Source organism: Dendronephthya gigantea, unplaced genomic scaffold, assembly GCF_004324835.1.
Source record: "Dendronephthya gigantea isolate DGI-Jeju-01 unplaced genomic scaffold, DenGig_1.0 000294F, whole genome shotgun sequence".
In the NCBI taxonomy this organism is placed as follows: Eukaryota; Metazoa; Cnidaria; class Anthozoa; order Malacalcyonacea; family Nephtheidae; genus Dendronephthya; species Dendronephthya gigantea.
In genome coordinates this window covers 1-72089 of record NW_021163304.1, presented here as the reverse complement: position 1 = coordinate 72089, position 72089 = coordinate 1, and the positions used below count along the sequence as shown (strand labels likewise).

Below are 72089 nucleotides of genomic sequence, written 5' to 3'. Positions count from 1 at the left end.
CTTAATAATTATAAATGCATAGCTTCAGATTTAAACATGAAAGTTAGGCCTAGGTAATACGTCGCATTTTGGTCGCGTCGAATGCAATTCAAACAATAGATAATGAGATGATAAACCTCATTAAGTTTCATTATCATCTCATTATCTATTGTTTGAATTGCATTCGATGCGACCAAAATGCGACGTATAACCTTGGCCTAAAGAGCAAGAAGATCAAAATAGCAGCTTAACCATGGTTATGAAATTAATAAGTAATGAGCAAGCAAATATTTGTGAACAAGATCCATAAAAATTAGCATATAATAATAAAAGGATTTCTCAACAACAAGCACCCCACAGCAACAAAAGCGACAGGAAAAGCGACAACAACAGCCTAGTCATTATCAGCAACGAAGTGGAACTATTAATCATCTAATCCCTGAAGCAGGAAATACTCAGACTGAAGCGAGTGAGAAAGAAGTAATCCCTGAAGCTGGAAATTCTTTCAAAAATACTCAAAACGAAGCGAGTGAGAGAGAAGTACAAGTTGTCAAAGTAGACGAACCTGTTGAAACGGCTCAAGAAACGTAAGTTATTGAAGTAGAAAGGCCTAATGGTGCCCCTCGGAAAGAAACAAATGGGCAACGTCTCGACAAGAATCTCGACAAGCCAGGCGATAAACCGAAGTGAGTATTAATCACTGGTGACTCAATGATTAAAAAAAATGTAGACACCCGAAAGTTCTGCAAAAAAACAGTACATGAACGATCCTTCCCTAGCTGGTAAAGGAATCGAAGAATTCGACGACCAAATAGACAAATACATATGAATACCGAATTATCGCATATAATTATTCATGCCGGCACAAATAATCTGCCGTCGGAAAGCATTGGTTCGTGTACTCGGAAAATTCAAAAGCTGGTTTTGAAAACCCAGAGGAAATTTCAAAATTCTAAGATTGGCATCTCTAGCCTTATACACATGCAGAGAGGATATAAATATGTCGGCTAAGCTATTGGAGCTCAACAAAAAGTTGAAGGAGATGGTTGATAACGATGGCTTTGTTTATATTGATAATTCATATATTGATGGAACGTGCCTTAAAGGTTGTAAATTACACTTGAATGCAAAGGGATCAGCTTATTTAGCTAGTAACTTTATTAAATTCATTAGATCATCGGGAAAACGAATGTCGCAGCAAACGGGTATTCTAAACCCTATACACCAGCTGGGTGAACTTTTACCCCGACTAGCAACTCAATCAATGACTGTCCCACAACAAAAGAAACCTTATCGATAGACACTAAAACAGATGATAATCCAGGTAGGACGTGTCAATCTCCAACGACAGGTGAGTTTGATTCTACCTTGCATTGCGTCGCTAAATTAAAAGGCCTAAAAATTGCTAGCCTAAATGTTAATAGCCTTTTGAAACATATTGATGAAATCAGATATTTCTTATTCAATTTCTCGTTTGACATTTTGTCTATAAATGAATCCAAAACGGAGGATTCAGCAATGGATGGTAAAATAAGTGTCTCCGGTTTTAACGTGTTAAGGAAGGACCGTAATAGGGCTGGAGGCGGTGTGGTGTTGTATATTAGAGATAACCTATCCTATACGGATAGGAATGATTTGGTGCCAGATCGTCTTGAAATGTTGTGTGCAGAAATTACTCGCCCCTTGCCTGCACATGGTATAGCCCCCAATTTCAAGCCTAAGCTTATTTGATGACTGTGATGCATTTTTTCAAAAATATGAGTCCGAGAATAAAGAATTAATCATAATTGGTGATATTGTGATGTTATGAAAGCCTCACCAGCAGATTCCTATACACAACGGCTTAACTTTTTGTGTTCTCTTTATCAACTTGACCAATTAATTAACAAACCTACAAGGGAGAATAACATTTCGGCGACATTGATTGATCTAGTTCTGACGAATGCTAAAGAAAACATTTCGACACCTGGTGTTATTAATGTGGGGATGTCCGATCATTATCTGATTTACGCGGTGAGGAAATTCACAGTCCCAAAACGTAAACCCGCTGTAAAAGAGGTTAGGGACTTCATATTTTATTTTGGACTTAGTAAGAATCCCCTGGCAAGTAATTGAACAATATAATAATGATCCCAACGAATGCTTGAGGGTATGGAAATCTCTGTTTCATGAGATATTAGATATGCATGCGCCGATCCGACATAAGCGCGTAAAAGGAAATTCTGTCCCATGGATCACTCCGGAAATAAAACACATGATGAGAAACAGAGATTATTGCAAAAAATGCAATAAAACATGCTTCACAGTCACACGTACTGGGAAAACTATCAATTTCTGAGAAATAAAGTGAATGTTGAAATGCAAAAATTGAATCTAAATATTTTCATGATACAATCACTGAATGTACTAATAGGAATGATCCTAAAAAGAACTAGAAACGAATTGATTATTTATTGGGTAAGAATGATAAATCCCACAACGTGAGTGAGCTGTTGGTTGATGATACACCAGTTTCGGATCCCAAATGTATTGCGGATGCATTTAGTAACTATTTTACCAGTATCGGGTCAAAGCTGGTTGCGGAATGTTTTGATGAGTCCTGTGGCAATGAAGATAATCAGCTCATAAACTATAATAGAAGAGTTTTTTAAACCAGCCAGTAGACACTGGTGTTCGCACTTCGCACGTTCTTTTCAACCCAACGACGATTGAGACGTTTTTCCAAAGGATGTTTAATTCGACGTTATATATCTCTGAAAGTGTTGATCAAGGCAACGGACGTTTTATAATATCTTCAAGGGTTTTATATTTAATCACGACTGAATGGACTGATCTTCATTTTTGAATGATCTGACCCCTCGCAGCGATTATCTTTCTATTAGAAGTTCTATTACTAGTTTATCTTATAAATAATGAATTCTAACGAAAAAGATGTCGTTAAAAGTTTGGAAGAGAGATTGAATAGTTGGACATTGACGACGGTAGGAAATAAATATAAACTTTTTGTGATTTACTAATTTAAGTAATTTTTAATTATGGCTAAACCTTCGTTTCAGTAATTCTTTATGAAGCTAGTTAGTAAAAATTAAAAACCTATTTATTATTTAGATGCAAATAAGGCCAAATCAAAACTAATTGTTGAAGATTTAAAAGAACAACTTCATAAAGATTATAAACCATCCTGCAATGCACTCTTTCCTCTATTTATTAAAAAGTATATGAAATACACAAAAGTACGTGAAAAGCTGTTAAAACGAATTGAGAAGTTGGAGGTAGGAATAATGTTTTATATATGTTATTGATGGACAATTAAGTTGTTTATTTATATTAATCATTGGAATGTCACAAAATCTCAAATGATGATGGTGATTCTGATGAAGATTTTAAACTGCCCAAGGCAATTTACAACAAGCTTTATTCATATCAAATTGAAGGTGTGATGTGGTTTTGGAAACTCCATGAAGAGAAAAAAGAAGGAAAATTAGGGGATGTCATGGAATTAGGGAAGACAATCCAAGTGATTTAATTTCTGGCTGGATTGTCCAGAAGTAGCCATGTAAACACTGCGTTGATAGTTATGCCAGTGTCACTTCTCTCAACGACGAAGTCTGTCTCAAAGGAAAACAATTTATTTAAAGAATTCCAATCAGGAGAGTATCGATAAGAATAACAGATAACGAATTTGATTTTTATTTCTCACAGAGAAGGAAGATCTTGATGATCAAGTGACGGAGTGTCATTCCAAGAATCGTGGAGGTGACAAAGAAACACTGCGGCTAAATTAAGATGACCTGGAGAATGATGCAAGTTTGTTGAATGATGATGGAAATTCAAAAAATTTTCAACAAATTCATGTGTCAGAATCATTCATCATAAAGGAAATGCCCATGTGTAATAATATCACTAACTGAGGTAAATTACCCCTGCATGGTCATTTATAATCAAATGTACTATGAATATTTTTATTATTGACTATACGTTTCTATAAAATATGCATTTGTCTGATCACCTCGATGTCACGTGAGCTACCAGAGTTAAAATGTTGCACCTTGGATAATCATCTTAATATTTTTCAAGCTCCCCCATTATTGATGTTACTGTGTGCTGCATTCCCGAAACTGATTCGGACGTTGAGGTAACTGTTTTTCCCATATCGGCAAGTGGAAGTATATCCTCGGATTCAGACTACGACATCAATGATACAATTATTTCCAAACAAAGCATTTGTGATTCTCAGAAGTAACAGAGGAAGTGCAACAGCTCCAACAAATGTAAGTTTAGATAAACCTGAAGAAGTAGAAGGTTAACAATTGTCTGATCATATAAAAAAAATTCTGTACACATTTTATCTAAAACAACTTCTGAATTCATCCTGAACATAAGTTGCACGCTCTCGTTCCAGATAAACGCATGAACGTATTCTCTTCGTAATGATCACCATGTCAACCTAATTCACTGTAAAACTAGTCGTTATAATGACTCATTAAGGTGGCTCCCTAGAGTTTTGTAAAAATTCTCGATAGTAGGTTTGTTGTGGCTAATTAAGCACTAATATTGCAGACTAAAGATCAATAATACTTTTGATTATATTGTGGAGTACGTTAGAGATGAGAAGCTGTTGACGGATTAACTATGAAGGCCGTTGCTATGGAAACAATGAGGTTTCAACATGGCCGCTAATTATAATTTAATTGCAATTATTTCGTGAATCCTTCGGTGAATTTTTTTTATTTTTCGCCGAACGCTTTGCAGGTCATTTAGTAAACGACCGGACAATTTTAAAAGAAAGTTATCGATAGGATTTTTTTTAATTGCGTAAAACCATATTTTCCCCCTTTAATTTTTTTTGTATCGATAACTTTTTCTTAAAATTGTCCTTTCAATTACTAACCATCTGGAAAAAGGTTCAGTGGAAAAAGAAGACATTTCACCGAAGGGTTTGTGAAATAATCGTAATTTAATGATAATTGGTGGCCATATTGAAACGTCATTGTTCCCATGGCAACAGCTTCTATAATTGGCCAATCAATATTTTCTTATTTCGAACATGGTACTCAATACGTTAAAGCTAATTTTAATCTATAGTTTACAATGTTGGTGCTTAATTCTGCATCATCAAACCTGCACTTAAAAAATTCTCAAAACCCTAGGGAGCCACCTTAAAGCAGTTTTTAGAATTTTATGAATTAGCTATGGATTGTCTGTTTTGAACCTTTCTAAATAGTTTTCCTATTATTGTCGTAAATTTCCATTTTTACAATGTATTTGTATATTGGGTATTTTTACTGTAAATAATTCTGTACACTACAGCCCTTGTAAGCTGCTATTCAGATTATTAATAAATTCAATTCAAGATTTCATGCTTTTATTTTCTAGTTATTTTGAAAACCAAAACACCACATGCTGTCCAGAAGGTATAAAGAAATGCCCATGTGTTAAGTAACCAAATAAAGTAAGGGCCTACAAAATGCATGTAAAGACAGGAAGGTATGGATTGACTTTTTGACAGACCAACTTTGTTACAACTTAGCATCAAATGTGGTATAACAACTGCCTAAAATAGACAAAACACTTCTCGACGTTTCGAACTGAGGACCTTCGTCAGGAGAGTTAGTATGGAGCTGCTCCCTGGTTATATTTCAACTTTTTTACAGATACATAAATGAAATAACCCTAAAAATTTGTTCTGCAGGCATTTTGCGAAGGAGAGGGTATTTCAAGCGGCCCTAAACCATTTTTCTGTAGCATAACGCCTCTGTGACAGCGATGAAAGACCACGGAAAAGGATACTCTGTAATTGATCATCAAGATCTTCCTTTCTGTGAGAAATAAAAATCAATTCATTCTCTGCGAATCCTATCAATAGTCTCCTGATTGAGATCAACAACGATGATAAGTTTGATATTTTATCTGATGATCAGTTACAAATGTGATCATTTTCCCAGACTACAAATGGTCAGTCAATATTTACTAAATTCATTTTGTATGTCGCTGTGACTTTCTTTCACACCTTCATCGTTCTCGGAACTGCATTGCGACACTGGCTAATCACGTTCATCAAAGATCTGTAACAAATAAGAATCAATTTGTTATCCTCTTGGTTCTTTCCTTCTTATTTGACAGTTTTCAAAATCCAACCTAGTGGTGGTGAGCAATGGTTGTGAGTTCAAGAATCGTTCTCCAAGACTGCAAATGTTCTGTCTGGAAGAATTTCATTATTCTCGTTATCTGAAATAACCTCGGCGTCTTTACCTGAGGACATACTTCCATTAGGTGTGGTGAATATGTCATCTTCTAAATGGTTTTCCAGAACGTTTATAACCTTTCTTTTGCTTTTAGAACCGATGTTTATCTCCTCATCAAGTGAAAAGTTTTTTTTTATTGTGAACTGTTTCCTTGAATGTATTTGCGGAAAACGTCTGCTTCAGACTATCCTCGTCCATTTTTGCATCCATCATGGAGAGATCAAAGACATCAGAGGATTCGGGAGACTGGAAATTAATAAGACAATAATTAAATACAGTCTGCATCATGGAGAATGTTGTTAGATAAATAGTGCGGTTCAGATGGGTCAACCTGGAAGAACTCTTCTCATATTGAGGTGAGATTTTAATTAGAAAAATTCCTGAAAGGATTTATTGAAGACACAGTCGTTTGCTTTGTAATAGCTTGTTTAAATACTTGTTTACGATAAATTTTTTCTTCTAAACTTCCGCACGTTATAAGACAGATGGTATATGACAACCGTTCTTTTCTGACCAATACGATCAGCCCTAAAAGAAAAAAATAAGATCGTGAATCAGGATCATATTACATACAAGGTCCAGAGGAGGAAGAAGCTACTGTTGTTTAGCCTGAAAAGTGTCTTGCCTATCAACTGCCTGTGCGTCTGCGCCGGTATTCCATCTTGGATCAACTAATATTAAACACAAATTAAACATTTCAATATAACGAAGGAGCAGCACGCCAGCGTCTTCAAACAACTTAGCAATTGTGGTATAAGAACTGCCTAAAATAGACAAAACACTTCTCGACGTTTCGACCTGAGGGCCTTCGTCAGGAGAGGTAGTATAGGTAGTAGTCCTACTGTAGAAAGTCACAGCGACATACAAAAATGACCCTAAGAATGACGACTTAGTCGAAGACGAACGAATATTCAGAATATTCAAAACGAAGTCTATATCAAAGGGAAATAACTGATTTAACGAATTCGACAGATGAAACTTCTGATTATTGTGAAAAATCAGAAGGTTGACTGACCATTTGTAGTCTTGGAAAATGATCACATTTGCAATAGATCGTCAGATAAAATATCAAACTTATCATTGCTGCTGATCCAGCGCTGGTTTATCAAGTATCAATGTGTACCCTCAGTTTTATCGGCAAAGGTCCGTGGAACCTATCTTTCTTGTGATCTTAAATGGTCCCTGCACATTGAACACATCATATTTAAAGCATCAAAGAGACTTTTCTTCCTACGAGTTTTTAAACGTTGTGGAGTTGGGATGAGTTCTCTCCCCTCGTGTTTATACTACATGTATTCGGCCTGTGCTCGAACACGCATGTCAGATCTTGAATTTTAATGCCCCTGACTACTTAAAGGAAGAAATTGAAAGAATACAGAAACGTGCCTTACGTATAATCTGTCCAGATGTATCTTATCGTTTGGCCTTACAAGCCTGTGAGTTATCACAACGAAGAAACGAATTATGTCAGTCGTATTTTAATAAACTGCTTAATCCAGAACACAAGCTGTTCAGTCTTATTCCTAATAGACGGGAAGACATACGTAATTATAATTTACGTAATGATTAACATTGATCTTATTAATTTTAGAACTAGTAGACTTCGTAATTCGTTTATCCCGTCCAGTATCGTAGTTCATAATAACTTTTTATTATGATAATTTTTAATATATATAGTTTTAATATCTACTAAACTTGTAACAAGTCCTGTACAATTCAGCTTGTTAGCTGCCTCTCAGACTTGGTTTTTTAATTTTACTCTAAAACTGTAATTTTTTTTATCTTAATCAGGAGAACATTGATAAGAATGGCAGATAACGAATTGATTTTTATTTTTCATGAGAAGGAAAATCTTGATGATCAATCAGGTGACACAGTGTCATTCCAAGAATCGTGGAGGTGACAAAGAAAGTCACACTGGGGCTCAAAATGACCTGGAGAATGATGCAAGTTTGTTGAATGATGATGGAAATTGATAAAAAATTCAACAAATTCATGTGTCAGAATCATTCATCATAAGAAAATGCCCATGTGTAATGTCAGCAACTGAAACAAAGGCTCATAAAAATGTGTTCGAGGTAAATTACCCCTGCTGCTCCCTCGCTATATTGAAATGTTTAATTTTTGTTTAATATTAGTTGATCCAAGATGGAATCCCGGCGCAGACGCACAGGCTGTTGATAGGTAAGACACTCTTGCTTCACCCAGAAAGTGAATTGTTTTCTTCTCACTTTTCAGGTGAAACAACGGTAGCTTTTTCGTCCTCTGTACCTTGTGGTGTGATCCTGATTCATGATCTTAATTTTTCTTTTAGGAATTATCGTACTGGTCGGTTGTCATATACCGTTTTATAACGTGTGGAGGTTAAGAAGAAAAGATTTACCGTAAACAAGTATTTAATTAAACAAGCTATTACAAAGCAAACGACTGGGTCTTGAATAAATCCTTTCAGGTTAGACAAAGCACAAAGTACTACGTTCTCTTGCTCTACTGACTCTGTTTTTACGTTGTTAAGGTTCGTCGAGCAGCAGACATCATGACAGCTGAGTCAAGTCAAGCTATCACCGCACGAGATGATTATTTACTTTCTTCTTTGTCGAAGGAAAAGAAAAAGAAAAATCAAACCAAAACTCACGATCATATGGAAGTTTTTATTCCTTCAAGTGAAGAGTCTACACGATTCAAACCGAACAGGAAGAAAAGTTATGATGTACGACTTAACGTGAATTTGTCGTTTCTTTCACGAACTAATTAAAATTTCACCTTAATATGAGAACAGTTCTTCCAGGTTGACCCATCTGAACCGCACTATTTATTTAACGACATTTCTTAATGCAGACTGTATTTATTATCCACTTAATTTTTTCTTGTTTCCTGCATCCTCTGAATTCATTGATCTCACCGTGTTTGACGCAAAAATACATTGAAGGAAACAGTTGACAATAAAAATGAAAACTCTTCACTTAATGAAGAGATAAACATCGGTTCTAACATCTTTGAGCATGAGACCTCGAAAAAGTCGCAGTTTTTTAAAGGATTCCGTCGGATGTGCCATGACATCTTCGCTGTGTAAAGTGAAGGCGTCACGCCCGATTTTGTTATTCCTTACGGCAATGAGGTGAAGACGTAAGTTCATATTCAACGCATCTGTGTTAAGTATCTATAAAAAATGGATCAACATTTTAAAGACATGACTAGATAAGTTGCTGTATTTAATGTCTTGAAAATAGTGGTTGCCCCAAACAAGTCATCGATCTTGGTCGATGTATAGAAAAATAATCATTGATGACTTTCTTTTGTAGGAAGAAAAATTGAATAATATTTTTGTATGAATTATGCGCAATATCAAAATAAACTTTATATAGGTTTCCTGTGTATGTTTGTTCGGCTTTATTGGAGTTTAATATACAATCTTCGTGCATTGGCCTAAATCTACTCACGCGATTGGTCAAAATCAATCACGTGGTTTCTTGTTGCCTGGCGACAGATCATGAAAATCGTGGTTTATTCGCAATAACCCACGAAAATCGTGGTTTATTCGCAATAACCCATGAAAATCGTGGTTTATTCAAAAATGACAGCCTGCAGCGAAGCTTAAATCTTCAATGCAGCAATCAATGAACTCAGATTGTATATTAAAAGTGTTAGAGACTTTATGTTCGTGTTTTGTTTACAAATAAACGCACTTGCTGACCATACAATGAACTCGAAATGTCAATATTGCACTCGGCCTACGGCCTCGTGCAATATTGAAATTTCTCGTTCATTGTATGGTCAGCGCGTGCGTTTATTTGTCAACAAAACACTCACAACAGTCTCTAACCCTTAAATAACTTTATAAATTCTTTCTAGAATCCCATAAGATTCAGAGCATCGAGAACCTTACCATTTCCTTTAAAGCAATTGATTGAATAGGTCCCAATTTGAGAGATCTAAATACCATATGGTATTAATAATAATAATAAATATGGTGGTGACATTGTCATGCGGGTTTTGCACCATGTGTACGTGCTTAACTGGGAGGTTTATCGTGTCCGGAACCTGATTGGCAATCTTTTGTTTATGCTTAAATTTTGTTGCTTTTCCACATTTTTTGTCGCCAATCACCTTGAAAACAGGAGAGAGAAATTAGAATGTAGAAAAACAACCAGCCTATATCTTTGTCAACTGCTAAATAGCGATAAAATTCAATTTAATTTTATATAATCTTTGTATTTTCCCTACCATTGGTTTGGTACGGCGTAACTTCGTCCTCTATTCTTCGCTGTCGACCTATCACTCTTGTGCGAGACAGACTGTTTGTAACTGTTGCCGTACATCTTGTTTAATAAATTTTCTCGCGTCTTCTCTTTGTTCTTCCATTCTGTCCACCGTTCAAAAATATTCAATTCGTTCGCAATAAGCACGTGTGGATGAGCATCCAGCAGGGAGCCAATTAAGGTGTGTCCCTTACGTGGGTAGCCAATAAACAGGACCAACGTTTCGATTTTCGATTGAGTATCTGCGCTGGGTTTCATAAAGGTGTTTTCGTTGTGGCTATGCTCTGAAAGGCTGAGATATATCGGCGGGAGAATAAATTTAAATCAAGCTCTGTGGCTGAAACGGCGACAAACTTTTTTTCATAGAGAAAGCACTTGCAGCTGTTTGCGAATGACTGACAATTCCTCCAAATTTGTTAACGGTTGTGTTTCTGGAAATGACTTGTCATCAGTTTCAGAGACTGAAAGGGTCACCCATTTTCTAGAATTTGAAGGTTTGATCGTGGTCTTTACCTTCGTCTGTACCACGCAGAATTCGCTTGAGGATAGTGGTAGATTTTCTATCTATGATTAATACCACTTCTTAACAAATCGAGACGGTTTTTAATAAATATCCGTGAATTGAAACTACGTTTATTCTTGCCGATTGTGTGATTATTTCGCTGGCTTTGCTATTTCCAAAATAGACAGCAAATAATTAATATCACTATTTAAATGTCGAGAAAACTACAACAAGTAATCTAGGAACCGATTTCGTATTGGCGGCCATATTGGATTTCATATTGCATTGGAAGCCATCACAAACAGCAGTTTAAGTTCCAGCCCTTGATAGAAATCGCTAATTTTCACTTTGTATTTCCACAATATAACTATATTACATGACAAAATTGACATAGATTCAAATAGTTTAAACGACCCCCTACAGATATCAGAGTAACTCACAATATTCCCTGTCTCAACAAATACATACAAATTTTAATACCGATGTTCATGTGTACACTAAGAAGTTGGAATATTAGTTAAATATCACGGTTTGAAAACTCAAACAGATTTCAACATATATCAATCAAATATATGAAGCAAAATCATCAGTGAAATTGATGCGGACAGTGAAATTGCATAGCATCCTTGGAATCACAACACAATAATCCCTATGGCTATGAATGATCACTTATATTTGAAATAAATGCATCAGCAACTTGTTTGATACAGAAAATATACGACTATGGGCAAGCAAATAATTTGAAAGGACTAATAGATGTTTAGGTTAATTGAGAAATCACAATAAAATGTATATAGGTATGTATGTATTTCGACTTGTAGAGCATTAATATTTTCAATAAAGCACCTCGCAGCTTTCATGGATGTTTTAGCAGAACTCAGTTCATACTAATGTAGGAATATAAATAAAAAAATTTCGTGTCAGCAACAAATATAGGCGGTTGCTAGTTATGGTCTATACCTTGAACTTTTTGATTGCGTGGCTGGGTTATTAACACTCGCAATTCAACCTCACGAAATATATAAAGAGAACGTAACTAAATTTAAATAACCAAACATCCAACTTATCAGGTATTATTAAATTGTTCTTTTATTTGAACAGAAACTTGTCTTTCTTAATGTCAAGTGCCGCTCTTTATATTTTTACTAAATCTAACACTTGGATATTGACCTTCTAACATGTAACATTGTTATTTCCCAAATTTTACGCCGCTTTCAAACAAACCTTTCGATAATATTTATACTTACGGCACTTTTCTTCTCATTTTGTTAACTTGTGAAGTTCTCTACGCGAAGAAATGAAAGCTGTAAAGTGGAATGAAGAAGAAGAAGAAATGAAATGTAGCTACTATAACTTATAGTGTAAGATTAAAGAATTGAACTAGAATAGAAATCCCAAGTAATGTTTTACATGATAATATTTTAAATTCGTTACAAATGATCATATGCTCAATGAATAAATCGAATATACCAGAATCGAGATAACTTTAATCGTGGGAGTTTATTTCGACCGCAAAATGAAATACATATGACTCGCTCTTTATCGCCGATGTCGTCGAGTTCTACGCTGAGACTATATTATTTATTCTCTTAAGCTGAAGACAAGCTACCATGCATTTAATGTTCACACGCAGCATCTCAAAATAATCGCTGCAAAAAAATTCACTCACGGGAGAGTTCTTTCGTGACACTATTAATATTGCCTCCCACACACAACTTTTTGAAAAAAAAGTAAGATCGGCACTAAAGAAATAGTTGCCTTTAGAATGACCCGGAATATAAAAAAAACAGAGATTGTGCAACAACGATGGTCAGCATTCAATTTTCTACCTAATTTACCCTATGACTATGTTAGCATAATTTTGTTCATTCCCTGTCGCATCGTGTTATCAGTTCGGTTTAAATAGGTTTACATTGTCGAAAGTCTGTGGTTCCCTGTTTCACAATAACTTAGTGTTTTTACGCCAAAAGTTACAAACCTATTAAAACAATCTGAAAGGAGCATATGAACATAGCTAATATGTTAATAAAGAGAGGAAATTGACAACGAAGCTCACAGAACGTATTGAAGAGAAATGCTAGTTTTTTTTTGTCCAAACTTCTTTTGGGTGCAAGAGGCCTGGAGTCTTTAATTTGATTGCTGTGTTTGCTATTTTTGTTGAAGTCAAGCAATGTGAGGATAAGGGGGCTTGGATCGAAGACAACTAATCTAATTTCATCTCAGCTGCCTTTCACCTCTTTAAAACTGGATATAGGCAAAATTTAATAATTACCTCAAAGACCAAAAAGAAAAGCGCTGCCAAACCAATGCTAAGTACATGATTCCTGATGAATTCTTTGAGTTCACGGAAGCAACCCTGTCATAAAAGAATTGGCATCAGATGCATTTTCAGACGGCTGAAAAATGCAATACATATCACATACAGTACATATAAATATAAGTCTATGTCAAAATACTGAGTGTGGTTCAATCTGCCCAGAAAATCTTTAAGTACGTTCAATTTATCGGTATTAAGTGGCTGTAGACACAATACATTATACCGTATATAGATACTTCACTATTTTACGCACCTTAGTGTAAATTCCAGTTTTATTGAAAATGTTTCTACAATGCTGTGTGTTTCCTCCACAGCAACTGTCTGGAACAAGAGTATGCAGTCCTTCTGGATTGAATGAGGGTGCGAAAATCCAGTCTGTGTAATTGTCTACACCACAACATTTGAACTAAACAAATACACGAATACTTAATTTTTAGATATTATTTTGATCATTGATCTATCATCAGCTGATATCCAAGACGCGGTTACGAAAATCCCTTATAATGATTATCTTTCCTGTGCCCATTTCCACGCTTTAGTAATCTCTTTATCATCATCTCTGTTATATTCCTCGATAGATTTCATCATATCCCCATGGAATTCATCTTCAATCTACGAATGATAAAATTTCTCCTTCAATTCAATTTTTGTTTCAACTTATTTCTCACACACAAAGATTATTTTTTGGCTGTCATATATCATTAAATCCTTCAAAAAACACATTCAGTCACTCTATTGGCTACCTTTTCTGAATACAACATTCCCAAGGCAATGGCAACGATTTGCACGAACGTAATTAAGATGAGGACAAAGAGGTACTAGAGCAGAAACATAACAATATTTACTTCATTACTCTTGCCATAATTTTTAGAATTAAATAAATTTGCTAAGAGTCATTATATGTTTAGAAAGATTACTGGAATTTTCCCACATTCCATTACTAATGGATGAATAAACAGCAAATTAGCCCAGCCATTCCTAGGAATCGATACAAAAAATGACCGAACCTCGTCAAGAATTAAAATTTGTGCATGAGATTATCATCATGACCAATAGTAATAAAATTATGTCATGATGGCTACCTTTATTGGGGGTGCTTTCAATATCTTTAACTCGATTTGAACAATTATAACAATATGGAGAGCAATTTATTAAAACGAAATGAACACAGTTCCCGTTAAGGAATTGAAATAACCCGCGAAAATGGCAAGGTATTCGTCATCGAAATAATTTAGTCTCCTTAGAGTGAAATATACTAAAAATCAACTAAGATAGCGCCAAATTACAGTTTATGAGGTCACCAAGCTGAAAATACACATGATGTACATTCATTTTCGAACGTTTTAAATTACATTACATTTGCGGAAGTGCAAATGATCAGGTACAAAACATTCTTTCCCCAAAACTGTATTTACGCTTATTTTGGATGTATACTGGAGCCTAGCCCACAATAATTTCTCGAGTTTTGCTGTTTCTACCAAATTGTGAGAAACTTTGATTGTTAAATTTGTGTTCCGAATATGAGCTGTTTCCAGTGTCCACAGGTTTAAAAAAATATGGTTATCAAAGATTTGGATGATCCCAGCCTCGTGATGTTAATTTTATTTGTTAATGCAACTCATAGAAACGAAAAAATCATACCAGAAATAAAACATTGACAGCAATAAGAAGATTCCGAATGCAGTTGCCTCCGCTCGTTCTAAGATAGTAAAAAGAACGAAGTTAACAGAAGCACATTATCTTAGACAAAATATGAATTGAAGTAAATTGTGACCTCGTTGGAAATGGAATTGTAAAGCGTTTTCAAAAAGTTAGCGAGTCAAAAACTTATTGAAAAGAGACAGCTATAATACCGAGTATAAAGGAAATAAAATCTCTCGTCCTTTAAACGTTTAGAAGCGAGAAAAACTGACAAATGCCTCCTATCACATGACAACTCACTCTTATCGTGACGTCATATGACGTCATCATCTCAGATCAGCTGGAATGACCTGGGAATAAGGTACTTGATCATTTCAATAACTTGACAGACTTACGAGAAGGTTTTGTCGCCGAAAGCCATGATCGTCTTGACTGATGAACTACCAGTCTTGGAATAGAAATAAAATGGGTTATGAGTAACTCTTGTTTGCACAAATCTAAATTAGAGACGAAGAAGCTTCCACTGGTCCACACTGCTGTGTGATTGCGGGTATATTGGAAAGTATACAAAAATTCGGATGAATTTCCCGCTATTTTGAGACTCTATTTGATTATGCGATTTTAATTATGCGAGTTTAAAGTTAAAGATTAAATTTATTCCGCACAATGTTTTGTTGATTCTTAAAGATGATCAGTTTTCATTATTTTCGTTTAGGAAAATTGAAAGTACATGAACTCCCCTTTCAAAAAAATGGCGGGTGATTCTCATCGCGAGAAGCGTGTTGGTAATGAAAGTGAAATTAGATTTTCGACGGAGAAGGGGTAAAATTTAGTTAATTGACAAACTAAAAGTTTGATTCCAAAGAAATGAATAATTTACAATACAATTGTAATGCATGAATAATTATATTAGTCTTAATTAATTAATTATAATTATATAGTCCGGCGATGATGACTAAACTAAAACGTTTTGATACTTTATATCTGTTATTTCTTAATATAGTCAAAATATATGACGACAAATTATCATTTTAACAAAATCCCGATACTTCTCCGTATACAATAAGCACTAAATACATTCTACATCTGCGATAATATGCGAGTGCATTTTGATTTAAGAATGAAAGTTGAATAGGCGGTCACAAAGTTTCAAGCCATATCATTCCACGGGTGGATTTTGTGATGGATTACGAAATACATTTTCATACTAATGATTTGTAGAATCTTACCGTGAGGAATAAAAACTTTTTAACTCTTTCCTGATATCAAATTCTTTCTCAATGTTTTGAGGAAGTGGTTCAACATTGCTTCTGATTGGACGAGCATAGTAATTTAAATAATATGATTAATTCTTTTCTTCTAATTCTTTTCTAGTAATTTAAATAATATGATTAATTCTAATAATATGATTAATTTCACACGAGAGGCGGGTGAAATGAATAATATGTGTTTATGATTCCAGTTTGAGACATCACTTCAACGCTGGTCTTCGAAGAATAAAGATGAGTCCATGCCAAGAAAATTTCAACAGAAATTGCTATCAGATTGCTATCGTCTTCAGCAAAAGAGAAGTTTAATAGAAGTTTACTATCTCTGACACACTGTCGTTGGTGTAATACCAGGTAATATGCCTTTCCCTTTGCGTGTTTTATCAGCTTGTTTCGTCTTGAGCTTTTGGGCTGAGGTTTCATATGTCTTTAGTTCACGTCTTGTAATGCCTTTCTCGTGTTGTGTTCAGCTTCAAATACAAACTTGTATAGCACTAACGTAGCTTTTATTCTTTTCATGCAGAATTTTGACGTATTAAAGCAAAGTTAAACGATGAGATTTGTGAACAAGAGATTGACGACCGATGAATTAATTGTGGCTGAACTGGCTCAAGATAACTCGCCTTTGAAGAGAAAGCAAGTCTAGGCTTTTTCTGCGGAATATTGATGATATGAGAAAGGTAATATATATAGGTCAAATCTTACCGTTGAGCCGCTAACCTTCCCTCTAACCACACGCTTGAATGTTTGAATTGAGTTCTTAAGACCTACGTTTGAATTGAGTTCTAAAGACCTAAGCAGTGAACTAATGGTGCCTTTTATTCTTCCAGGTGGAGTTTGAGAGCTTAAAACCAAACTGAATGAAGTGAAATGGGCAAAAAGTCCGTTACCGTAGCTGAAATTGCCCGAAACGACTCGCATTTGACTTAAGTCAAGATAACTCGCCTTTGAAGAGAAAGCACACGTCTACGGATTTTCTTTGGACTTGTTGATGATATGAAAAAGGTAATATACGCTAAATCGTATGTGAGCTGCTAACCTTTGCTCCAATCGCAAGCAATAAACTTTGAATTGATTTATAAAGACCAAACCAGTGAACTAACATTGCCTTTTGTTCTTCCGGGTGGAGTTTAAAAGCTAAAGCCAAACCGAATAATTAAATATAGAAATAAGCTGGGAAAGAAAACCCATAGCTGAAACTCCTCGAGATGACTCACATTTAAAGAGACGGCAAGTCCAAAGCTGCTCTTCAACACTTGTTGCTGAAATGAACAGGTAATTTTGGGTCTATTTTATTCAAAATAGGATGATGAACTTGAAACGCTTGATAAATCCTTGGTAAATCCTTGAAATCACTGTCTATAACAAGCATTCTATTGGTTTTATTGCAGGTAGCGATTTAGCGGGTCAAGCCATTTGAAACAACGACAAAACCTGTTCATAATAAATAAAACGTGAGTACTAAGCAATTAAACATTTTTTAGATAAACCGAACAATGGGGAGTTTATGCATGATTCAGGTCAAGAACTACAACGGCCGCATGGTAATTTAATATGAATAATGGCAAGGAAATACTTGAAATCCCAGAGAGGTTTTATAGATGCTGTTTTGGGTCTGTTTACAATCCCGATTTTACGCGTGTTTCTTCTCAATAAAAAATGTAGTTTGCTTATTTCTTTAATCTTATTTCAGGTTGATGGACTCTTTTGAGCTATTACCGACAAGCCAAATCGACGGCAAATCTACGCCTAATGTAGGCCAACTCGACGGCAAATCTACGCCTAATGTAGGCAACCTCGATGGCAAATCTACGCCTAATGTAGGCAATCTCGACGGCAAATCTACGCCTAATGTAGGCAACCTCGACGGCAAATCTACGCCTAATGTAGGCCAACTTGACGGCAAATCTACGCCTAATGTAGGCCAACTTGACGCCTAATATACGCCAAAACTACGCCAAATCGACGCCAAAAAGCAACGTTCTGCGATGCCCGGGCATCGTTACAGGTTAGAGTAGCCTGGTGGTCAAAAAATGTGCATGCAGGGGTTAGTCTGTGCATGATTAACTTTAAGTTAACGAAGTTAACTAATTTAGTTAACGAACTTAAGTTAAATAAATTTTTAAGTTCAGTTAACTACGTTCTGGCCACCAGGAACTGCATGATGCATGTGAGGAAACGTTTCTTAAATTCAGTTAAATATTTGAATCGGTTTTGGGCTTAGGACTGCTTGCTTGTGCTTAGGGTCGCGATAAGGTTTAGGTTGATAATTTGTCTGTTAAAATTGAAAACATATATCACAACTGTTATATATATTACCCATATTTCACCAAAGAAATGGCTAAAAAGCCATGCACACTAACAACACAAACCATAGCCACAAATAGCAGACATAATCCCATAGGTTCTTTCCTCTTTCTCTATCTTGTCCTGATTGAAATCATCTTCGGCTCTTGAAATCCGGTCTATTGACGCTTTCGGAATTAACATTGTAAAATGATAACTATAGGGTCACTATTCGGTCTGGTTTTAAATTATTTGTATGTAAATATGTTTTTGATTTCTCAGCAAAAATTGTAAATATACGATGGTATCTTGCCTTACTATATTTTGTAATTGAGCATATGATATTGCGTATGTATTCATGAAAAAACATGATTTATATCAAAATATGAACAGATACAAAACATCATGCACTATACCTCATGATCTTGTAGCTGCACATAAAATAGACACGCACACGAGTAAATACATTGATGCAAACCATGGCCTATATAATGGCTTCTAGTTTATATCTCTCTTACCTCTTGGATTCACTTAAGGCTGAAGTTAATATTATTCAAGCCAGAAACATTGATTTTACGGCATGTCTTATACTGTCTTGCTATTCTGAGATACATGAATTTATGCAATCACACATGACCTCAATTAATGAATTTGAAGTTACTTGGAGAAAATAAGGAATGGGGGGGGGGTGCATGCTGTTATCTTGAAACGATATAATATGCCTTATTTCTACTATAATTAGAAACCAATTACGAGACAGTGGCATTGTAACTCTATTATTTTTCCAAGGTCTCTGTTAGATTTCCAATCATTGAGCTTCGTTGAGCAGTGTTTATGAAAAGTAAGGCGCCACTTTTTGTCTGTACTGTTTGACTTTGCTATGTGGTTCGAAGTGTTAGCAGGTATCTTGGAATATCTAATAACGTTGCAGTGTTATTTTCTTTGCTGTTTCTATAAGAGAAGCTTGCTTTGGCTATATGCCTTAGCTCTAAAAGTTTTTTAACCAGATTTTCAAAGAAAAAAATGTACTCCTGTGGCTGTTTCTATAAGAGCAGCTTGCTTTGGCTTTATGCCTTAGCTTTAAAAGTTTTTAAACCAGGTTTTCAAAGAAAAAAATGTACTCCTGTAACTGTTTCTATAAGAGCAGCTTGCTTTGGCTATATGCCTTGGCTTTGAAAGTATTAGTCCAAATTCTCTGAAAAAAATTGTACTCTTGGTGCTGTTTCTATAAGGCCAGCTTGCTTTGGGAATATCCCTTGCATGGTTCAAAAAATGTTGACTGAATTTTTGAAACTGAAAAAAATGTTTACACTTGATGCTGCACTTGGTTTCGACAGTTTGTTGCTTTGGCTATATGCCTCAGCCTCAAAAATATAAAGTCAATTTCTTGTGGTATTTTTTTCCAAACCTTGTTTCTACAAGAGCATTTTTTTCCAAACCTTGTTTCTACATGCTCTGGTTATATGCCTCAGCTCTGAAATATGCAATGAAGTTTTCAAGGATAATTGTGTATGCCTTCATGCTGTTTCTATAAGGGCTCATGAAATATCTTCAAGTTAACTCGATCCTTGAAATATGTGTGCACAGTTCCACAGCTTAAAACGAAACTATTAGGAACACCGCCTATGATTTGTCAGCAGAATAATTCTAGTTTTTGGACGAACGTAACTTGAATCTAAGCGCTCTGAACTCAGGCATTTTTATGTATTGCTATATTAGTTCGTCGATCTCATAAGCTTTATTCAGCTCTCTACCAGATTTAGTGGGTTAAGTCTATAATAGAACAAAAAAAATACACGATAACTTAGAAAACACTCACATTAATGCATGTTTTACTGATCAGTCTTAAACATTACTCAAACACGGTAGCACACTGTAAAAAGACATGAACAATTTATACTAAAGTATGCCAAATCAACATTTAATCTGCACTGTTCTATAAATTTAAATGTCAAGATCTTAAACGCACCTATTTTGTAACCGGTTTTAGATATAATTGTTTAATGTTTTCGTACATTAATGATGTACTAGGTAAAGAAAACACACACGCTTTGTAATACATGTTTAGTGAAGTATTAATGAAAATAGGACCAAAATTGTCCGTCTCCTCTCTTTTGATTTCAATATCTTTAACACACACACACACACGCACTTTGTTGTAATACATGACTTGGTTTTAATAAAATCTCAAGCTGGTGTCCTTTGTGTTTAATTCCGGCTTTCGGTGAGGGTTTTTCTCCAGGCACTCTGGTTTCCCTCGTAAAAAAAACAGTGTCTGTGTGTTCGGAACCGGTTTACGGTTGAACTTTTCACGAGTAAAATTGCATGAAAGCTAAACATTTCCGTTGACAATTTATATCCGCATAATTGGTATGTCTCGTTATACTCGATAAAAAGTTTAGAATATGTTTGCAACCCAGTAGACTTTAATGTCTGACGTAAAACGCCCTCAGAATAGAAAACATAATGGTCTAATGGAAGCAGACTTGTACACACGGTTACTGGGTTCAATTCCCGGAACACTGTTCTGTGTCGCGATGAACTTCATCAGTGTTCTTCAATTAAAGCATGCAAAGCTTTCGTCTTTAGACTATAATTTCACTTGACAAGTTGTTGATGAGCACTTTACTGATTTTGAAAGACGTGATACAGCCAAATTGAAATGAAATACTTCCTCATCCTGGTACTTATAAAAGAACGACCACATTCGCCAGATACGTGACTTTAAACGTGGAATATGTGTTCTTCAAGACTTCAAGTTGTTCTCTTAACAACCCATCATCCGTATCATTTGGCTAATTCTCAAGATTAAGACGAGATAGTTGAATATCAATGAGAACGAAGAGACAATTTGATTGGCTATAAAGTGATGCTGAAGATTCCTGAGCGACAAAATGATGGCGAGCTAGCTTGTTAAATCCTTACTTTACCTCCTGCACCTACTGTGAACGGGCTTCCTTCTAGAACCAGCGCCTGATGCATATACTGAGATTACATTTTAACTTTATTAAATAAATATTCTTTTTAGTCCGTTTTGTCAGATCAAATTTCGTCTTTATTTGTGTTGTCAACTATGACCGCATTAAAACTGGACGGTAATTGTGATTATTTAAACTGATGATATTTGTACTGGTATATGGCATCTTTATTTTCTTATGTTCACGATATCTGTTGCTGCCATGCTAGTCTTCCGGGGCGAAATCTGTCATGCAGCCCAAGTTAATTCTGAAGAGTTTAGGATATCATGCATGGTAAAATAACACATGACCTTTCAACTTAACATGCAGTGTTTTATTAGTGTAAGATAAGTTCAAGACGTGAGAAGTGTTTGTGGACATAGTATAATATGTGTCGTAAACTCGCCTCCAAATCAATATTTACAACACTCACAAATCTCAATTCACAACACAAAATCTCAAATTCTCTCTCTCCTCTCCAAAATGTACAACCTCGTGCTTTTTTGATTGACACTTCCCTTCCACTATTGGCATACACGTTAAAAATAATGTAATAAATTAACTTACTAAGTCAATCTCCATCAAAGAGCGTGGTTTAATTCACAACTACGTATGGTAACACCCGGAATCTTTGAAGCTCGTAATAAGGTGGTTGCACTATTGTCTGTTGCCCCACAGATTATAACGTCTCAAAACGGTTTTCGTTTGATTTTGTAAATAGACTGTGAAAAAACCTATTGGAAATCCTCAATCAGTCGCTAGTTGACTGTCGATGGATGTTGTTTTAAATTGAAAAACTTTGATAATGGATATGAATTTAATAAAAAGTAATGCAGGGATATAAATTTAGCAAAAAAAATTAAGTTAGCCACAGTTTGTCAAAAAGTAATAAATGATGAAAAATGCCTTTTCATCTAGTCGAAAGGTAATCTGTTTTCCTGTTTCAAGTCATGCCTGCCTCGAGCCCCGTGGCCATTGTAGTGTGGATGTAGATTACTATTATCGACCTAATGAGGATTTTTATTGAAATATGACAAAGCTTTCTGACAATTTTCAGATGTGTGATCATTATTTATCAATGCTTCAGTATTCGAAGTTATTCTTTTCTAATAGTTTCATGCGAGATTCCGTCCGTCTCATCTTTTAGGTAATGAAGTAAATGAACAGAGTAAGTTCGTACTTCGTTACATTTCCTTTAATATCTCACTCATTCAATGTTTGTTTTTAGGTAACGTGGATAACACGGAGCCGGAGTTCCGGAGCCGGAGTTTCGGAGTTAGAGTCCCGGAGTCACAAATTATGGAATATGTCAATTACGGAGTCTGACATAATAATATTGGAAAACACGGAGTCACAAATTATGGAAAACACGGAGTCTGTTAAAAATATGGAAAACACAGAGTATAAATGTTTAAAAGTCTGCCAAGCTCAGTGGTCAAATGTCAATGACTCAACGTGAATTATGCAAATTTGATAGCGTGTTTTAAACAACATGGCGTCAAATTCGCGTAACGTTTTTGCTATTCCGCAAATGGTAAATAAACGACCGAAAAACTTATCCTTAAACATAAATAATATTCGTCAATTTAAATGGAAGGATATTGTAGACAAAGAAGAAATTGGATGTGGCAGTTTTGGTGTGATTTAGGGTGATATAAGGACACGTAATGTAGTTAGCTACAACAATAATTCTGTGACTTTGAGCAAGAGGCATTATAGCTATAATCTTTTGTTATTGTGTATTCTTTCTTTTATACTTCCTTTATTTATGAATATATGTATAATTTACGTTGACTACGTGTTTTCCAAACATTTATACTCCGTGTTTTCCATGTTTTTGGCAGACTACGTGTTTTTCATAATTTTTGACTGCGTATTTTCCAATATTATTACGGTCAGACTCCGTAATTTTGACTCCGGGACTCCGGCTCCGAAACTCCGACTCCGTGTTATCCATGTTACCTCATTCCACTGGCTAAATTTTCAAGCGAAATGCAATATATTTCTCCTGCTTCTTTTGAATTGTAAGCAATAATGCAGAATTAACTTATTCAAGTGGTCGAAATTCAAAAGAAACACGCGAAATATTTCGCATTTCGCCGAGAAAAAGCGCCCTTGGAATTAGGCCCTAATGTTTCTCCGGAGGTCAGATTATTAAGTTGTGTAGACAAAAGGCTTAGTGTAAAATATGGAATCGAGGTCGACATACAGGGTGATTAAGAACTGACAACATTGTCTGCACTTTGCATAAATTAGATTTCAAAACCAGTTATGCTTTTAGCCTCTACAGGGTGTCCCAAAAAAAACGAAAACTATTGAAATCACTCATTGTTAAAATTTGAATGCCGTGTTCACGAATTTCAGCCCGTGGGGATTTAATGCAGCTTATAAAATGCTAAATGCTTTTTGCTGCTAGAGAAAGGGGACATGTCGAAGGACATGGTCCTTGAGATGCACATTTAAATAATGTTATCCATATTTGTAAATTGTAAATATTGTTAATAAATATCATTTTTGCGAACAAGCAAATTTGACTGCATCATGATGCATGCATAAAAATGCTTATGGCAACCCCGATTTATACACTTGTGGGCCCAACAGAGTGCTTAGGCATTCAAACTCTAACAATGGCATTGTTATGGGTGATTTCAATAGTTTTCGTTTTTTTTGGGATACCCTGTAGTTTGAAGATATATTTCAGCTTTCCTTTTCACGATTATACACAAGGTGATATGGGAATATCGATCTCTTAATTGTGAGAGAAAGAAGATGAAATGTGAATCAATAAACTCGATGATTGCAGGGCTTTGGTTCTTTTGTAAATACCCCGCATGGCCATAGAAATCCATGCAAGTATTGTGCAATAACCCGATACCGGCTTGAATAGTTATTAAAATTAAAGTATTTTGTTTCGTGCTGAAAAATGCGGAAGTAAGCGACTTATTATTGAGCTATTTGTGTCAGTTGGCAGATGTCAAAATGTTGTGGTTATTTTATCGATGGCTGCTTTTCTTTTATATCTCAGTAATAACGATTGAAGGTAAGATATTTAGGTTTTATTGTAGAGTATAAGAGGAGCTGCAGTCCACAGTATAATTCGTCATTCGCAGCAAAAGTCGGCGGAAAAGTCGTCTGCACACGAGATCAACTGGCTTACGCTACTGGCCACAAATGACTTTTTGCTAAGCACCTAGGCTGACATAGCTCTATTGTGCGCCGGCCTTGAATCCCATGCATGTAAATAACTGAAATAAGTGAAGAAAGCAACAGACCGCTTTTGCTCCTTTGGTCATGCATGTTAATGATTGGAATCCTGACGCCTGCAACGCTTTGACGTTGTCTATGGCGCTTGAAATCATGGACTGCTGGCATGCATGGTTTATAAATAAACGGAGGAAATTGGAACCGTCCTTATCTAAATCGTACAACGTCAATGTTCAGAACAGAACAACTAGATCTAACCAATAAAACCTTACATAACCAAATATATTATGCCTTTTCATCGTTTCATTGTAAAAGAAAGCTGTTGTCAATACATGATTATATTAAAACATTATGCCAACTAATGCATACGCGATCCGTTTAGCGGGCGGGTAAAAACCCCTGGTAAAAACTCCGTAGGGATGAGCACATGGAACACTACTCGCGTTCAACTACAGCACTGTTTTTACTCCTACTTCTTTGCTTTAGGTTAGAGTCAGCTTTAATACGCTTGTAGTAAACTTAGATTGTTGATTTAGAAACTGACTGCATGTCTCCTTTTTTCTCTATTACGTCTCCTTTTTTCCCTATTACGTCATCTTGATTTGGTGTTGCACACTAATAATAAAGGCTTAGTATACTGTCTTCTCTACTTCAACACTGCTATTGTGAAGGTTGTATTGCAGCAATGAAAATATTTTGCACAAGTGTATAAAGAACACCGGAAATACGGTAGTAATTCAACATATTTGCAACTAACCGCGCTTCTAAAAATTATGTTCTAATTTTCCCTGCCGACACTAAAAGTGAGTTAAAATAAAATTTTTGAATATTCAATCGTGAATTATGATTAGGCATCCTTCCGATCATGATTTAAGAGGTGTTTTAAGCTTTTTTATCCACCCTCTAAGAATGAAGATCTTAAGCTCACATGATTTGTATTAAAGGGAATGTTAAAAAACTCATTTTTATTCTTCCGTTGTCAAGGGTTTTTTCTTAGACACACTCAGTCAGGAAAGTGTCTCGCAGCTAAAACTCCAACCTTTCGAGATGATGACTATGGCACCCGTTATTGGATTGAAATGGTCACCAACTGCTTGAGTGATCTTGCGCTGTTCCGTTATCTGGATAACGAAGTATTGCATAATATCGAGACAGAAGGAAACGTCGTGTCTGATTATCCTCATTACAATAAACGTTTGTTTATATATGACGGGAAACGTAAGGTTGCGAGAGATTTTGCAAACAGCACAAAACATCGAATAAAACAAACAGTTGGTCAATCTCTATATATTTACAATGTGGGTAAATGTGTTCAGCCTGATGTGCAGTATGTTGACGGGAAAGATACTTCATGCACCGAAGAAGCAGCACAAAAAATTACTTTTGGTAAGTAAAATTACTTTGTCATTGAACTTATAAATTGGGTCGTTTCTTCCTATTATAAGTGCTATATACATTCTGTAGGCTGTAAGTTGTAATCAGAGGTGGCATCCTTTCAATTGACTGCTCATCGTTATCTTGCTGTTTAGTTGATTTAAAAATCTTTTGCCGGCCTTCTAAAATAGCACCGTGTAAACTAGCACAGATTGCGGGGGGGATAAGATTAAACAGAGAGGACTGAATCAGTGCCTTTTTATGGATTTCTTCGTCGGGGCCTTTTGTCATGATTGAGAAGGAAGGGGGAAAAAAGAGAAAATATCTCATTCACTGGTCATAAGCCGGTGTAGCGGTCTCAGATTGTCACCGTGCTGAGATTGTATTGTCACTACTGCGCATGCTCGAAATCGAGCCTGCAATCCTGGCACGCTGTAAAGCGGTCTGAAATTGTCATCGTGCTGAGATTGTACAGTATACTCCCTGGTTCTTCTGACTGAATTTCCAAACTGAACTTAATAATTTAAAGCAGAACTCCGAATATTAATCATATATGAATCTATCAACACAATTTTAAGGAATAAAACACGAGTGACGGAGAAAAATACACGCAGATCGTGTTATTTGAATGTTTTTAATTAATTTGAATTGTTGCTTAATACTTGCTGTCAGTTCAAATTTATACAAACAAGAAAGACATTTTGAGAACATTTAAGTGCCTTGAAGCCAAAGAATTCACTGTTGTAAATGGTAAAGTATTTGTTTACGATTGCTAAAATGTGCTAAGATTGTACTGGGATTGTTGTGCTAACATTGTTGTGCTAAGATAATGATGTGCTGAGATTGTTGTGCTAAAATAATGTTGTGCTGAGATAATGTTGTGCTGAGATTGTTGTGCTAAAATATTCCTGTGCTGAGATTGCTGTGCTAAGAAAATGTTGTGCTGAGATTGTTGTGCTAAAATAATGCTGTGCTGAGATTGTTGTGCTAAGATAATGTTGTGCTGAGATTGTTGTGCTGAGATTGTTGTGCTAAGATAATGCTGTACTGAGACTGTTGTGCTAAGATAATGTTGTGCTGAGATTGTATGCTGAGATTGTTGTGCTGAGGTTGTTGTGCTAAAATAATGCTGTGCTGAGATTGTTGTGCTAAGATAATGTTGTGCTGAGATTGTATGCTGAGATTGCTGTGCTAAGAAAATGTTGTGCTGAGATTGTTGTGCTAAAATAATGCTGTGCTGAGATTGTTGTGCTAAAATAATGTTGTGCTGAGATTGTTGTGCTAAAATAATGTTGTGCTGAGATTGTTGTGCTAAAATAATGTTGTGCTGAGATTGTTGTGCTAAGAAAATGTTGTGCTGAGATTGTTGTGCTGAGATTGTTGTGCTAAAATAATGTTGTACTGAGACTGTTGTGCTAAGGTTGTCGTGCTAGGATGATGTTGTTCTGAGATTGTAATGTGCTGAGATTACTAGCAAGTTGACACATACAATTTTTAAGTTATATAATATATATATATTTGCCACTAGTATATAAAATCTTCCTGTTACATATGAATATAATTTATAACATTTATATAATTATTTACAGTTCTTACAAAGAAAGAGAGTGTTCCTTTTAACAACTTTTGGAACTCTTTCACATCCACGATGAAACCATTCCTGGCATTTTTCACACTGAATCATGAAAACATTATTTAGGTGTGGTTGCCTACAGTGACAAAAAAGTTCAATTTCTTCACTGCTTCTATAAAGTTCATGTTTTCGGTCAGCATTCTCCTTTGGGAAAGGTGTAATGTTTCCAGCTTCCATGCATTTGGACAGGTGAACACGCATCTCCTCTTGCCTCCATTCACAATCTTGAGGTAATTCACCAAAGCACAGACTGGTGGCAACTGCTATTGCAAACAGCCCACAGTCTGAGCTTCCCTTCTGCTTTTGGATATCTGCCCACAACAATGTCATCGATTTCGATGCTGGCATTAGCATATATGCAATTTGCCGCAAAAACTTATCCTTACATGAGGCATTAATGTTTTCATAGAGACTGTCATAGATAACAACTGAATTGCTTGGACATCCAACATTGCTGACTACTATCCAATGATCTCCAGCAATATTTAGCACTTGCACAAAATTCTTCTCAGGAGTACCAACACGCTGACAGCCATCAGGAACAAATATACAACAACTTCTATGTCATCAACTTTGGATTGGTTGCTTGTGAGATGTGATGTGAGATCAGTCTGATGATCTTCCAATTGAGCTGGATTAGACACTACATCACTTTCTGCTGCCTCATCACAACTACTTGAGTCTGGATCATTGGAAGCTGGTGGCAATGCTGGTCTGTGAAGTTCACTTGTAACATGTGGTCGGACTTGTTCATAGGGGACTTTAACCTTTAGATTTTCACCAGTCTCAATATTTGCCAGCTGAATCCTTTGATGATCATCTATTTCAACAATCCTGACAAAAATAGAATATAAAAAACAATAATTGGTACATAATAGATGATAGAATTGTGTAACACCTTTGGTTCGTACCTGTAGGGTCCAGTCCATATTGAGTCCATCTTACCACCTTTCCGTGCGATGTTTTTCATGCATTTACGAAGAACTATGTCTCCAACTGCGTGCTTAAAAACTTTAACACCTCTTTCTTTTCTCCTGGCATACTCCTTCTTTTGCTTCAGTTGAGCTTTTTCGACATTCTCTTTCACCTGATAAAAAATACATACATCCTTACTTTAACCATTGCAAACGGAAGGCTCTTGGATCTCTTAAAACTTCAGAGCTGGTCTTTTAATGGTCTATGCTAACCCTATTTTGATCACAGCTACTTTATACACTGTAGTTAAAAAGAATTTAACCTTTTGGTTGATATTGGTCATAATAGATGCTCTAGCCTCAATGATTTCATCTAGTTCCTCATCTCCTATTTTCTCGCCAGTAATATCTGAGATCTCCTCTGATGCTTCCCCCATCTGCAAATACAAGCATTGACTATTGGTACACAGTTATAACTTATAACATTTATCTTGTGTTGCATGAACGTTTTAGACATTAGGCAAAGAAATCTGGTATTTGTATATAACAATGGGATGATGACTAGTGATCTATATAATAAGTACTGTAGCTACCTCCATTGGGGTCCTCGGATGGCGACCAAACATTAGGTAGAATGGAGTATATTTAGTGGACCCTTGCTTTTGGGTACGGATGGAAAAAGCAACCTCGTCCAGATACTGATCCCAGTTATCCTGGCTTTCATTGACCAGCTTTGATATTCTGACCTTCAGGGTTTGGTTTGTCCGTTCATCTAGACCATTGGTTTGGGGATGGTAGGCACTTGTTATGGATCTTTTTATGTTGAGTTTCTCACAAACTTCATTATTAACCTAAAATTAGAACAGCAAAGGTAGAAAAGGTAGTTGTTAATTCGCATAAACACTCATATATTAATATTTCTCTTACCTGTGCAACAAACTCTCTGCCTTGATCTGACAGAAGTCTAGCAGGGGCACCCCACCTACAAAATACATTAACATCCTCAGTGTCATATAATATAATTACCCTTGTTACACACAATATACTCACTATTTGATGGCCTATATTAAAGTGTGATAAATAGTATAATAGTACATACCTGCAAACAAATGTTTTAATGGAATTAGCAATACCAGCTGCAGCTTTCTCTTTCAATGGGTAAAAGTCCACATATTTTGTGAAATAATCGGTAAAGGTCAGAACATACTTGTACCCAGCTGAGGTCGTAGGAAGTGGTCCTTAAACAGAAAAACACATAATTAATTAGGACTTAGAATAAAAAACAAACTGAAAGTGCCAAAATTTTGTCAGGCAATTAACCTGATATTGTTAAGCTATATAAATTGGAATATAAATTATATCTATATACCAATAAGATCCATTCCAACCAATTCCAAAGGTTCATTGACCTTAATTGATTTTAATTCAGGAGCTTGCGTCTTTATTTTTTCAAATCTTTGGCATCGATCACAAGTTTGACACTGTTAAGGTGGCCAGAAATGTTAATACATGGATGTTATTACATTATTAATGATGTAACCAGTAGGATATATATGATTTGCAAAATACATGTATATCGTTAATTCTGTTGTCCATTATTTAATATTCACCCCACAATCCCAAATTATTGAATTATTCTACACACAACTTATAATTGAAGTTTTCTCCATAGAATATACTTACATATTCAGTCACATCAGCTTTCATACCATTCCATGTGTAATATTGTGAAATTTTAGCCAGTGTGCTGTTTATTCCACTATGGCCACCCATGGGATTTGAGTGGTATTGGTGCAAAATATCCGAGATTTCCTCCAACTCCATAATTACTTTCTTCTTTAAATCTTTCTTGTGCCCGATGTATATCAGCTCATTCTCTAAGAGCAGTTAAGTCCATTGTGTTACAGCAAGAACTGTGAAATATAACTATATGGAATCTGCTACACTAGATTGCAGTAAACCCAAGACAAAGATTTGGGTCAGTAATAGCGACAGTAAGAATAGGGACATAAAGCAATGACTTGAACACTTACTTGTGGTGTCAAACATATGTGTCGCAGCTTTGTTTTTTATGTTCCTGATTTCATTCTTGTCCAGCTCTGATCTGCACTTCTTAGTTTTGAGATATTCTATCAGGTTCTGACACTGACGTTTATGCAAGTCAAGTCTTCTTCTTCTTGCCTCTTCTGAACTTAACTTTTCTTCAGAAGGTTTAGACTCACCAGTATTTTGAGAAATGCCAGAAGGTAGGATATCGCACGAACCAACAATATTAGCAGGCATCGTTTCCGAGAACTACAACAAAAAGGAATCTATATAGGGATAACAAATATAATTCGAATCTGTCAATATAAACACACTTAGCGCAGCTTGTGCAAGCTTACTTCATACATCTCCATTATATTAAGACACAAAGATATTTTAGCGAAAAATGCTCACCTGTAGAATGCACAATCTTCAAGTATCTTCAATTCACAAAATACCAATGAGAAGGATGACAATGAGCAAAAGATTCCTCCAGAAAAATGCCGAAAATAACTTCCAAATTTTCAAAACACGTGTTCGCAATTAAACAAATATGCGATTGCTTACGATTGATACAATCTCAGCACGGACCGTATTAATCGCAGGCGCACTAACAAACAGAGCATGCGCAGTAGTGACAATACAATCTCAGCACGGTGACAATCTGAGACCGCTACACCGGGGCCCAGTTATAAAGTTAAAAAGGCCCTGGACTAACTATTGGAGTATTCCTTTTAACTTGTACTTTCGTTCTCCTCATTTTTCCCATTCTCTTGGTGTTCATGTTATGAACATTACGACACACTATACTGTAGATATGGGAAATCTATAGATAGGGATAATACCTAGGGTTAAACTTTATGTCGTCTCTGCATGTATAGGGAATATCCTGCCTGGCTGATCATGTCGGACGAAGCCTTTTTTTTTATCGCCAGGCATATCGCATTATGCATCGCATTACTGGCTTGTGCGACATTAATTTATTGCAAAAAATCAGAGCACGTTCTTTGGGCCGAGTGTCTCTTCTGTTTGTTTCCAATAAAACATGAATGTGCATTTTTTATAAACGTCTCCGGTTAGGTTCTGTGACTCAGTACCGCGACAAAATGAAAGATGTTCATTGTTCTCCAATACAACGTATGGTGATCCACAAAGCTCATTATGGTGATTTCAATAATAGCGGAAGCTTTAATGCCGGTGCAACCATTGATAAGAAATGTAGTCGAGAAGCAAGTTGTCAGGTGAAATACCTTTGTGGTGGGAACAGATCTTGTGAGCTGACCATTGACAATAATTTACTGTCATCACTATATTGTTCTGACACAACAAAAGAACTTTATATCGAGTACACTTGTGTGGATAATTATATGAATCCCATAACAACAGGTGGGCTATAATGCGTTATCGTTCAGTCTTTTTAAGTTTTATACTACTATAAATAGTCCAATGATAGAAAAAATAAAATTTTGGGATGACATGTATAAAAATCGTTCTAGTAGAAATCAACCTTAGGACTGTTTTTGACGTCGCTTAGGCTTCTTTTCATTTGTTAGAAGTCGACTGATTCGGATCCACTTGATCCTGATCGTTTAATTGAAAAATTTCGCCTCATGGTGAACCGCCATTCTCTAAGAATATTCCTCGCACGAAAATCCTCGCAATTTCAGTTGGAGGAAGTTTGGATCTCTGATACAAAAGAAAAATGTTCGAATAATAACGCTAATTTGAAATGATATACATTGTTCGACAGTTCTAGCTCCCGACATGAGATTATCAAAGTCACCAAACGAAGGTTTCATTGAAATAAAGAATGTTTCCACTTGGAGAAAAGTGCGAGAGGAAAACTGGGATATCACTCGTGAAAAATCCTGTGTCATCACTTCGGGTTCAATGGGACACTGGGGAGCGTTAGTAAGACTCAGGGAATTAAAGTAGGTCATGCATTCCTAAGTGGTGACTTATGTTAAGACGTACCTCAAAACGATAGATGCTGTGTCCATCTTTATTCCTTTGTAGCAACGTCAACAGTTGATGCACCATATGTAACATGTGAGTAGGATTTTGATCAAATCATTCCAGTCAATTTCATCCTAAAACAGACAACATAACCGTTTGGTCTCGTTCAGCTTGCTGACCTTTAAAAAACTATACTCTGTTTCAGGTAAAATTTGTGAGAACTCATTATTACAGAACAAAACTAAGTTTCCAGACACGATATTTTCTGGAAGTGGTTCCACTGACAATACCAAGTACAAAGAAGCGAGATTTTCTAGCGATGGTTGGTGTCCAACAGAGTCTGGAGACAAATATCTTAAGATCGACCTTCAAAACGAATATCACATAACACGAGTTGTGGTTATGGGTGATAAAATTCAAGCAAAGTGGAGTGGATCATATTCATTGAAATACAGTCATGATGAAAGTTTGGTAGACGGTAGTAGTGGTTTACAGGTTAGTACGTGAGTATCTCTGATACGTGATTAATATACCACTGTAAGAATGGGAAATATATAAATTAATGCCATTGTCAAGATTAATACCAACCGCTTTAAAATACACAAACAAACGAATCGTTGTAGCAGCAATCCCCCGCACTTTTTCGACTGACTATAGGAACACATAGGGAAATATATTGCGGTAAAACCTAGAATATATAGAATATACTAACTACTGTTATTTTTACGGTATCAAAGGAACTGCAACAAGATAATAGTGTAACGTAATCTCAACTAAAGTGATTCATTTTTTTGAAAACTTCTTCTATAGATAAATGGTAATCAAAACGGTTATCAAGCATCGCCCACAGACATCGATATTTATAATGCCAGATACATAAAGTTGGAGCCAAACGTTGGAACAAAATTTTGCCTTAGAATAGAAGTGTGTGGTGAAGGTGAGTCGGTAGAATCTTTAATCGCCGGAAACCTTTTAATTTACCTTTTGATGTTAGCAAGAGAAGGGAGAGATGAGGTAAAGAAGGTTTTGTAAATACGGCAAAAAAATAAACCTAAAGACTTTACTTTGATAAGATATTTTTTCAGTTTAAATTCTCTCAGCTCAAGCATGTTTACCTGCTGTAGTATAAAGCGAATAACATTTTGGTATTCTCATTCCAGTCCAAACGCCTGCTCCTGTACAAAGGATTGTCGCCGAACCATCGTTCTATTCTGTTAATCTAACGTGGACAATACCAGTGGCTAAAAACTCTTCTTATATTACACATTTCATCATTTACTTAAACGGCACAAAGAGAGAAAGAATATCTCGTGTACAATATGGAAATAATTTCATTCTTCGGGGTCTGAAACCTAACACTTTTTATAAAATTGGCATAATGTCACAGGATGGATATTCAAAAAAGTCCATAGCGGTCTACAAAAGTTATAAAACTAAAAGAGCAGGTAAGAATAAAGAATAAAGTCTGAACCTGGTTGGGCTTATAATTATTGAGTGAGCCACTCTACCTGTTGCTTTTACTCTTACTTCTACGCTTTGGTTTAAAGTCAGCTTTAATACGTTTGTAGTAAATCTAGATTGTTGATTTAGAAACTGACTGCATGTCTCCATTTTGCCCTATTACGTCATTTTGATTTGGTTTCGCACGCTAATAATAAAGGCTTAGTATACTGTCTTCCCTACTTCAACACTGCTACTGTGAAGGTTGTATTGCAGCAATGCCAATATTTTGCACAAGTGTATAAGAACACTGGAACACGGTAGTAATTCAACATATTTGCAACTAACGTACCGCACTTCTAAAAATTATGTTCTATTTTCCTTCTCGACACTAAAAGTGAGTTAAAATAAGATTTTTCGATCATGATTTAAGAGGTGTTTTTGGCTTTCTTAATCACCCTCAAGAATGAAGATCTTAAGTTCGTATGATCTGTATTAAAGGTAATGTTAAAAAACGCATTTTTATTCTTCCGTTGTCAAGGGTTTTTTCTTAGACACACTCAGTCAGGAAAGTGTCTCGCAGCTAAAACTCCAACCTTTCGAAATGATGACTATGGCACCCGTTATTGGATTGAAATGGTCACCAACTGCTTGAGTGATCTTGCGCTGTTCCGTTATCTGGATAACGAAGTATTGCATAATATCGAGACAGAAGGAAACGTCGTGTCTGATTATCCTTATTACAATAAACGTTTGTTTATATATGACGGGAAACGTAAGGTTGCGAGAGATTTTGCAAACAGCACAAAACATCGAATAAAACAAACAGTTGGTGAATCTTTATATCTTTACAATGTGAATGATTGTGTTCAGCCTGGTGTGCAGTATGTTGACGTGAAAGATACTTCATGCACCGAAGTAGCAGCACAAAAAATTACTTTCGGTAAGTAAAATTACTTTGTCATTGAACTTAAAAATTTGGTCGTTCCTTCCTATTATAAGTGCTACATACATTCTGTAGTCTGTAAGTTGTAATCAGAGGGGGTATCCTTTAAACCGACTGAACACCGTTATTATGCTGTTTAGTTGATTTAAAAATCTTTTGAAATAGCACCATGTAAACTAGCACAAATTGCGGGGAGAGAAGATTAAAGAGACGGGATTAGACCAGTGCTTTTTAGGGATTTCTTCGTAAGGGGGGGGGGGGGTGAGAAAAGGGACCTTTTATCATGATTGAGAGGGAAAGGGAAAATCAAGAGAAAATATCTCATTCACTGGGGAGGGGGCGAAAATCCATCAATGGGAACTGTAGAGACATGAAGTGTTCCGCGAGTATCGCGGGCGTGGACAGTACGTGGGAAGAATGTTTTTGATTTTAAAAAGTGTAAGATAGAGAGCTTTATGATAGCACGTTTTGCGTTATTTCTATACGCGAAAGGTGAATAACTTTGAATCTAGCGGGCAGCGCTGAAATGAGTTATATCGAATAAATACAATCAAAAGTTACCAGAGTTTCAGAGTCGTAGTTAAAGTCTACCGGAACGGAAGAGGGGCTGGGGTTTATAACTGGGCGTCCCAGTTATAAGGTTAAAAAGGCCCTGGGCTAACTAATAGAGTATTCGTGCTTTTTTTCATTTTTCATATTCTGTTGATGTTCATGTAATGATAATTACGAAACACTATAGATAGAGAAAATCTATAGATAGGGATAATACCTAGTGTTAAACTTTATGTTGTCTCGGTACAGGGAATTTCCTGCTGGGCTGATCAAATCAAACGGAGCCTTCATTTTTTATCGCCAGGCATATCGCATTATGCATCGCATTACTGGCTTGTGCGACATTACTTTATTGCAAAAAATCAGAGCCCGCGTTCTATGGGCCGAGTGTCTCTTCTGTTTGTTTCCAATAAAACATGAATGTGCATTTTTTATAAACGTCTCCGGTTAGGTTCAGTGACTCAGTACCGCGACAAAATGAAAGATGTTCATTGTTCTCCAATACAACGTATGGTGATCCACAAAGCTCATTATGGTGATTTTTTTGATGCTGCAATATTCAATGCCAGTGCAAATATTGATAAGAAATGTAGTCGACAAGCAAGTTGTGAAGTGAAATCTCTTTGTGGTGGAAACAGATCTTGTGAACTGACCGTTGACAATAATTTACTGTCATTACAACATTGTTCTGACACAACAAAAGAACTTTTTATCGAGTACACTTGTGTGGATAATTATATGAATCCCATAACAACAGGTATGATGCGTTATCGTTCAGTCTTTTTAGATTTTATATTACTATAAATAGCCCAATGATAGAAAAAAATAAATTTTGTGATGAAATGTATAAAAATCGTTCTAGTAGAAATCGACCTTAGCTTGGGACTGTTTTTGACGTCACTCAGGTGTCTATCATTTGTTAGAAGTCGACTGATTCGGATCCACTTGATCCTGATCGTTTAATCAAAAAATTGCGCCTCATGGTGAACCACCTTCCGCTAAAAATATTACTCGCACGAAATTCTTCGCAATTTCAGATGGAGGAAGTTGGGATCTCTGATACAGAAGCAAAATGTTCGAATAATAACGCTAATTTGAAATGATATACATTTTTCGGCAGTTCAAGCACCCAACATGAGATTATCGAAATCACCGAACGAAGGTTTCATTAAAATTAATGATGGTTCCACTTGGAGAAAAGTGATAGAGGAAATCTGGGACATCAGTCTTGAAAAATCACTGTGTCAGCACTTGGGATTTAAAGAGACAATGGGGAAAATTGTTAAACCTGAGGGAATCGAGCCAGGTCGTGAAATTGTAAGTGGTGACTTATGTTATGACGTACCTCAAAACGAGAGATGTTGCGTTCACCTTTATCCCTCTATAGCAACGACAACAGTTAAGGCACCATATGTGAAATGTGAGTATATAAGATTTTATCAAAATGATTTTAGTATTCATCTGTTTCTTATAATTCTTATGATTCACACGATAATCACGTATCAGATAAAAAAACCGTTCTCGTTTTAGGCAAGATATGTGAGAATGCATTACTACAGAACAAAACTAAGTTTCCACACGCGATATTTTCTGGAAGTGGTTCTACTGACAATACCAAGTACAAAGAAGCGAGATTTTCTAGCGATGGTTGGTGTCCAACAGAGTCTGGAGACAAATATCTTAAGATCGACCTTCAAAACGAATATCACATAACACGAGTTGTGGTTATGGGTGATAAGGCCCAAATGAGATGTGGTGAATCATATTCTTTGAAGTACAGTCATAATGAAAGTTTGGTGGATAAAAATAGTGCAATAAAGGTAGTGATAATAGGCATTTTAACGTGAAACTAAAATTCGTATTCGTCCTTAACAATTAGCTGTTTGATGCTGGGGGATCTTGACCATAAAGATTGAAGCATGAAATGTAAACTAAGCTGTGGAAATTCTGTATAGTGTTCATACTTTCTAATGTGAATTTAAGTTTTCGGTTACTGGTTTGCCGTTAACCTCAAATCGTCAATCTTAACAGCGATCTCAAATAGTGCCTGTACCAGAATATTTTCAGAGATGAGATTCGTGTTAAAAATTTTTTGAACTCTATTGTATGCTACAAATATTTTACTTTCAGGTGATAGGAAATCAAAAAAGTCATCAAGCATCGACTACAGACGTTGATATATACAATGCGAGATATATAATGATAACACCAAATTCAACAACACTCATTTGTCTGAGAATAGATCTCTGCGGTGAAGGTAAGGTTTCACTACTGTTCTTGTAAATCCTACCGAAAAAACAATAGATCAGAATCTTGATCTTGGATTTTGCAGTGCCCTGTAATCACATACATTAAACTGGAAATACAGACTTTTGTCTCAGAATAGAACTCTGCGGAGAAGGTGCAGCTTTTTTTACAAGTTACTTGTCATTTAAATTTGTCATTTCAAAGTTTTATCGAACTGAATTAATTCTATCTTTCTCCCAGTGCAATCTCTGGCTCCTGTTCAAAACGTTGTTGCTAAACCATCAGATTTCTTTGTTCATCTGTCATGGACAATACCATCACCTAAGGCATCGACTTTTATCACACATATTATCATTTACCTAAACGGTACCGAGGTCAAAAGAATATCGCGCGCATATTATGCAAATCAATACATTCTTCGAGAGCTTACACCAAACACTAATTATGTTGTTGGCATAAAGACACAGGATGGTCAACTAAAGAATACTCAGACAATAGTTTACCACAAGTTCAAGACCAATGAAGCTGGTATGCATAATATGGGGGGCTTCTGATTGTTTTCTAAATATTTCAAATTCAAATAATTGTTTTTATTCTTTACTATCATAGTTCCAAGTGGAGCTCCACGCAGTGTTATGATTAAATCTCGCAGTAAAAACTCTCTCGAAATTTCTTGGAGAGCTCCTGATAAGATATTTCGGAACGGTGAATTGGTGGAATATCAGATTTGTTTTTCTATAAAGAAAAATGATGAAAGTCCGAAATGTTCAAACACAAAAGTTTTGTCCGCCTTATCATACGTTATTTCTAATCTTATTCCTTCAACAAAATACTTTGTGACAGTCTCGGCTGGTACAAAAATTGGTTTTGGAAACAAAAGCTCAGAAATAAGTGAAATAACAAATGGAGGTAAAGAAAATAAAAAAGGACATTTTAAAGAAGCGTAGTGCATGGCAGAAGAATTGCCGAATATGCACTATTTGATCACGTGTAAAAATTGTTAATTTTTTACTCCAAAGTGAAATTAACATGTGTTATTTTATGATATAGAGCCTGTGAACCCTGTTGTAATGTCCCACATTGATCTTGGTTTAACGATACCTAAGGCAGCGCCCTATATAAGGTGCGTGTATATTTCAGGCGTACATTTTGTCGAAGCAAGAGGTGAACATCAGTCATGTTTTTTCCATTCAGAGAAGTACTGATTATTGTTCAAAGAGCCACGTCAAGTAGGCAAACACCAAGTGAAGACATAAAAACAAGTAAACTCAGACCATACCAATCAAACACTCAAGATCCTTACATCACTGCTTATTTGAGAGCAGACGTTCGCCCTTTGTCGTTCGTGATCGGTGATGGCAAGGAATACAAGTATGAAAATGTAACATACGTTAACCAACCTCTTCAACCAAACACAAGTTACAACGTGTTCCTGAGATTCTTTGAAAGCCAGGTAACTAAACGAATGTGATAGGATGCATGTATGTATAAATAATATATTTAATTCAATTGGATCCCGTAGTTAACTATATGTCTCTCGTCTAGAATTCCTACTACTCCACAGGATGGAGCAAAAGTATAAAGACGAAGGTAACCCCAGGTGAAAAATTATGAATATACAAGTTTGTTCTCATAATTCATTGCAACTGTCAGTTTAAGTGTATAAATCTAGACGCTTTAAGGGGTCTTAATTTCGAGTGGAATTATACACACTTCAAATTGAAGCCAGGAACAGTTGAAGGAAAATGAGTCAACTATAGGTCCTATGTATGTTTAAGTGTATAATTATCAAATCAAATGTATCAGATACTTAGCTTAATTCACAAGCCTATTGGATTTGGCTCACTATTTGATTCACTAATCTGTTTCTCGTTCAAAAAAGGACCCAGTGGACCTCCACTGGATGTTTCTTTGAAATCTCGTGGTAAATACGCATTAGAAGTATCGTGGGAGGCTCCTGAAAAAAGTTCAACAACTGGAGAATTAACTGGATACCAAGTTTGCTTTTATACCAACGAGACTCCTTCAGAATGCATTGTGCTAAAAAACCCGAATGTGCTTGCACTTACTCTGAAAAACCTTCAGCCTTCTACGAAGTACTTTGTGACAGTCGCAGCGAGCACAAAAGCTGGTTACGGAGCGAAAAGCTCGGTAGTCAGTAAAATAACCAATGGAGGTAAGAAAGACTACAGTATATAGTTCATATGCATTATCGCCAAGCTAGTATAATTTAACTTAAATGCGTATATGCTTTGAATCTATTATTAATGCCACCAGTTTATTGTTTCTAGAGCCTTTGAATCCACTCGCAACTTCCTATTACACTCTCATCTTAAACATCCCCAAACCAGCAAACTATATTCGGTAGGTATTTTATAAAATTTGCAAAATGTATATTCAGAATTGAGATGCTCAGAAGCTAGACTATGTACAAGTACAGGCGTCTAGTCAAACTCAATTAAAAGCAGGCAACAATAAATAAAGAAACTGTATATGATGTGTCTAGTATTTGAGTGTGACCGAACCAGAAGGCTGATATATCCTGCTGACAAATACAGCAACCCGTTTGAAGCTTATCATTTGTACAACTCTAGGATCCCTGTAATGAATAATACCTTAATTATAGCCAAATATTTTCCATAAATTTAGGCAAGTGATGGTGATCGTTCAAAAAGCCGTGAGCAGTTCACTACAAAGCGAAAATATTGAAACCAGTAAACTCATGGCATATCAGACGAACACTCAATATCCTTATGTCACTGCATATTTAAGTACTGATGATCTTCCTTTGATGTTCGTCATCGGCGATGGCAAAGAATATAATTTTAAAACAGAGAAATACTTCAACCAACCTTTGACAACCAATTCAAGTTATATCGTGTTTTTGAGAAATTTTGAGAGTCAGGTAAATAAGTAAGAAAATGAATATTATGTTAATGATTTGGAAACAGGTATTTTAAAATTAAATAATTAAGAATGTGTACATTGTAGCATCTGGTTGAGGCCCTATGGGTCGTACGTCATGTAAATAGATTATACCGTATCGGCGGGAAATAAACAACAATGGCTGAGCTCTAATTTAGACAGTTCATATGGCGACGAGAACGGGATTAAAAACAGAATACTGAGCAAGCAAAAGTAGACGAGAAGTTTTTACGTTAGCACAGCTTACACAACCTGCAGAAGTAGCGGTTAAAACATGGCTACGACGAGCATAAAACCATGCGTACCGGAGTTCAACACAGAGGAACTAACAGACACGGGTAAAAATTTGGATAGACGATGGAAAGAATGGATAGAAAACTTCGAACTAGTACTAGATTTTGAAGGGGTAACGGATCCCGAGGAAGGAAAATCGAAAAAGAAAGCGGAGCTGCTCACGGTCGGTGGTCAGGCACTTAGAGAAGTTTTCGCCACCGTAACGGCAACCGACGACACATACGCAGCGGCGAAAGAGGCACTGACGGCACACTTTTCACGGAAGAAAAACCTGATGGCTGATCGATATCGATTCTTCTGTACAATGCCAACATCACCCGAAGAAACGCATGACCACTGGATAACAAGACTTCGCACAAAAGGCAAAGACTGTGAATTTGAAAAAATGACATTAGATGAAGCAATTAAACTGGTAGTCACTATACACACATCATCGGAGAAACTACAGCGGGACATCATCGCAAAGGATATGGATTTAAAGACAGTTATAGACATCGCCCGCGCACTAGAACTCACACAACGGGAAGTCCGATTCATGAAAAACACATCAATGGACTCGGCGGAACCAGAGATCAACAGTTTGTCAGAAAAACACGCTCAAGCAAAAGTTGACACCACAACAGCTAGACGAACTGAAGTCACTAAGGAAGCAACATCACGGAACAAATCGACAATTGAAATATGCAAATACTGTGGCCAACAAACACCACATAAAGGAAAGTGCAAAGCCCGAGGAGCAACATGCAATGTTTGCAAGAAGAAAGGGCACTTCGCAGTGGTTTGTCAATCTAGATCATTTAAAATCAAGTCAGTAGAGCAACACCACAGTGAAAGCAGTGACGAAGACAACACACAAGCCTCCTACAAGTTCAACAGGGTAACATGGAAGCTAGATCAGGTTATAACGAACACGACACCACCACAGCAACCAGAGTACAACACCAAAGTCACCATAAGGGTACAAGACCAGCGACTTAGAGCCCAAGTGGACTCTGGAGCAGAAGTGAACATCATGAGTTACACCACATATGAAAACCTCACCAGAAAACCACCATTGCGAAAATCGAGTGCAAAATTGAAACCGTATCGATCTAAACCGCTGCCAGTTAAAGGATATTTCGGAACAACGATTCGAGCAAATAACCAGGAAGCAAACACCACTTTCTATGTGACAGAGAAGTCAACGGCCATGCCTATCCTCGGAAAATACACCGCTTTTGATCTGAACATTCTCAAGATAACCGTCTAGGAATTGCTCCAGGAACAGGAACAACCAACTAAGGCAACTGTAATAAAAACAGCTCAAAATGGTGGAAGAATATCAGTCAATTAACGGGCAGAAACAAATCTTCAAAGTTTTTTCATAAGTGACCCTGAAAGTCAAGCTACAATGAATGATAAGGAAACTGCTAATTATATTAACAATTTCTTTGCAAGTTTGACCGAAGATTTTCCCGACGTCCATAAAAGGTGGTTTGAATATGGCGCGGGTGAGTCCTTACCCATAATTACGAAATAATCCGTTTTGACCAAATTGAGAAACTTAAAAACTAACAAGGCATCTGGTTTAAATGATCCCAATTGTAAAATCCTGAAGATATTTGCGTAGGCTTTTGCAATACCACTCACGCACATCTTTAATGAATCCTTCAAATCAAAGTGTTTCCCAATCACCTGGAAAGAATTTGGGGTTATACCAATCCAAAGTGTGTAGCTTGTACTAGCGCTGAAAAATTACGCCCCATTGCACTAACAAGTGTAATTTCTAAGCTTCAAGAATCATATGTAGTTAAATGGATAAACGAGGATGTTGAAGGAAAAATTTCGAAAGCACAGTATGGAGGACAGCCTGGATCGTCTGCCGTTCTTGCCCTAATATACTTGGTCCATAAGTGGCAGAAGGCTCTGGATGCCCCTGGCTTCGTAATTAGGCTAATATTTCTAGACTTCCGCAAAGCTTATGATCTTATTGATCATAATATATTGCTTGAAAATTGTTCTAAGATTGGCATTCGACCAGCACTGATATCATGGCTTGCATCGTATTTGAGTGGTAGAAGTCAAGTTACGAAATTTGGAAACGAGTTATCTGAAAGATATACTATACATGGAGGTGTACCTCAAGGTAGCAAAATAGGACCTGTTGCATTTATTGTGCACTTAAATGGACTTCCCTCAGTATTGAAACAATCAGAAGTATCTGGTGAAGATTTTGAAGGTAATGAGGACGACGATGATGTATCAATATTTATGGACGATACCACAATCTCTGAAATCATAGATATAAAAAAATCACACGTCAGGTAATGTCATTGGCAACGCTACAAGGAACATGAGCCAAGTTGCGAAGTTCACTAAGGAACAAAAAATGGAATTAAACTTGAAAAAGTGTAGAGAAATGCTCATCGATTTAAGAAGGAATAAAACTGTCATACCACCGGTGAAAATTGATAACCACACGATTGAAAGGGTTAGTACGTATAAACTATTGGGTCTTTGGATTGATGATGATATGAAGTGGAAGACAAATACAGAGAAGATAGTAAAAAAGGCTGCTAAACGACTATTCCTTCTTAAAGTATTAAAATCATATGGTGCAATTCCTGATGAATTAAAAAAATTTTACATCACAGTCATCAGACCAGTCCTGGAATATGGAGCTCAGGTATGGCATGGAGGGATTACTAAGGAACAGTGTAGAGATATTGAACGGATTCAAAAACGAGCATTGAGGATAATTTACAAGAATGATGATTATGATGAGAATCTTCATATTGCAGAAATAGAAAGTTTGGAGAATCGGAGAGACCGCATGTGCATAGACCTAATTAAGGATATGTCGAATGTAGACCACAAACTGCATAAGTTACTTCCAAAGAGAATTGGAGAAATTAGAAAGAGGGAAACAAGACTAAATAGTCAAAAGTACTATAATTATAAGGCAAATACAGAACGATTTAAGAACAGCCCAATTACTTATGCAATCTTAAAGTATAATGAATTTTTATCTTAGTTGTAGTAATCTTCTTATAGTATATATAGCTTTAATGTAGTCTTTTATTGTTATCATAGTTTAAATATAGACTTGTTATTGTAATGCACATAACAATTTAGCTGGTAGTAGCTACTAGAACTGTGTATTTTACCCAATAATAATAATAATAATAAAATAATAACACAGCCATCAAACGCACAAGACATGTCATACCTACCTTAGAGGAACTAAGATACAAGTTAAACGAGGCCAAGCAATTCACCAAACTGGATATGAAACAAGGATACATGCAACTAGAGTTGAATCCAAATTCACGATATATAACAACATTTTACACCCCATCGTGGACTCCGACGTTTCAAACGATTAAACTTTGGGACAAACTCGGCAGCAGAAATCTTCCATGAAGAGATATCACAACTGATGGTCGACATTCCCAATGTTGACAACCTGTATGACGACATCATCGTATACGGTAAGACACAGCAGCAGCACGACACAGCGCTCGCACAAGTTCTTCAAAGATTTGAAGATTGTGGACTAACGCTAGGATTGCCGAAATGCAAGTTTGATCAACCGGAAATCGAATTCTTTGGCATGAAATTCTCAGCAAAGGGCATGTCACCAACAGATGAAAAAGTCAAGGTTCTCATTGAGGCACCGCCACCAACTACAGTGGGAGAAGTGAGATCTTTCCTCGGGATCGCAAATTACAGTGCAAGCTTCATACAGCATTATTCAGAAAATACAGCACCATTGCGAGAGATGACGAAGAAGAACGCCCGGTTCGAATGGACAGATAAGTGCCAGGAAGCTTTCGATACTCTAAAGAAAGCAATGGTCAGCCCCCAAGTCATGGCCTGCTATGATCCGACCCGATCAACGCAACTTATCCTAGACGCATCCAAATACGGCCTAGCGAGCATGCTAACCCAATTCGACACGGAGACGGGCAGACACAAAGTGGTGCGATACGACAGTCGTTCTACCACAAAGCAAGAATCGCGCTATGCACAAATCGAGCTAGAAAGTGCAGCCGTCGAATTTGCAATCAAAAGAAACACACATGTACCTCTACGGACTTCCCCACTTTATAGTCATAACTGACCACAAACCACTGCTGCCACTCTACAACAGATACCGCGCTGAGATGCCTCCAAGAATACACTGACACAAGCTTAACCTACAAGGCTACAACTTCAAACTAAGGCATGAACCAGGAAAGGATAACCCCACCGACTACATGTCCAGACACCCACCCCAAAGTCCAATGACATACCAGCAAACGGAACATCAAAAAGCAAAATTAGTTGATGCACACGTGAATGCGAGTTATCCGTAGCCCAGGGAATAATATTGCAAGGCAGGAAGCTGGTGGTGCCTCAGAGCATATAGAGCCACACCCCATCCAATGACACAACAGTCACCTGCACCACTAGTGTTCAATGGCAGAAGGTACAAAACAAGACTGCCCACAACAACCAACAAAACCATACTAGTCTATGACAAGAAGGTGAGACGGAATGACAAAATCAGCAAAGAAAGGATGAAAAAAAGGGCGGACAGCAAGCAACACGTCCGAACGAGTGAGATTAAGGTGGGCGACAAGGTACTTTGTCGACAGCAAAGAGCAAACAAGCACACGCCAGCTTACAGCAACGAAATATTGAGAGTGATTAAAAGAAAAGGAAGTATGGTGGTAGCAAAAGGGGAAACAAAGATTATAACCAGACATGTTACATTTTTCAAGAGGCCTCCGAATGACCTAGACACAGACACCCCAACGTCCACACCTACACCAGATCAAAACAGAACCAGCTGGGATGGAGAGATGACACCACCACCTACTCCACCCGCACCAGAACAAGAAGAGAACGAAGAGCTGCAGCAAAGAAATGATCAACCAATAGCAGAGGACCCAGAGGGAAGAGCAAGAGCAGCACACCAAGCAAATGAGGGTGATCGACCGTCGAGAGAAAAGAGACCACCAGCCCGCTTTAGGGATGAAAACTTTGAATATCATAGCGGAAGCAAAGACTTCACAATATAATACATAAGGAACTCTAAATAGTAATAGAAAAAGAGATTGATATGGTTGAGTTTTAAAAATAGTTTACGTTACGTTGTTGACTCTAGAGGAAAGGAGGAATGTAGCATCTGGTTGAGGCCCTATGGGTCGTACGTCATGTAAATAGATTATACCGTATCGGCGGGAAATAAACAACAATGGCTGAGCTCTAATTTAGACAGTTCATATGGCGACGAGAACGGGATTAAAAACAGAATACTGAGCAAGCAAAAGTAGACGAGAAGTTTTTACGTTAGCACAGCTTACACAACCTGCAGAAGTAGCGGTTAAAACATGGCTACGACGAGCATAAAACCATGCGTACCGGAGTTCAACACAGAGGAACTAACAGACACGGGTAAAAATTTGGATAGACGATGGAAAGAATGGATAGAAAACTTCGAACTAGTACTAGATTTTGAAGGGGTAACGGATCCCGAGGAAGGAAAATCGAAAAAGAAAGCGGAGCTGCTCACGGTCGGTGGTCAGGCACTTAGAGAAGTTTTCGCCACCGTAACGGCAACCGACGACACATACGCAGCGGCGAAAGAGGCACTGACGGCACACTTTTCACGGAAGAAAAACCTGATGGCTGATCGATATCGATTCTTCTGTACAATGCCAACATCACCCGAGAAACGCATGACCACTGGATAACAAGACTTCGCACAAAAGGCAAAGACTGTGAATTTGAAAAAATGACATTAGATGAAGCAATTAAACTGGTAGTCACTATACACACATCATGCGGAGAACTACAGCGGGACATCATCGCAAAGGTATGGATTTAAAGACAGTTATAGACATCGCCCGCGCACTAGAACTCACACAACGGGAAGTCCGATTCATGAAAAACACATCAATGGACTCGGCGGAACCAAGCAGATCAACAGTTTGTCAGAAAAACACGCTCAAGAAAAAGTTGACACCCACAACAGCTAGACGAACTGAAGTCACTAAGGAAGCAACATCACGGAACAAATCGACAATTGAAATATGCAAATACTGTGGCCAACAAACACCACATAAAGGAAAGTGCAAAGCCCGAGGAGCAACATGCAATGTTTTGCAAGAAGAAAGGGCACTTCGCAGTGGTTTGTCAATCTAGATCATTTAAAATCAAGTCAGTAGAGCAACACCACAGTGAAAGCAGTGACGAAGACAACACACAAGCCTCCTACAAGTTCAACAGGGTAACATGGAAGCTAGATCAGGTTATAACGAACACGACACCACCACAGCAACCAGAGTACAACACCAAAGTCACCATAAGGGTACAAGACCAGCGACTTAGAGCCCAAGTGGACTCTGGAGCAGAAGTGAACATCATGAGTTACACCACATATGAAAACCTCACCAGAAAACCACCATTGCGAAAATCGAGTGCAAAATTGAAACCGTATGGATCTAAACCGCTGCCAGTTAAAGGATATTTCGGAACAACGATTCGAGCAAATAACCAGGAAGCACACAACTTATGAGACAGAGTCAACGGCATGCCTATCCTCGGAAAATACACCGCTTTTGATCTGAACATTCTCAAGATAACCGTCTAGGAATTGCTCCAGGAACAGGAACAACCAACTAAGGCAACTGTAATAAAACAGCTCAAAATGGTGGAAGAATATCAGTCAATTAACGGGCAGAAACAAATCTTCAAAGTTTTTTCATAAGTGACCCTGAAAGTCAAGCTACAATGAATGATAAGGAAACTGCTAATTATTAACAATTTCTTTGCAAGTTTGACCGAAGATTTTCCCGACGTCCATAAAAGGTGGTTTGAATATGGCGCGGGTGAGTCCTTACCCATAATTAAATAATCCGTTTTGACCAAATTGAGAAACTTAAAAACTAACAAGGCATCTGGTTTAAATGATCCCAATTGTAAAATCCTGAAGATATTTGCGTAGGCTTTTGCAATACCACTCACGCACATCTTTAATGAATCCTTCAAATCAAAGTGTTTCCCAATCACCTGGAAAGAATTTGGGGTTATACCAATCCAAAGTGTGTAGCTTGTACTAGCGCTGAAAAATTACGCCCCATTGCACTAACAAGTGTAATTTCTAAGCTTCAAGAATCATATGTAGTTAAATGGATAAACGAGGATGTTGAAGGAAAAATTTCGAAAGCACAGTATGGAGGACAGCCTGGATCGTCTGCCGTTCTTGCCCTAATATACTTGGTCCATAAGTGGCAGAAGGCTCTGGATGCCCCTGGCTTCGTAATTAGGCTAATATTTCTAGACTTCCGCAAAGCTTATGATCTTATTGATCATAATATATTGCTTGAAAATTGTTCTAAGATTGGCATTCGACCAGCACTGATATCATGGCTTGCATCGTATTTGAGTGGTAGAAGTCAAGTTACGAAATTTGGAAACGAGTTATCTGAAAGATATACTATACATGGAGGTGTACCTCAAGGTAGCAAAATAGGACCTGTTGCATTTATTGTGCACTTAAATGGACTTCCCTCAGTATTGAAACAATCAGAAGTATCTGGTGAAGATTTTGAAGGTAATGAGGACGACGATGATGTATCAATATTTATGGACGATACCACAATCTCTGAAATCATAGATATCACACGTCAGGTAATGTCATTGGCAACGCTACAAGGAACATGAGCCAAGTTGCGAAGTTCACTAAGGAACAAAAAATGGAATTAAACTTGAAAAAGTGTAGAGAAATGCTCATCGATTTAAGAAGGAATAAAACTGTCATACCACCGGTGAAAATTGATAACCACACGATTGAAAGGGTTAGTACGTATAAACTATTGGGTCTTTGGATTGATGATGATATGAAGTGGAAGACAAATACAGAGAAGAAGTAAAAAAGGCTGCTAAACGACTATTCCTTCTTAAAGTATTAAAATCATATGGTGCAATTCCTGATGAATTAAAAAAATTTTACATCACAGTCATCAGACCAGTCCTGGAATATGGAGCTCAGGTATGGCATGGAGGGATTACTAAGGAACAGTGTAGAGATATTGAACGGATTCAAAAACGAGCATTGAGGATAATTTACAAGAATGATGATTATGATGAGAATCTTCATCAGAAATAGAAAGTTTGGAGAGTCGGAGAGACCGCATGTGCATAGACCTAATTAAGGATATGTCGAATGTAGACCACAAACTGCATAAGTTACTTCCAAAGAGAATTGGAGAAATTAGAAAGAGGGAAACAAGACTAAATAGTCAAAAGTACTATAATTATAAGGCAAATACAGAACGATTTAAGAACAGCCCAATTACTTATGCAATCTTAAAGTATAATGAATTTTTATCTTAGGTGTAGTAATCTTCTTATAGTATATATAGCTTTAATGTAGTCTTTTATTGTTATCATAGTTTAAATATAGACTTGTTATTGTAATGCACATAACAATTTAGCTGGTAGTAGCTACTAGAACTGTGTATTTTACCCAATAATAATAATAATAATAATAATAATAACAATAAACACAGCCATCAAACGCACAAGACATGTCATACCTACCTTAGAGGAACTAAGATACAAGTTAAACGAGGCCAAGCAATTCACCAAACTGGATATGAAACAAGGATACATGCAACTAGAGTTGAATCCAAATTCACGATATATAACAACATTTTACACCCATCGTGGACTCCGACGTTTCAAACGATTAAACTTTGGGACAAACTCGGCAGCAGAAATCTTCCATGAAGAGATATCACAACTGATGGTCGACATTCCCAATGTTGACAACCTGTATGACGACATCATCGTATACGGTAAGACACAGCAGCAGCACGACACAGCGCTCGCACAAGTTCTTCAAAGATTTGAAGATTGTGGACTAACGCTAGGATTGCCGAAATGCAAGTTTGATCAACCGGAAATCGAATTCTTTGGCATGAAATTCTCAGCAAAGGGCATGTCACCAACAGATGAAAAAGTCAAGGTTCTCATTGAGGCACCGCCACCAACTACAGTGGGAGAAGTGAGATCTTTCCTCGGGATCGCAAATTACAGTGCAAGCTTCATACAGCATTATTCAGAAAATACAGCACCATTGCGAGAGATGACGAAGAAGAACGCCCGGTTCGAATGGACAGATAAGTGCCAGGAAGCTTTCGATACTCTAAAGAAAGCAATGGTCAGCCCCCAAGTCATGGCCTGCTATGATCCGACCCGATCAACGCAACTTATCCTAGACGCATCCAAATACGGCCTAGCGAGCATGCTAACCCAATTCGACACGGAGACGGGCAGACACAAAGTGGTGCGATACGACAGTCGTTCTACCACAAAGCAAGAATCGCGCTATGCACAAATCGAGCTAGAAAGTGCAGCCGTCGAATTTGCAATCAAAAGAAACCACATGTACCTCTACGGACTTCCCCACTTTATAGTCATAACTGACCACAAACCACTGCTGCCACTCTACAACAGATACCGCGCTGAGATGCCTCCAAGAATACACTGACACAAGCTTAACCTACAAGGCTACAACTTCAAACTAAGGCATGAACCAGGAAAGGATAACCCCACCGACTACATGTCCAGACACCCACCCCAAAGTCCAATGACATACCAGCAAACGGAACATCAAAAAGCAAAATTAGTTGATGCACACGTGAATGCGAGTTATCCGTAGCCCAGGGAAAATATTGCAAGGCAGGAAGCTGGTGGTGCCTCAGAGCATATAGAGCCACACCCCATCCAATGACACAACAGTCACCTGCACCACTAGTGTTCAATGGCAGAAGGTACAAAACAAGACTGCCCACAACAACCAACAAAACCATACTAGTCTATGACAAGAAGGTGAGACGGAATGACAAAATCAGCAAAGAAAGGATGAAAAAAAGGGCGGACAGCAAGCAACACGTCCGAACGAGTGAGATTAAGGTGGGCGACAAGGTACTTTGTCGACAGCAAAGAGCAAACAAGCACACGCCAGCTTACAGCAACGAAATATTGAGAGTGATTAAAAGAAAAGGAAGTATGGTGGTAGCAAAAGGGGAAACAAAGATTATAACCAGACATGTTACATTTTTCAAGAGGCTACCGAATGACCTAGACACAGACACCCCAACGTCCACACCTACACCAGATCAAACAGAACCAGCTGGGATGGAAGAGATGACACCACCACCTACTCCACCCGCACCAGAACAAGAAGAGAACGAAGAGCTGCAGCAAAGAAATGATCAACCAATAGCAGAGGACCCAGAGGGAAGAGCAAGAGCAGCACACCAAGCAAATGAGGGTGATCGACCGTCGAGAGAAAAGAGACCACCAGCCCGCTTTAGGGATGAAAACTTTGAATATCATAGCGGAAGCAAAGGACTTCACAATATAATACATAAGGAACTCTAAATAGTAATAGAAAAAGAGATTGATATGGTTGAGTTTTAAAAATAGTTTACGTTACGTTGTTGACTCTAGAGGAAAGGAGGAATGTAGCATCTGGTGAGGCCCTATGGGTCGTACGTAATGTAAATAGATTATACCGTATCGGCGGGAAATGAACAACAATGGCCGAGCTCTAATCTAGACAGTTCATACATGTATGTACATTTTCACTCCCAAGTAATAACAGGCAGATTTAGAATTTGTACTAAATAATTATTTTCCGGACCATGCAGAATTATAATACTCCAGTGAATAATTTTAATACTTCTGTTAAGGATTCGTACTACTCGACGGAATGGAGCAGCAGTTTTAAAACTATAGAAGAAGCACCTGCAGGTGAAGATCTTCTATTTATTAATTTCCAGTTATACTTTTATTTCATTGTTCTCTGCACCGCAGATTAACGTGCGAGCCAGATAAAGATTCTTCAATTATTTTTGTAGTTTCTTTGAAAAGTAACAATTCTAAACAATCCGACGAAGACAAAACGCGCATGGGTCTTCTTTATACCGCTGATTATTCTGGCTTTATATTTTCTGGTTTCACTTGGTGTTATTGTGTACCAACGTCGTCTTCTTCAAAATAAAGATGTGAATCATGGATATGGAACCTCAAAACAGACAAACGAAATAAAAGAGTTTGGTAAGTTTAAAATTCACGAAGTGGTAAACTAAGTTGCCATTTGCTTGGGTTACTTCAGCATAATGATTAAGTAAGTTTAGAGATTAAGAAAAAAATATTTGTTTGTTACCATGCAGGGAAATATAAGTTAAGGAAAGTTTGGTAAAGAAAAGTTTGAAAAATTCACTAGTTTTCGTTACATTCGTAGCTACTTTTTTACACTTTCCTACACTCGTGCATCAATATATAGGCAATGGAAAAGTAATAGGGGGTTATAGATGGAGTATAAACGTGTAAAACTTAAAAAAAACTTCTTGTATAAGTTATTTCTAAATTCTCATGTAACTGCATAGATTTTATTTTAAAAGATCCGAGAACAAACAAAGGAGCAAAATATGATCACAGAACTCAAAATGATGAGACTGTTTACGAGACTCCAGATGATGTTATTGAAGAAATTGAGCGAAATGAGGGTGCACGTGGAACTGAAAAAGGACAAGAATCATCGAACTACATGTCGTTACAAGATAAAAAAGAACCAGCAAACGTTTATCAGGCATTGCAACCCCCCGTCACCAATGATAATCAACGTCATACTAAGGGGGGTGGTCAGTCAGTGGAATATCAAAATCCTGCATTCAGTGCAGATTTCAGTGGTGAATAGTCATTCGTGAGAAAAATTCTACAAGTATTATAATATACACATAGTCATACATGCATTGGCATTGTTCCTTAACGCCAATACACAAGAATAACTCAAGACACAAGTATAATCTCTAATATAATATAAGTCTGCTTCGAATGCAATTCGTATTTCATTCACCAAAACATGAACAACAACGAATCCAGGAAAACGCGTGAAAGCGCCGGAAGTGAGTCTAACATGCAATACTAATTATCTACTTCATGTAACATGCCACAAAGGGTGGCGTGGTTTCTTTCTTTTATCTTCTTTATGCTAATGTTAATAATGTGAATATAACTAGAACAGTAACGTTAACAATGTTCATACCCAAAGTATGTGGAGGGTTTCTTTTACGGGAGGGTCTCATGGGCAAACTCGGTGGACTTGCTTGCAAAACGCGGGGACCCCTGGTGGACTGGGAGGTACGGGTTCGGCAGGACCTGTGTCTTCATCATCGCTATCATCGGACTCTGTGAAACGTTTGGGAGGAGGTTGGTCGACCCCATCGGACACACGGAAACATTCATCGATTCGAACCTTATACGAGGCTGCGCGCAGCTGTGTGTCGGTGAATTTTTGAACAAAACACCAGGGGAGCTTGATTGATACCACAATATATCGGTTGCGAGCTTTGGTTTTGTCTCTATCGGTGGACAGGTAAACGAGATCGCCAACTTGTATGCTTTGTGACTTGCGACGTGTGTGGGCATTTCTTGAGCCTTTGGACTGTTCACTATAGGGATGGTTCTTAATACGATCGTGGTGTTGCTTCGCGATAACCTCCGTGTCTTTAATTGGAATTTGAGCATTCGAGAACTGATCTCTGTGAGTCCAGAGCTCATGTGCAGATACACCGTTCCGGCGGAGACGGGAATTTAGTCTGGAAATCACAAGGGCAAGCTCAACTGGGGTGACTGGGCTTCCGTCTGGGTTTCGGCGACGTAGTTCTTCTTCGAGTTCCGCAATGGCTTTTTCGGCGACGGGGTTTTTGTTAACATTTTTAATTCTGCCAATCTCTAACGTGACACCTATTTGTTTCAGAGTCAAGTCATTCTGTAATCCGATGAAACCGGGAGCGGGATCAACCCGGACAGTAGCGGGTGGTCCGTCAGGTGAACGGAGAGCAGCAACTAAGGTGGATAAACTGTCCCGAAGTGTCGTGCTCTTCTCATTGGGAATGATGGTGGCTGACGTAAACGACGTTGTAGTTTCCCGTAGTACAAGAATATTTTGTCTGCTTCTACGTAGCACATCTGCCGCAAATGAAACTCCGACCACGCTGGGTGGGTCACTGGTGTGTGTTGTAAAAGTGGTTGTGGGAGATGTCGGAGTGAGGCGCAAGTGTGACATGTATTGGAGATGCGTTCGATAGCTTTTGTCAAATCGAGAGCATAGAAGTGTCGCTTCATGGCAAGACTGAGTTGGTGGGGAGTAGGATGGTCGAATCGCAGATGGAGAGCAGTTACGAGTCCGTCAAGGGCACTTCTCGGACAATGATTAATTCAGTGCTTGGGGATAAGGGATCTGTGTGGGGCAACGAGGAGGCCGTCTTTGGCGATGGAAGCAACGTTTAAATACTTCTTGACATGTTTGTAGTCTTCTTTGAGGGACGTGTTCCTTGCTTTAAGTGGGCATGTGTCCGACGAAGATCAGGACACTCGGCTTGAATTGTGCTCCAGGCAGATCTGGTAGTAAAAGGAAGATGGGACAAGTCCCGTATGTCTTGAACCGAGGTGGAGCGAATGACAGAATCTTCAGTAACAGCGATGAAGGTACAAACTTGACAACGCGGCTCAGTGCACTCAGCAGCGTTGCGGCTGGAGAAATCGGAGGGGATGTTAGCTGATCCTGCAAGGTGTTGGACAAAGACTGCATATCGACTGACAATAGAGAGAAAAGATGTTACACGGGGGCTTGCGGAAAACTCTCCACGGCATATTTCTCGATTGCCTGTACACATGGTTTGCTGTCCGTTAATAAACAGGTTTGCTGGGTCGACTGGATTATATAGGGACTGAAATGCTTGATGGCAGTGGCGATGCTGAGTGCCTCTACTTCACATGGCAACCAGGTAACCTGGTGTTTTCGAAGCTTAGCACTGAAGAAACCTGCGAGGTGGATCTTGTTGTCACGGTTGATGTACAAGGTGGCGCCAATACCGTATTTACTGACGGATCCATCTGTGACAATCCACAGCTGGTCTGATGGCCGGGCAGAGTGATCGACTTGTGTTCAGCAAGAGACTTTTGGGCAAGATGGAACTGCTCCAACAATGTGTCCGTCCATTTTATCTTGGTGCAGGATTCCTGACCTGCACTGACCTGTTCCAGTGGTGCGAGAAGTTGAGAACACCTTGGTAGCACACGACTGAGGGCTTTATAGCTCCAAGAAATGATCGAAGGCTGCGCACTGTCTCTGGTGGGGGGCAGGAAGATAATGTAGCAATACGATGTGGGCTTGCTGTTAAGGAACCTTGGGTCCATATCCATCCAAGAACAGTAGTGGAGCGAGGACAAATGGTTTTAGATGGAGAAAGGTGTAGGTTACACTTCGCAAGGGAATCCAGGATACGTTGCCAGTTCTGAAGAAGTTCCTCGGGTGTGTCTGCTCCGCAATACAGGTCATCAGCCAATTTTGTGGCTATCCCGTCCTGTAGACAATCACCAGGACTCGGCACATCAACTCTTCTAAGGCAGTCTCTGAGCCAGGCATGCCCATGGCACAGCGGGTGTATGCTCGGATGCCTCGGAATGGTGTGGCTACCCCACATACTTGATCGATTCTTTTGCTAATGGGATCTGGTAAAATGCACTAGTTAAATCAGTGACGATTAGGTACTTCCATTGAGCAATAGTGCGTAAGGTGGTATCGACATCTGGCATGAGCGATGGTTGAGGCTTGCTGTACCTGGCAACATCAGCAAAGGCTGTGACCAACCTATGACCTCCAGAAGGTTTAGCGACCAAGAACGATGGATTGAGGTATTCTATTGTGACGCCAATGTCCTCTGGGCGTTGAATACTCCTTGGCGTTCAAGCTCGTCAAATTTATCTTGGAGTTCAAGAAGCTTGTTTCGAGAGTATTGGGGTAATCGACCCTTCGTTGAGGGGGTTGGACTGGACCCATGTTGACAGTAGCTTGAAAGGGCCAACAGCTCCATTGTATCCGGTGAGGGCGGGGTCGAATACGGTATCATACTTCTGTAGGGCTTTTTTGAACTCGGTACGAATGTGGACAGGTAAAATATTGTCAGGATCCAATTGAACAGTGGAAGAGTGGGCAGCTACAGTAGGTGTTGTAGGGACAACATTGGAGGGAACTGACTGTGTGGTAGGTGTCTCTGGTGTTTGGGTGTGAAGTACCTGGCAGAAATGCTCATTCCGAGCAATTTGTTGTGGCTTGTTGGTGGCATTCAGGATACGCACCTGACCAGCTACAGCTTGGACAATGTGTGGAGGGGGCCAGTCACGACACCTCTTGGAACAATCGGGACGAGGTTCGATTGCAAGGGTGGCATCAGGTTGGATATCAGTTGGTAAGTCTACCTCTAGGTAGTCTCCTGGCCAAACAACTGTTAATGTTGGTGGGGCACGTAAAACTTGGGCATGGGTCTCCTGATGTGATTTGGGGAGGCCTCCGGTGCATCATCACCGTAATAAGAAACATGAGCTCCCTGAATGGATATTTGCTGTTTGGCAGGTCGAACAGAAATGTCGTTGACTGACATGAATGGTGTTCCTGCCAATATGTCAACGTCAAGTTCGTCTACTACAAGAGCATCAAGCAGGAGGTTTACATGGTTGTGGTGTAAGGTAAGGTGGCCTCTCCAATGACTGTTAGGGGGGTAATGCCATCGGCCTGTAGGGCAGACTGTCTTGTCTTGCATATTGTTGCCCCAATTTTCTTGATAACAGATGTTTTGATCATGCTTGTCTCCGCTCCGGTGTCGAGGGTAAGCTGTAATGCATGGTGTTGGTAGAACACGTTTAGTTGAGGAGATCGTTTGGTGCGGACACGTCGGCCGGTAGACGTTACTCGGTGGCTGTGGGTTGCAGCTTGGGTAAGACAGGCTCTTCTGGCTCAGAATCAGAGGAGGCTATGTTTGGGTTGTCTGCCATTACTTGTCGAGCGCGAGTTAAATACTGGCGATCTTCTGCCGGAAGGAAAGGGCATCGACTGAGGTAATGGTGGGACTGTGCTCGATTTGCTTGTTTACATAGGGGGCATGACTTAGCTCTTGAGGTCATACCTTTAGGCTTTGACTGTTAAGGACTGTGCGTTTGCAGTACGGGTTTGGGGGGTTGGCGAAATGCAGTACGTAACACCTTGGCTTCATTGGTGGTATGTATTTCATCAAGTAAAGAGTCGAGGGCTTGCGATATCTCCGGTTTCAAACTGGCTAATGTTTGGGATCGAAGCTCTGTGCCATAGCGCTGTTTGACTAGCACAGGTAGGTCAGGGTGACTAAACGTAACCATGTAATTACAATAAAATTTTCCAGGGTGGGTGTGACTTCCTCATCAGTAGTGGTATCTTCACCATGGTGACGGATAGTGTCACTGCTTTAAGTAAGTTATCTTCAATAAAACTTACCAGTCGTTGGTAAAGATCCTCGGGACGTTCTCCGGCTTCCAGGTGTATATTGCTGACATCGAGGAAACGTGCGCCTGTTGATTGGAAACCAAAGTGGGCGCGAATGGCTTGCCAAATAGACTGCATGGACGTGGAATTTTTAACGATAGTATTACGGGATATAACTGGACAAAAGTTAGCGATTTGCCCCAACATCAGCTCTAGATGTGTTAACTTTTGGGCAGCTGTACGACGACTGGCTTGTGGTACGTCTTCGCCGTCGTCGGTAAATCCTCGAGTTGGGTTAGTGCTAGATTTACGCTGCCATGTTGATTCTTCGAGCAGAAGGTTGGCAAAATTCGAGTCGAGTGACAAAATATATTGAAGATTCTGACGCCACGATTCGAATGAGGTAATGGTTTCTTGTTTGGTTAACCAACAACACTCGGCTTCCTTCCGATGCGCGTAGGGTAAACGGCGTGGACGATGCCGAATCGGGGGACTATTAGTCCGACCTAGTCCCCTTAAAAGATTCCCCACGTAAATCTAAATTATTATTGACCAGGAAGTCCCATCCTAGCACACAATCGTAACTGATATTCGTGCAAACTAAAGAATTTCCTACGTAAGTTCTCTTGTTTGTACTCTTGCAAGAAGTAACACCTATTGGAATGCGACCTAATATTTGTAAACTACCTCCTGTTATAGATTTGCAACGTTCTGACACCGAGGTGTCCAAATTCTTACAATCCATATCAATTATTTTCTGAATATTATCGCTAATAAATGTTCGCATTGAGCCAGTATCTATGAGCGCGTTGACTTCTACACCGCCCCTTGCCCGTTTAAATGGTTTCCTCAGTCTCTTGCAAAGTGTCCATAACCCTTGCATTCGCAACATTGCTTCCCGCTAACTGGACTTTGCCGTTGGGACCAAGACCGAGGGCTACCATTCACGCAATTTTTGGCAAAATGTCCTCTTTCCCCGCAGGAATAACATGACCCTGTAGCAACGCGTCGCGTAACATGCGGCAGTTGAGAACGACGAGCTTGTTGGTTGACTTGGTTCTGCTCGAACCGGCCTAGGCGATTAACGTTGTCCTCCATCTGCTGCTGTTTGACCGCCATGTCAGAGACTAGAGATACAAGTCAACTCGGACGACTGGCTCGTGCTACATGCCTTGCAATTGCTTTCGTCAGTCGATCTCGCAGATGCAGAGTCGTGTATATCTGATGTATAGTCTTTGACAGCTCTATATCGTTGCACAAAGGACAACATTTTTGGGAGATCAGGCACCGGATCGTACTCTAAAAGTTTGATTTTCATTTGTTTTGGCAAGCCTCTCATAAACTGCCTCGTCAAAAGTGCCGTTTTTGCGGCGTCTTCGATATTGGGTTGAGCTTTCAGAAGGATTTGCTCCAATTCCCACCTAAAGACGGACGGATCTTCGCCAGATCGTAACATCCGTGCTTCGAATTCGGCGAAGTAATTTTCTCGGCTGGCTTGTGGGCAGAGTGCTTCTTTCAATGTTTTGGAAGCGTCCGCGTAGGTTTTGCGGTCATCTTCTGGGATGGCGTAAAAATGACTAGCTGCCTGTCCTCGCAGAAATGCTGGGAGTTTCTTTATCTTATCCTCCGTTTTCCAGCCATTTGCTTCGGCGCAAACGTCGAACTCTCTCAGCCAACCCACGATATCTCAACTTTCGAATTTCCCAGGGAGAATTGCTGAAGTATTTTTATAGGTGTATCGAAATCCCACCACTGAGCACCAAATTTGTAGCGTACGCCTAAGATCCTGCAAGACACAGTCACAGCACGGCTTCCAGCCCCAGTCTGATTTATTTATATCAATTTCTTTCTTATATTACATTCCGTCAATTACGTATCATAATCACTTAATCATCATGTTCCTCTAGCAAATTCTATTTACATGATTAGCTATATGTATTGCGACATGCATTAATTACGCAATCATTTTGATCGCGCGTCACAGGTGCACGATGAACGTACTAGCAAATATAGCTTCTATAACCTTGATCCCGGTGCTTTAACGTTTTCGAGTCTTGCTTTTTAGTTTTATGCCTGTATTATGTTATCTGAAGAAAAATAAACAATCTTATTCATCAATCTTAATACCGTAATTGAAAATATTGAAAATGTGTTTTATATATTCGAATATTGAATACACAGATAAATACGATCCCTTGCAAATTTAATATTGATCACATATATTTATCTCATGATAAAAAATCACGAGCTAGATTTAACCTTATAATATTTTCATTCATTCCATTGAATGCAAAATACGTACTAGCGATGTCGTATATCCGCGGGAAGCTCTTGCATCGACTATTCGCGATGCATCAAATTTTGAAAACGAATATTATGTAAATTCACTCACATGGCAAATTTTGCGGCGCTAAAAGACTACCAGAATATTTCCCCACATATATATCTTTAGCTCTGCGAATGTACTTCTTATCAAAGTTGATACATTCTGATTGGGTTACTGAAAATGTAAACCATTTTGCTGATTGGCTAAAACGAAATTCCCTTTTGTTCATTGTATACACAGTCAAAATTAAATCTGCCCGACAAATATAGTGTAGCTACATTACTGAAATTATGTTAGGAGAATTTGTTTATATGTGCGTACTGTTACGCCACACCTTTGTGGCATGTTACATGAAGTAGATAATTAGTATTGCATGTTAGACTCACTTCCGGCGCTTTCGCGCGTTTTCCTGGGTTCGTTGTTGTTCATGTTTTGGTGAATGAAAATACGAATTGCATTCGAAGCAGACTTAGGCCCTGTTCATATGAGCCGGGCTGGCCCGCTTTACCGGGCTGACTCGCTTTGCCGGGCTAGTTTATTTTCTTATTCACATGAGGCGGGCTAGCCCGGTAGCGTTATATAATTTGTTGATGCTTCACAAATCGAAAAATGTTGCTTGCATCGATTACAACGGTTTGGGGCAGATATATTTCGTTAATTTTTGAAATGTACTGTGTTCTTTTGGTTTGCAAATACATATAAAATGGCGAAATTATGCTATGAAGGTATATTTGTAGAGAAAGCGATCGACGATTTTCAGCCCGGTTTACCGGGCTAGCCCGCCTAGTGCGTTCATATGAGCCCGTTTTGCCGAGATCTCGCCTCGCTCAAGCGAGATCTCGCCAAAGCGGGCTGGCCCGCTTTCCATGTGAATCAAATTTCAAAAACATATAGAAACAACTTAGGAAGCGGGATCTCGCCTCTTGCGAGTCAGCCCGGCAAAGCGGGCCAGCCCGGCTCATATGAACAGGGCCTTATATTGTAGATTTCAAATGATTAATTTAGCTTTAGAAATTTTTATTGGTTATTAGACATGCATGAATTAGTACTAGGTTATTTATTCAAATTAGTTGTTGAAATAGACTTGTTATTGCGAAAGGTTTCAGTAGACTTTAGACTTCGAACAGCTTCTGGCTAACATCAGTTATCTACCGATCGAAACATCTACCTCTTTGTAATTGAAATATCTATTTATCTATCCTTCTCTGGACACTAAAGTCTGTAAGTAAACGTTTGTAATTTGTTAGTCATACACTGTAATTGTACTCACTTATGTAATATGTTTGTTATGTAGTTGAACCGTAAATAAATGTTTGTGCGAGTTCGGAGACGATGTTCAGAGTCAGGATTGCAAGTTATATATATTATATTAGAGATTATACTTGTGTCTTGAGTTATTCTTGTGTATTGGCGTGGTGGCAGCGTTCTATGGCTTATCTTATTATTAATAAAAGAAATTTCGACGAAGCGAAACTTCATAATATCAGACCAACAAGAGTACTCCTACTCAAAGTTAGTGAAGACACGCCAGCTTATATAGACTGTGAAAAGTTAATTTCTCGTCTGCTAGAATGGCAAGTAATCGAGCACCTAAACAGTGGGCCTTAACCAAACAAGAAACCATTACCTCATTCGAATCGTGGCGTCAGAATCTTCAATATATTTTGTCACTCGACTCGAATTTTGCCAACCTTCTGCTCGAAGAATCAACATGGCAGCGTAAATCTAGCACTAACCCAACTCGAGGATTTACCGACGACGGCGAAGACGTACCACAAGCCAGTCGTCGTACAGCTGCCCAAAAGTTAACACATCTAGAGCTGATGTTGGGGCAAATCGCTAACTTTTGTCCAGTTATATCCCGTAATACTATCGTTAAAAATTCCACGTCCATGCAGTCTATTTGGCAAGCCATTCGCGCCCACTTTGGTTTCCAATCAACAGGCGCACGTTTCCTCGATGTCAGCAATATACACCTGGAAGCCGGAGAACGTCCCGAGGATCTTTACCAACGACTGGTAAGTTTTATTGAAGATAACTTACTTAAAGCGAGGGACACTATCCGTCACCATGGTGCAGATACCACTACTGATGAGGAAGTCACACCCACCCTGGAAAATTTTATTGTAATTACATGGTTACGTTTAGTCCACCCTGACCTACCTGTGCTAGTCAAACAGCGCTATGGCACAGAGCTTCGATCCCAAACATTAGCCAGTTTGAAACCGGAGATATCGTAAGCCCTCGACTCTTTACTTGATGAAATACATACCACCAATGAAGCCAAGGTGTTACGTACTGCATTTCGCCAACCCCCCAAACCTCGTACTGCAAACGCACAGTCCTTAACAACCTCAAAGTCTAAAGGTATGACCTCAAGAGCTAAGTCATGCCCCCTATGTAAACAAGCAAATCGAGCACAGTCCCACCATTACCTCAGTCGATGCCCTTTCCTTCCGGCAGAAGATCGCCAGTATTTAACTCGCGCTCGACAAATAATGGCAGACAACCCAAACATAGCCTCCTCTGATTCTGAGCCAGAAGAGCCTGTCTTACCCAAGCTTGCAACCCACAGCCACCGAGTAACGTCCACCGGCCGACGTGTCCACACCAAACGATCTCCTCAACTAAACGTGTTCTACCAACACCACGCATTACAGCTTACCCTCGACACCGGAGCGGAGACAAGCATGATCAAAACATCTGTTATCAAGAAAATTGGGGCAACAATATCCAAGACAAGACAGTCTGCCCTACAGGCCGATGGCATTACCCCCCTAACAGTCATTGGAGAGGCCCACCTTACCTTACACCACAACCATGTAAACCTCCTGCTTGATGCTCTGTAGTAGACGAACTGACGTTGACATGGCAGGAACACCATTCATGTCAGTCAATGACATTTCTGTTCGACCTGCCAAACAGCAAATATCCATTCAGGGAGCTCATGTTTCTTACTACGGTGATGAAGCACCGGAGGCCTCCCCAAATCACATCAGGAGGACGCAAGCCCAAGTTTTACGTGCCCCACCAACATTAACAGTTGTTTGGCCAGGAGACTACCTAGAGGTAGACTTACCAACTGAATCCAACCTGATGCCACCCTTGCAATCGAACCTCGTCCCGATTGTTCCAAGAGGTGTCGTGACTGGCCCCCTCCACACATTGTCCAAGCTGTAGCTGGTCAGGTGCGTATCCTGAGCCACCAACAAGCCACAACAATTGCTCGGAATGAGCATTTCTGCCAGGAACTTCACACCCAAACACCAGAGACACTACCACACAGTCAGTTCCCTCCAATGTTGTCACAACACCTACTTTAGCTGCCCACTCTTCCACTGTTCAATTGGATCCTGACAATATTTTACCTGTCCACATTCGTACCGAGTTCAAAAAAGCCCTACAGAAGTATGATACCGTATTCGACCCCGCCCTCACCGGATACAATGGAGCTGTTGGCCCTTTCCAAGCTACTGTCAACATGGGTCCAGTCCAACCCCCTCAACGCAAGGGTCGATTACCCCAATACTCTCGAAACAAGCTTCTTGAACTCCAAGATAAATTTGATGAGCTTGAACGCCAAGGAGTATTCCAACGCCCAGAGGACATTGGCGTCACAATAGAATACCTCAATCCATCGTTCTTGGTCGCTAAGCCTTCTGGAGGTCATCGGTTGGTCACAGCCTTTGCTGATGTTGCCAGGTACAGCAAGCCTCAACCATCGCTCATGCCAGATGTCGATACCACCTTACGCACTATTGCTCAATGGAAGTACCTAATCGTCACTGATTTAACTAGCGCATTTTACCAGATCCCATTAGCAAAAGAATCGATCAAGTACTGTGGGGTAGCCACACCATTCCGAGGCATCCGAGCATACACCCGCTGTGCCATGGGCATGCCTGGCTCAGAGACTACCTTAGAAGAGCTGATGTGCCGAGTCCTTGGTGATTGTCTACAGGACGGGATAGCCACAAAATTGGCTGATGACCTGTATTGTGGAGCAGACACACCCGAGGAACTTCTTCAGAACTGGCAACGTATCCTGGATTCCCTTGCGAAGTGTAACCTACACCTTTCTCCATCTAAAACCATAATTTGTCCTCGCTCCACTACTGTTCTTGGATGGATATGGACCCAAGGTTCCTTAACAGCAAGCCCACATCGTATTGCTACATTATCTTCCTGCCCCCCACCAGAGACAGTGCGCAGCTTTCGATCCTTTCTTGGAGCCTATAAAGCCCTCAGTCGTGTGCTACCAAGGTGTTCTCAACTTCTCGCACCACTGGAACAGGTCAGTGCAGGTCAGGAATCCTGCACCAAGATAAAATGGACAGACACATTGTTGGAGCAGTTCCATCTGGCCCAAAAGTCTCTTGCTGAACACAAGTCGATCACTCTGCCTCGGCCATCAGACCAGCTGTGGATTGTCACAGATGGATCCGTCAGTAAATACGGTATGGGTGCCACCTTGTACATCAACCGTGACAACAAGATCCACCTTGCAGGTTTCTTCAGTGCTAAGCTTCGAAAGCACCAGGTTACCTGGTTGCCATGTGAAGTAGAGGCACTCTGCATCGCCACTGCCATCAAACATTTCAGTCCCTATATAATCCAGTCGACCCAGCAAACCTGTTTATTAACGGACAGCAAACCATGTGTACAGGCGATCGAGAAATTATGCCGTGGAGAGTTTTCTGCAAGCCCCCGTGTAACATCTTTTCTCTCTATTGTCAGTCGATATGGAGTCTTTGTTCAACACCTTGCAGGATCGGCCAACATCCCCTCCGATTTCTCCAGCCGCAATGCTGCCGAGTGCACTGAGCCGCGCTGTCAAGTTTGTACCTTCATCGCTGTTACTGAAGATTCTGTCATTCGCTCCACCTCGGTTCAAGACATACGGGACTTGTCCAATCTTCTTTTCACTACCAGATCTGCCTGGAACACAATTCAAGCCGTGTGTCCTGATCTTCGTCGGACACATGCCCACTTAAAGCAAGGAACACGTCCCTCAAAGAAGACTACAAACATGTCAAGAAGTATTTAAACGTTGCTTCCATCGCCAAAGACGGCCTCCTCGTTGTACCCCACACAGATCCCTTATCCCCAAGCACTGTATTAATCATTGTTCCGAGAAGTGCCCTTCACGGACTCGTAACTGCTCTCCATCTGCGACTCGACCATCCTACTCCCCACCAACTTAGTCTTGCCATGAAGCGACACTTCTATGCTCTCGATTTGACAAAAGCTATCGAACGCATCTCCAATACATGTCACACTTGCGCCTCACTCCGACATCTCCCACAACCACTTTTACAACACAGCACCAGTGACCCACCCAGCGTGGTTGGAGTTTCATTTGCGGCAGATGTGCTGCGCAGAAGCAGACAAAATATTCTTGTACTACGGGAAACTACAACGTCGTTTACGTCAGCCACCATCATTCCCAATGAGAAGAGCACAACACTTCGGGACAGTTTATCCACCTTAGTTGCTGCTCTCCGTTCACCTGACGGACCACCCGCTACTGTCCGGGTTGATCCCGCTCCCGGTTTTATCGGATTACAGAATGACTTGACTCTGAAACAAATAGGTGTCACGTTAGAGATTGGCAGAATTAAAAATGTTAACAAAAACCCCGTCGCCGAAAAAGCTATTGCGGAACTTGAAGAAGAACTACGTCGCAGAAACCCAGACGGAAGCCCAGTCACCCCAGTTGAGCTTGCCCTTGTGATTACCAGACTAAATTCCCGTCTCCGCCGGAACGGTGTATCTGCACATGAGCTCTGGACTCACAGAGATCAGTTCTCGAATGCTCAAATTCCAATTAAAGACACGGAGGTTATCGCGAAGCAACACCACGATCGTATTAAGAACCATCCCTATAGTGAACAGTCCAAAGGTTCAAGAAATGCCCACACACGTCGCAAGTCACAAAGCATACAAGTTGGCGATCTCGTTTACCTGTCCACCGACAGAGACAAAACCAAAGCTCGCAACCGATATATTGTTGTATCAATCAAGCTCCCCTGGTGTTTTGTTCAAAAATGCACCGACACACAGCTGCGCGCAGCCTCGTATAAGGTTCGAATCGATGAATGTTTCCGTGTGTCTGATGGGGTCGACCAGCCTCCTCCCAAACGTTTCACAGAGTCCGATGATAGCGATGATGAAGACACAGGTCCTGCCGAACCCGTACCTCCCAGTCCACCAGGGGTCCCCGCCGTTTTGCAAGCAAGTCCACCGAGTTTGCCCATGAGACCCTCCCGTAAAAGAAACCCTCCCACATACTTTGGGTATGAACATTGTTAACGTTACTGTTCTAGTTATATTCACATTATTAACATTAGCATAAAGAAGATAAAAGAAAGAAACCACGCCACACCTTTGTGGCATGTTACATGAAGTAGATAATTAGTATTGCATGTTAGACTCACTTCCGGCGCTTTCACGCGTTTTCCTGGATTCGTTGTTGTTCATGTTTTGGTGAATGAAAATACGAATTGCATTCGAAGCAGACTTATATTATATTAGAGATTATACTTGTGTCTTGAGTTATTCTTGTGTATTGGCGTTAAGGAACAATGCCAATGCATGTATGACTATGTGTATATTATAATACTTGTAGAATTTTTCTCACGAATGACTATTCACCACTGAAATCTGCACTGAATGCAGGATTTTGATATTCCACTGACTGACCACCCCCCTTAGTATGACGTTGATTATCATTGGTGACGGGGGGTTGCAATGCCTGATAAACGTTTGCTGGTTCTTTTTTATCTTGTAACGACATGTAGTTCGATGATTCTTGTCCTTTTTCAGTTCCACGTGCACCCTCATTTCGCTCAATTTCTTCAATAACATCATCTGGAGTCTCGTAAACAGTCTCATCATTTTGAGTTCTGTGATCATATTTTGCTCCTTTGTTTGTTCTCGGATCTTTTAAAATAAAATCTATGCAGTTACATGAGAATTTAGAAATAACTTATACAAGAAGTTTTTTTTAAGTTTTACACGTTTATACTCCATCTATAACCCCCTATTACTTTTCCATTGCCTATATATTGATGCACGAGTGTAGGAAAGTGTAAAAAAGTAGCTACGAATGTAACGACAACAAGTGAATTTTTCAAACTTTTCTTTACCAAACTTTCCTTAACTTATATTTCCCTGCATGGTAACAAACAAATATTTTTTTCTTAATCTCTAAACTTACTTAATCATTATGCTGAAGTAACCCAAGCAAATGGCAACTTAGTTTACCACTTCGTGAATTTTAAACTTACCAAACTCTTTTATTTCGTTTGTCTGTTTTGAGGTTCCATATCCATGATTCACATCTTTATTTTGAAGAAGACGACGTTGGTACACAATAACACCAAGTGAAACCAGAAAATATAAAGCCAGAATAATCAGCGGTATAAGAAGACCCATGCGCGTTTTGTCTTCGTCGGATTGTTTAGAATTGTTACTTTTCAAAGAAACTACAAAAATAATTGAAGAATCTTTATCTGGCTCGCACGTTAATCTGCGGTGCAGAGAACAATGAAATAAAAGTATAACTGGAAATTAATAAATAGAAGATCTTCACCTGCAGGTGCTTCTTCTATAGTTTTAAAACTGCTGCTCCATTCCGTCGAGTAGTACGAATCCTTAACAGAAGTATTAAAATTATTCACTGGAGTATTATAATTCTGCATGGTCCGGAAAATAATTATTTAGTACAAATTCTAAATCTGCCTGTTATTACTTGGGAGTGAAAATGTACATACATGTATGAACTGTCTAGATTAGAGCTCGGCCATTGTTGTTCATTTCCCGCCGATACGGTATAATCTATTTACATTACGTACGACCCATAGGGCCTCAACCAGATGCTACATTCCTCCTTTCCTCTAGAGTCAACAACGTAACGTAAACTATTTTTAAAACTCAACCATATCAATCTCTTTTTCTATTACTATTTAGAGTTCCTTATGTATTATATTGTGAAGTCTTTGCTTCCGCTATGATATTCAAAGTTTTCATCCCTAAAGCGGGCTGGTGGTCTCTTTTCTCTCGACGGTCGATCACCCTCATTTGCTTGGTGTGCTGCTCTTGCTCTTCCCTCTGGGTCCTCTGCTATTGGTTGATCATTTCTTTGCTGCAGCTCTTCGTTCTCTTCTTGTTCTGGTGCGGGTGGAGTAGGTGGTGGTGTCATCTCTTCCATCCCAGCTGGTTCTGTTTGATCTGGTGTAGGTGTGGACGTTGGGGTGTCTGTGTCTAGGTCATTCGGTAGCCTCTTGAAAAATGTAACATGTCTGGTTATAATCTTTGTTTCCCCTTTTGCTACCACCATACTTCCTTTTCTTTTAATCACTCTCAATATTTCGTTGCTGTAAGCTGGCGTGTGCTTGTTTGCTCTTTGCTGTCGACAAAGTACCTTGTCGCCCACCTTAATCTCACTCGTTCGGACGTGTTGCTTGCTGTCCGCCCTTTTTTTCATCCTTTCTTTGCTGATTTTGTCATTCCGTCTCACCTTCTTGTCATAGACTAGTATGGTTTTGTTGGTTGTTGTGGGCAGTCTTGTTTTGTACCTTCTGCCATTGAACACTAGTGGTGCAGGTGACTGTTGTGTCATTGGATGGGGTGTGGCTCTATATGCTCTGAGGCACCACCAGCTTCCTGCCTTGCAATATTATTCCCTGGGCTACGGATAACTCGCATTCACGTGTGCATCAACTAATTTTGCTTTTTGATGTTCCGTTTGCTGGTATGTCATTGGACTTTGGGGTGGGTGTCTGGACATGTAGTCGGTGGGGTTATCCTTTCCTGGTTCATGCCTTAGTTTGAAGTTGTAGCCTTGTAGGTTAAGCTTGTGTCAGTGTATTCTTGGAGGCATCTCAGCGCGGTATCTGTTGTAGAGTGGCAGCAGTGGTTTGTGGTCAGTTATGACTATAAAGTGGGGAAGTCCGTAGAGGTACATGTGGTTTCTTTTGATTGCAAATTCGACGGCTGCACTTTCTAGCTCGATTTGTGCATAGCGCGATTCTTGCTTTGTGGTAGAACGACTGTCGTATCGCACCACTTTGTGTCTGCCCGTCTCCGTGTCGAATTGGGTTAGCATGCTCGCTAGGCCGTATTTGGATGCGTCTAGGATAAGTTGCGTTGATCGGGTCGGATCATAGCAGGCCATGACTTGGGGGCTGACCATTGCTTTCTTTAGAGTATCGAAAGCTTCCTGGCACTTATCTGTCCATTCGAACCGGGCGTTCTTCTTCGTCATCTCTCGCAATGGTGCTGTATTTTCTGAATAATGCTGTATGAAGCTTGCACTGTAATTTGCGATCCCGAGGAAAGATCTCACTTCTCCCACTGTAGTTGGTGGCGGTGCCTCAATGAGAACCTTGACTTTTTCATCTGTTGGTGACATGCCCTTTGCTGAGAATTTCATGCCAAAGAATTCGATTTCCGGTTGATCAAACTTGCATTTCGGCAATCCTAGCGTTAGTCCACAATCTTCAAATCTTTGAAGAACTTGTGCGAGCGCTGTGTCGTGCTGCTGCTGTGTCTTACCGTATACGATGATGTCGTCATACAGGTTGTCAACATTGGGAATGTCGACCATCAGTTGTGATATCTCTTCATGGAAGATTTCTGCTGCCGAGTTTGTCCCAAAGTTTAATCGTTTGAAACGTCGGAGTCCACGATGGGTGTAAAATGTTGTTATATATCGTGAATTTGGATTCAACTCTAGTTGCATGTATCCTTGTTTCATATCCAGTTTGGTGAATTGCTTGGCCTCGTTTAACTTGTATCTTAGTTCCTCTAAGGTAGGTATGACATGTCTTGTGCGTTTGATGGCTGTGTTTATTGTTATTATTATTATTATTATTATTATTATTGGGTAAAATACACAGTTCTAGTAGCTACTACCAGCTAAATTGTTATGTGCATTACAATAACAAGTCTATATTTAAACTATGATAACAATAAAAGACTACATTAAAGCTATATACTATAAGAAGATTACTACACCTAAGATAAAAATTCATTATACTTTAAGATTGCATAAGTAATTGGGCTGTTCTTAAATCGTTCTGTATTTGCCTTATAATTATAGTACTTTTGACTATTTAGTCTTGTTTCCCTCTTTCTAATTTCTCCAATTCTCTTTGGAAGTAACTTATGCAGTTTGTGGTCTACATTCGACATATCCTTAATTAGGTCTATGCACATGCGGTCTCTCCGACTCTCCAAACTTTCTATTTCTGCAATATGAAGATTCTCATCATAATCATCATTCTTGTAAATTATCCTCAATGCTCGTTTTTGAATCCGTTCAATATCTCTACACTGTTCCTTAGTAATCCCTCCATGCCATACCTGAGCTCCATATTCCAGGACTGGTCTGATGACTGTGATGTAAAATTTTTTTAATTCATCAGGAATTGCACCATATGATTTTAATACTTTAAGAAGGAATAGTCGTTTAGCAGCCTTTTTTACTATCTTCTCTGTATTTGTCTTCCACTTCATATCATCATCAATCCAAAGACCCAATAATTTATACGTACTAACCCTTTCAATCGTGTGGTTATCAATTTTCACCGGTGGTATGACAGTTTTATTCCTTCTTAAATCGATGAGCATTTCTCTACACTTTTTCAAGTTTAATTCCATTTTTTGTTCCTTAGTGAACTTCGCAACTTGGCTCATGTTCCTTGTAGCGTTGCCAATGACATTACCTGACGTGTGATTTTTTATATCTATGATTTCAGAGATTGTGGTATCGTCCATAAATATTGATACATCATCGTCGTCCTCATTACCTTCAAAATCTTCACCAGATACTTCTGATTGTTTCAATACTGAGGGAAGTCCATTTAAGTGCACAATAAATGCAACAGGTCCTATTTTGCTACCTTGAGGTACACCTCCATGTATAGTATATCTTTCAGATAACTCGTTTCCAAATTTCGTAACTTGACTTCTACCACTCAAATACGATGCAAGCCATGATATCAGTGCTGGTCGAATGCCAATCTTAGAACAATTTTCAAGCAATATATTATGATCAATAAGATCATAAGCTTTGCGGAAGTCTAGAAATATTAGCCTAATTACGAAGCCAGGGGCATCCAGAGCCTTCTGCCACTTATGGACCAAGTATATTAGGGCAAGAACGGCAGACGATCCAGGCTGTCCTCCATACTGTGCTTTCGAAATTTTTCCTTCAACATCCTCGTTTATCCATTTAACTACATATGATTCTTGAAGCTTAGAAATTACACTTGTTAGTGCAATGGGGCGTAATTTTTCAGCGCTAGTACAAGCTACACACTTTGGGATTGGTATAACCCCAAATTCTTTCCAGGTGATTGGGAAACACTTTGATTTGAAGGATTCATTAAAGATGTGCGTGAGTGGTATTGCAAAAGCCTACGCAAATATCTTCAGGATTTTACAATTGGGATCATTTAAACCAGTAGCTTGACTTTCAGGGTCACTTATGAAAAAACTTTGAAGATTTGTTTCTGCCCGTTAATTGACTGATATTCTTCCACCATTTTGAGCTGTTTTTATTACAGTTGCCTTAGTTGGTTGTTCCTGTTCCTGGAGCAATTCCTAGACGGTTATCTTGAGAATGTTCAGATCAAAAGCGGTGTATTTTCCGAGGATAGGCATGGCCGTTGACTTCTCTGTCACATAGAAAGTGGTGTTTGCTTCCTGGTTATTTGCTCGAATCGTTGTTCCGAAATATCCTTTAACTGGCAGCGGTTTAGATCGATACGGTTTCAATTTTGCACTCGATTTTCGCAATGGTGGTTTTCTGGTGAGGTTTTCATATGTGGTGTAACTCATGATGTTCACTTCTGCTCCAGAGTCCACTTGGGCTCTAAGTCGCTGGTTTTGTACCCTTATGGTGACTTTGGTGTTGTACTCTGGTTGCTGTGGTGGTGTCGTGTTCGTTGTAACTTGATCTAGCTTCCATGTTACCTTGTTAAACTTGTAGGAGGCTTGTGTGTTGTCTTCGTCACTGCTTTCACTGTGGTGTTGCTCTACTGACTTGACTTTTTTAAATGATCTAGATTGACAAACCACTGCGAAGTGCCCTTTCTTCTTGCAACTATTGCATGTTGCTCCCCGGGCTTTGCACTTTCCTTTATGTGGTGTTTGTTGGCCACAGTATTTGCATACTTCAATTGTCGATTTGTTCCGTGATGTTGCTTCCTTAGTAACTTCAGTTCGTCTAGCTGTTGTGGTGTCAACTTTTGCTTGAGAGTGTTGTTCTGACAAACTGTTGATCTCTGGTTCCGCCGAGTCCATTGATGTGTTTTTCATGAATCGGACTTCCCGTTGTGTGAGTTCTAGTGCGCGGGCGCTGTCTATAACTGTCTTTAAATCCATATCCTTTGCAATGATGTCCCGCTGTAGTTTCTCCGATGGTGTGTGTATAGTGACTACCAGTTTA

General features: G+C 38.9%; 1 protein-coding gene and 2 long non-coding RNA genes across 3 annotated transcripts; 1 reads left to right on the top strand and 2 right to left on the bottom strand.

The window, feature by feature from the left end:
• Positions 1–12965: 12965 nt before the first annotated feature.
• Positions 12966–13586, bottom strand: LOC114541475. The gene is made up of 3 exons (XR_003689283.1): positions 13556–13586; positions 13258–13341; positions 12966–12976 (listed from the first exon to the last, which is right to left on the bottom strand). It is a non-coding gene; the product is annotated as an uncharacterized LOC114541475 (long non-coding RNA).
• A 24887-nt stretch (positions 13587–38473) lies between these two features.
• LOC114541486 (receptor-type tyrosine-protein phosphatase S-like) lies at positions 38474–51924 on the top strand (the record flags this gene model as incomplete). Its single annotated transcript, XM_028561403.1, has 9 exons — positions 38474–38654; positions 38796–38868; positions 38940–39198; positions 39291–39345; positions 39628–39921; positions 40037–40109; positions 40395–40650; positions 51695–51755; positions 51863–51924. Coding segments are annotated over exons 2-9 (1113 nt in total), but the record flags the coding sequence as incomplete, so codon positions are not given.
• Positions 51925–66102: 14178 nt separating this feature from the next.
• On the bottom strand, positions 66103–67277 carry LOC114541484. Its single transcript, XR_003689285.1, has 3 exons — positions 67227–67277; positions 66922–67119; positions 66103–66574 (listed from the first exon to the last, which is right to left on the bottom strand). It is a non-coding gene; the product is annotated as an uncharacterized LOC114541484 (long non-coding RNA).
• Positions 67278–72089: the final 4812 nt, after the last annotated feature.